Genomic DNA, 72,089 nt, shown 5'->3' on the forward strand with positions numbered 1-72,089 from the left:
GTGCCGAAGGGCGCAACAGCACCGTACCGACGACCTCGGTGTTCACCGGCAGTGCCGCGTTATTAAAACCCCTCTATATCAAAAGTAGCGACACTCTCCTCCTCCGCCTACCCTCCTCCTTGTTTCTCCTCTCTTTCGCGCTCCTTTCGCGACCGTGGCGCCGCCTACACCGCTTGAGACACGTGCACTTGTTTATCTTTGATCGTTGACCGCTTTTCACCGGCTAACATATGTTAAACGTAATCGCTCGGCGCAGGACGCACCTACATGTATTGGAAGTTTCTCGAACGCTATCGATGTGTCTATCCGTTGTCACCGACGCTTATGTAATCTGATTGTTTGAGTGTCGCGAATACATAGTTTTCACGGACGTCACAACCGGGGCGTATGGGATAGGTGGCCGCCATTGCGGAGAACTACTGCCGTGGCGCCGGCCTTTGCTGCGTGTGCAGGATGCGATACTTTCGTGTTGTGCGTGTTCTAATACGGCACAGCGTCGCAATACCGATGTGTGCCATGATCGGCTGCAGTGCGAGAAGCAAGTCTGCCGCACAGAAAACGAGCATGGTGCCAGGAACCGGGCTGAACGGCTTGCCGAAAGTGATAACTCGACAATGCGAGCGCACGAAAGTGTTGTCGGAGGAGCGTCTCTGGCTCGCTCGCATAAACAGGAAAGATGTAAATAACCTACTTTTTATGCCTACACTTAAGCAGAGTAGCAGAAGGTCGTATTTAGGCAAGCGAATAGCGAAATAAGGTATGTTGCGTCGTACACAATGCTTGGCAGCGTCGAGCATTTGGAGCAGTGAGCCGCGCACGGTGCCGTAATAAATAGCTAACGAAAGAGTTCATACAAATGGGTACCGCGTTATTCCAGCGGTACGGATTTACAAACATACTTTTTTTTTAATCTTCGTAACCTTACCTCGCTCAACAGGATGACGTGCTCGGAGGGCCGCATTGCTGTCATGCCGCTTACCCGGCCACTTGTGAAATAGTTGTGAGCCTCAAGAGACTTGTATGATTTCATTTCAGTACGCGATACGTGGTTCGTCGACAGCACCAAATATTTTACAATGTCAGCATGCGTCGTAACCGGTAGCAGGTCGACGTCCGTCGTCGTGTCGGTCCCGCCGCACAACGTGTACGGATCAACACCGTCGCACATGTTGATTTTTGCTGCGTAGCGAGCACGCGCCGGGCCCACCAACTTGGCAAAATATGATGGGCAGAATTCCTTCCACCTGGCAGTCACCGTCAATAAACACGCCATAATTCACAAATCGCAAAATCAACGCCGAAAGACTGCACAGACGGCGCTCAAACATTCGCCCGCATCGGTTGCAGTACTCCCACATGGCGGACGACCGCTAGCAGACGGCGCTGTGACGTCACGTGAAAACTATGTATTGTGCAGTATTTTCTGGAAGACACGCGGGCACCAGGGATTACTGTCGAACCTTCGATGACTCATGTATAAAAGCCGACGCGTTTCGCCGCTGATCAGATTTCGACGATCGCCGACTGTGTTTGCCGCTATCGTTGTGCTCCTCGCCAGTCGGTAGACGCTTCTCGGGCGAAAATGGCGATGGAGCGCGATCGTAAACAAACGCAGCCAGCCCGTGGCGGCGGGACGGCCCACGTGATGCCATTAGGCCAATACCGACGCGGCGTCCGCCTCGGACAGGACGTGCGAGGAGCAGGCGGCATTCTTCAAAGCGTGTCGCTACTTTAGGCACCCTAAGCTGATCTAAGGTCCCTGTATTTTACCATACAGGGAACATACAGGGATCTTAAGCTGTGGCGCCGCACACCGACTGCGCCGCCAAACAGAGAGGGGAAAAAAAAAGAAGAAAATGGTGATACGTCATCGAAGCGAGGCCCCGCCCCTGCACGGATTTGTTGTGAAACCGGTCGCACCCAAACGGAAGTGGCGTAGTCGACGAGTATCGCGGTGGGAACATGAGAGCCGGTAGACAACAGTAGCCGAAATAAATCAAGACAAGACTGGCGTACTGCCGTCAGTGGAGCAAGAGACAAGTCGAAGCAGACGCAGGAATGTTTCGCGTATTTTTCGAACCAGTTATTTCATGTTCCCGGCCTATCCGTGAATTTCGGCAGGCTCTAATACAGCGGGCCTGAGTTCTCTTCGCTGGGTGAGTAAACACTTCATCCTCTGCAGCACAGCTTTCTAGTTTCTTGTGAAAGTCGGGGCATATTTTGTCCTTTCTCGCATTTGGGGATTGTTACAACCTGCAGTGGTAACAGTGTACAGGGCCTCGAATGTGGGGCAGAGATGCGTGTGTCAATCATTCAGCTGGTTGCTGCATGTGCTTACTGTAACAGCACGCGGTAGAGACGCGGCGGAATGTTTCGAAGCCAGCACGTTTGCCGAGTTACCCTGCTTATGATGCCGCTTACAACTACGTCGACTGTAGTCGTTAATGGCGTACGAGCGTGTTGCCTTTGTCACGCGTTGTGCAGCACGTTCCAACACTGCTCCGTCGCAGTTTATTTTGTTCTTCCCTCCGCCTAATCCGAAAAGTGCGATCTACCTGCGTGACGAGCACAGCTTTGTTCCTGGAGACAAGCTTCTCAATAGTTAGTGACGTATGACGAAGTCAAGAGTGCTGCAACAGGTGACCCCATAGGTAACATGTATCCTTAATGCTAGCGAATTGTGTCCTGCAGGTCTCCTTCGCCTTCCTTATCCTTTGTATCTATGAATCCTGCCGGGAAACTTCTCCCACAGCTGGGGAGATTTCTTGTTCATAGAGTGGGATACACGTGTCTGTCAAGCGGTCAATTGGACGGATTGGTTTTTTGTATGTAATTTTTATTCATTACTATCTTTGTTCACATATTTCCTCGTTTAATCTTATGTGTAGTTTTATATATCTCCTTTTCTTCCCTCCATTTGACACATATTTCCAGCTTGTTCTTTCATTATGTTTACTTGTGTACAATGTAATCTTCTGTATTTCTTATTTAAATTTGTTTCTCACTTATCTGTTCTTTGTGTTCTTACCACTTTAGCTCCCCATTCTTATCTTGAGGCTCCAAAGGGACCTTATAGAGGATAGTGTACTGATTTGATAACAAATGCATTGTGCAAGGCTAGTCTATCATAGCTGACCAAGCGTTAGAATGAAAGGAAATCTGTACACATATTTTATATTTTAATGGGGTTTTTGTACAAAAATGAGAAGTTTGGGTTGTTCAGAAGCCTCTTTTCATTCATTTTAAATGTGTTTCAAGCCAGGTGTCACTTTGTAAGTGAGGGCTTTTTCCTCCACTTTTATTTTTGACTTCATTTTTACACTCTTGCATATTATCAAAACATATTTGGGGTGGAGGAGAGACAGGGCATGCCTATAAGTGGGGGGGGTGCCTATAAGGAAACCAAATAAGACTAAGTTTCACTGGAAGATGGATACTTGAAGTGCTAAACAGTAATCAAACAAAGGATGTCACTCGAGCCAATGTTTCAACAAGGGAACCGGTCCTTACAAGGGCAGTTGCCCCAAATAGTCCACTTGTTGAAAAATTGACTGCAGTGGCTTCCCTTATTTGATCAGTCTTAGTTACCTGTAAGGCAATCAACATGATTCCAAGGAATTCCACTGAATGATGTAGGAATGTAAGAAACTCCAAGGAAGGATTATTAATAAAATCTTCAGTTTATCAAGCCAAAGGGTGTGGCCACACTCTTTGCCAAGAAATAATTAGGCGGCTTTTCGAGAATGTCCTTTCATTCTCATTTTGTCTTGTGTTCACGCATTAATTAGTCTTGGGTAACATTTTACCCAGGTGGTTGGAAAATAGTCTTACTAGAATCAGGATCAGAATTACCTTTATTGGGCTCACAGCTGAAAACAATATACAAGCAAATATATTCAAAAGGAGGGCTGAGAGCACTAGGCTGTAGGGCTATCATTGCTCAAGGCACTGGAACCTTAGTTGCAAGCACTTTCCAGGTACACAACATAATGATCAGTAATGTCATACAAAGAAATGTTGGTAGGAAAAATGTAGTCACAGGGGACGGTTGCCATGTAGCGATGCCAGCATGGCAGCTGATATGGTGAAGGTGATGCGATGGGCCAGCAAGTAGATCCTTTGTTGTCCTTTCCGGCATCTCACTACTTTTCATACTTTAACGAAGCAGTTCTGCAAATTTCCAGTTTATGTGCAGTGGCAGCATTTAAATTGCAAATAGTTCTTTGATATGGGCATTTGGGACATTAATTTAATAATCCTTATTTACCATTAATTAACGTAATCTCATTAGCAGCAGGCCTTCCAGTTGGACAATTATTGTTGCCACAGAGTGGTGCTACATAATTTGCTCGTACAATTTCTGGCATCTGCAGATGACCTTCTTGATGTTTGTAGGCTGTGTGTTTTGGCGGCAGGTGTACAAATCTTGCACAACAGGTCATCCCTGCAGAGGTTCTGCCATTTTGTACAAACGAGTGCAGTGTGGGAAGCACGTAGTTGCGGTCTTGTTGAGCAAACCTAATTGAACCACACACAGTTGAAAGTCTGCACATTTGCACTAGCCGCGTTTAGGGACACGGCTGCGGCAAGATCATAGCAAAGTGTCAGATATGGCAGCCACTGCTGATGCAATGCCATTTGAATTCAGTGCTGTAGAGTCTTGTGGACTAACCCCCGTATTCTTAAACACGCCTTCACTCAACGCTTCTCCTCGACTCAGCCAAGTCGAGGCGACAAGCGTTCCTTCACTCGAGGCGCCGTTGCGTTTCATGAACACTACTTCACTTTTCCTCCGCCAAGGAACGCCTTGAAAATGCTCCCTTGACTCGAGTGAAGTGCACCGACCGAGAAAAGCGTCTGATATCGAGGCTATTCTTAAATGCGCTTAGCAAAAGCCCAATTATTTAAGACAGATATGTGTTTCCGTTAATTTGGCTTTGTTATCAAATGACAACACGGCGCAATGCACAAATTTAGCTCGGCAGCGCTGCCACTGTTAGCGTTCGACTGATAGATCAAGCGGGAGCTGTGTTTGAGGTCTGGCAACGATCGCACCCCAGCAGCTGAGCATGGCGCATGGCTGAGAAATAAGAAAATTTGCGCCCGCATTTGTCTGCTGCTCATTGTTTCCTTGTGCTTAATTTGCGGTTCACGCTGCAGTTGTTAATCGTGGTTATTATGGATGATTTTGTCCGTGTGTGTACTGTGATCGAGCCGGATTGACTTCGAAGGAGGCAACGCATGGAACGGTTGATGGGCAGCTTTGTTTAACTTCAAGACCATGTGCTGCTGAAAGCTTTCTGAAAGCAACAGGACAAAAAATAAGGGTGAGTGAGCAGTTTCTGTATGGAAGCACATTACGCTGTTGCGGTTCTCGTGAAGTTGCCGCCGCGCTATCAATAAAACGTGGCCGATGTATCCAAGCATGACTGGCACCAGTTGCTCATGCTGCGGGCATTAGCACCCGAAGCAGACTATTCGAGGCAGCATAAGATTGCGCGAGACGTTCCCTTTTTTTTTGCATTGGAGCTTGTGGGAGATTCGGCGTGACAATCTGTTATCGGTTCAGTTGTTTAAACATAAATGCACAAAGCACCGCTCCACGACTGTGTCCGATGATCATTCCACTATCGCGTAGGAAATATTTCAGTAGAGAAGAAGCAGTTGTAGTATGCATGTGGCAGAATGCATATCGTTGTGTGCGTAGCTCCGGTAGTTTTATGGAAACAAACGTTTTTCAGTCCTGTACTTTATTTTAGAAGCCGTGGTGGTTAGTCGGTTTGTTCAAATTGCAGAACATATCGTCAGTGAACCAGCACTGGTGCCTGCATTTCCAGTGCTGCTTCACTTCACATATAAGCTCCGCAATCTTTTATTCTTCCGAAAATTCACTTCTCAGTAGTTCATTACCAGCATTAGTGTTTGTTCGTCTTACCTTTTTCAATGTGCTATGTCGTAGCATCTCCTGCACGTCCCATAAACTGTGCTTTCAAGTTCACGCAGCGCCCGCATTTTTTTTAGTTGTGCTCTATCTTTTCGTTTCAGTTGCTTACCTGCACTGAACTTGGCGTGCGAACGCCCTATGTACATATCATTTTTGGTATTCTGCTGCAGGATGTGGGCCTTGGAAAGACCAGCTGATGGAAAAAATCAACGTCTGTGTTGCACGGTAAGACAATGCAACTGACGTGAAAGCATCGATAGATACGGTGTCTGCCTATGGAAATGCACCATCTCGCTTCCCTGAAAGAACTTAGGTGCTGCGGAAGTACTTGACTGAACAGCCCGGTAGTTAGTCTGTGCTTATTTTTCATACTTATCATTAATAATATAGATGTTATGTCTGGCCACATTGACAAAATGGCGTGCATTGACATGCACGCCGTGTTATTTAAAACAGCAAACATGAAACAGCTATGCAGTAATGAAATCAAACTCATATTTCGTTCCTCTTCAACAGTCATATATTCTTGTTTTGAAGAGCATAGTCATGATTATGATGCGCGAAGTCATGAGTTGCCCATAAAGTGTTACAGCTGAGACGTGAGCTTTCTTACTGCCCACAATTTGTAATGCAGCACTTTAGTATTTAGTGGAATGTTGAAGCTACTTTTGCATGAGCAAGTGTGCATCCAGAAATAAGCCATAATTTTAATGGTTGTTCTCAGCTTTGCGGAACTCATGGTAGTAATGCGCTCTATACTGTATTTTTCAGCAACGCCATTGTGACAGTCTGCATCACCATTTGGCCTGTTGTGGGATCCCACAAGACACGCTCTGTTCCTCGGTCAATTACTGAACTTCTGCAAGCCCCATGGAAGCCAACTGTGATCCGCATCGACTGGAACAAATTCATTGTTCCGGCCTTCATAATTAATGTTTAAGCTGAAGTTAGAAACGGAGCTGACACAGCGTATATTCTGTAAGAATTTACCACTGCATACTGTCGGTTGGCCACACCCGACGGTATGCTACTGTCTAGAACACTGCTAGTCTACTGTCTAGAACACGGATGGCGTTTTATTCTAGAATAGCTTTGTCAGTAGTGCTACTGCTTGTGTTTGTAGGATCCGAGTCCACGCTCTTTTTCCAATCCCATCAGAACACAAAAAGACGAGGATAATTTTAATTTATTGTTTCAGAGATTGACCCTTGGACTGACGAGAAATTATTCAGTGATACAGACTGCTTTAATAAATATGGCTTAAGAAACCTGGAAGAAAAATACAGACTTAAGCTGCAAAGTGCCTATGAAGGCAGATTTATGAAAAATGCCTTTTGTGGTGATGTTTGAGCTGTTAGGATGTCAGAAAGGAGATAGATGTTTTAGCCAAAATAGTGCGACAACGACTACAGTGCAGCAGTACACATTAACTGGAGCTCCACTCTTCTCCCCCTGCACACCAACGCAAGCGCAGCACCCTTGAAAAGGCAGTTGCTCTGCATGGTTGCGTTGGCAGCCTGGTTCCTGCATAAGAGAAGGGGTTGGTTATAAACATACAATGATGTTAACCCACATAAAAACTAGCTTAGGTACAGTATTCGTTTTCATCAGTTTACTTTTTGCAGTAAATGCATTCATTAAAGATTTTCATTGTGTTCAGGAAGCCGATTTTTTTACATTGATAAGTTCGGACTGTTTTCATTCATATTTGCAAAGATACAGTTTTAGGCTGGTTTGGCGTTTGCACAGCCAGACCGACATACACCAATCTAACACTTACACAATGCACTCACTAATAGCTGCAATGTGCACAACAAATATATGTGAAATATATCTGCTACCACTTGCTAGCGTTTTCTGTATTAGGAGCTGGGCCAACTGCTACAGCTTTTTTTATTACAATAAAGATAATGTGATGTACAAAAACTATCCTCTCTTGTATTGTTATTCAATGTTTTGTATTGGAATAAAATATTGCATTCCCTCTGTATACGTGCCAGGTATAATTATGAAAACCATTTCATGGTTGCTCACTTCCTCGTTGGGCTTGGATGTTCATAAGCATAAGCTAATTAAACTAAATATTTTGAAGCAAGGCTCACGTAATTATTGCTAACGACTGTAAATAACAGCTACTGTCGCACGTCCCACGCAAAAAAACAGTATACTTTTTTTTTGGTTTCCCTATAGCAACTAAATGCATGAAATTATAGAGAAACAGAAAAGTGAACGCACCTGGTCGTTTTTAGAGAAGCTCGCCTTGCTGTGGTACGCTACGCCGTCCTTGGAATAGCGTAGTAAGTGATGCACCCGAGTACAAACCGCTCAGGCGGAGCGAATTCCGGCGCTCGCGCAGCCAGACCAGCATCCAGCAATCGAGCACACAGGCAATACACCCACTAACGGCAGGAATCTTCGCAGTTGTCTTCTTTTCATAGGTTCGAAGTGCGCCGCAGTTATGTATCGTGCAGCGTTTCAAATGGTGCGGCTTTGTATGATCCCGCGCGAGAAACACGGCACTGGCGCTGATATAGTCGTTTCGGAGCACTCGCACGAAGAATACACGTATGCAGGTCATCAACTGGCTCATGCACGGAATAAGACGACAGGTCACTGCACTAGCTGGCAGTTTTCTTGACAGGACGGCCGTTCTGTCTCGGTGCCACAGTAGAATTACTCCGTTGCCGAAGCGCTCCAGAGGGTTGCACCAGTCCGTAAAACGATGCCCTGGAAGATGCGCAGCATCGTTAACGAAAGAAAAGCTGCGGAGGCAACTGGCGTCCAACTGAAAAAGCCGACGAGGCGAGCGACAGATCACGACGCAGCCATGTCTGCGCACTAACTTCACTCAAGGAGCGATTCAAGGTAGCTGCGGGGCTACCTTGAGATTCTCGAGTAAAACGCTCGAGCTTTCCTTCACTCAAGGCGCGTTTCGAGTGGAGGGCGATTTGTGAAATGAAAAGCCGCCCTCAAGGCGCGTTTCGAGTGGAGGGTCGAGTCGAGGTGCGTTTGTGAATACGGGGGTAAATGTTGTAGTCAATAAAAGGCTGTTTGAGAATGATGTCGATGATAGACATTAAGTATAAAAAATTTCCATTTTGTGAAGGTACTGTAGACGCTAGAGGTTTCATCTTATTTGTGATTGTTAGAATCGGGGTCTTGCTACATACAGATTATAAAATCTGATGCACTTTAAGTTTGGATGCACACTGTGTTATGGAACTATAAGCACTGGTTGCGTATTTGATTTGGGGGTTTGTTAGAATGGGGCAAATAGTATTGCTAAATGGGCACGTGTTTCGATGTTGTTTTATGCCACTTGCTTTAATTCAGCCTTGTGGATAATTCAGTCAATTTTGTTGGTCCTATCGTGACCGAATTAAATGTATGCCAACTGTACTAGTAAATGGGTCTGCAAACAGTGCCAAAAACACATTTGTACTTGGAATTTGTACAGCTCCCTTTTTGACGGTGAGTCAGTCAACACAAGATTCATTCATACATGTTTTGAGCATTCTTCACCACGTTAAAAAAAAAATGCAGTGTACCCGCCGTGGTGGCTTAGTGGCGTTGCGCTGCTAAGCATTAGGTCGCGGGATCAAATCCCGTCCTTGGTGGCCCCATTTCAATGAGGGTGAAATGCAAAAATTAATGGGTGCACGTTAAGGAACCCCCAGGTAGTCACATTTATTCCAGAATCCCCCCACTACGTCCTGCCTCATAATCCTATCGTGGTTTTGGCACCTAATACCGCAGAATTTAATTTTGGTAAAAAACGCTATCCAAATTGCCTTAAGCATGTTTCCTGTGATTTGGATAATCACCGACTTCAGATGCAGTCTTGCTAACATGTGGGAAATGTTAGCTCCTGAGCTCTCGTGCTTCTTTTGATCAGCAGCAGCGGCATGGCGGTCTCCAGTGAGTGGAACACCATCCCGGCATATGCAGCCCATCTCTCCCCACTCCACCCGAAGCTGCCCGGACGGGAAGACCTCATCAAAGAGCTGCGGTCGCTTCGCTCCCCGTTCACTTGCACTCGCATACAGCTGCCCCTGCACTGCAATGTGGTAAGAAGTCCCGCAACTCGGCTGTATGGGCAGCTTTAGTCACCACTGGTGATGAGTTGCAAAATTAATCAGGTACTGGGCATCTCGCGTAACTTTAGTTGCGGTTGTGAATGTCTGGTCTGCGACACTTGGATGAAACCGATCCAATATTGTTGGCAGTTCTCTTAGGAATTTGCAGTACCTTTACAATACTGCCGGACACAGCTTGTGCGCAGCTAGCCACAATGAGGGTTGGTCGTGACACCATGCGGCAGCTGGTGTCACGATCAATCCATGGTGTGCATTGCTTTGATTGCATTGATGCATTCATTGTACAAGAGAACTAATCCATCCAGGGTGATATTTTTTTCAGAAATGCATCCCCTTAGGGTAACTTTTTTCTTAAATTGCAGAATGAAATTTTTTCTCTGTGGCTAAATTCAAGTATAAAAAAAAAGTTTTTAGGTGGCATTGAAGTGCCCAGATATTTCTGATGTGTGCTGTATTGTTGTACTGTGTGCAGTATGTTGTATGGGTAAACTGGCATGATTTTTTTACTCGTCTGATAGCATGCACACAACTTATTTTTCTGTCTATACGGGTTTGACATAACTAGGGCCGTGCATTTTGAAATGCCCCATTTCATTTTGCATTCTTATCGTGTGTCGCGCTGAGGGGTGATCGCAGCAATAATGGAGATGCAACGGCTACTGAGCCATGTCTGAACTAGTGAGAAAGCGTCGCAAGTACAGAAAATGAAGTGGAAAAGACTATGGGCAAGAGACGTGCGGCTATAGCAAAAACAAGGTATGCCATGTGAGCTCCTGCATGCAAACGTTCTGGCAGAACCCATCTCGTGGTGAATGTTGGTGTTAATGCAATAAGCATTGAAGTAGTGACATTGAAGTAGCATTGAAATGTTGCTGCTGTAGAGTCACGTTACGTATGGCCCATGGTTCCTCTCTCGTGCCTCTGTTTGGACGTGATGCGCCATTTAGTGGCACTGCTGCGAAGTCCGTGCACTACATACCAGGTGTTTCAGCGAACACTTTAAACAAATTTTATAGGTTGCCTATTCTAGTTCATGCCCTGGTCTACTTGAAGAGGCGGACATTACTTGCAGAAAAAATTGAAATGCATCATCAACTAATCAACAAAAATTAATGAATCAGCTTTTTCACTAATTACTTTAGGGCCCAAATTGCCTTCCAGTTACTCTCTCAACAGAACATGGTTTTATGCATTGAAGCACAAAAACAACTGGAACGCCAATGCATTTCTCCGCAAAGTTCTGGAATTAATATCTCCAAACTAGTGTCATCCTGAGAATTCGTTCCAAGTGGATCCGCCTTGCGAACTCCACGGCTATAATTTGTAAATTGCAATTTGGGCCGTATGTTAATTAGTTAAAAAAAACTAAGTGGTGAATTTTTGCTGATTAGTTGATGATGCATTTCAATTTCTTGTGCAAGTAATGTCCTCCTCTTCGAGTAAACCAGCTCATGAACTAGAATTGTGCTATCTGCCACAAACAACCTTTAAAAATTTTTTAAAGTGTTCGCTGAAACACCCTGTATATTTGGAGAGGTTGTCTGAATATATATGACGTGCATGCAATCCCTCCCTCCATCAGGTAAATCTTTAATGATTTTGCAGGGGCATATTGCAGTGTTTGATATATCGAATGTGGTAAAGAACTGGAGTCCGATATATGTGTAGCAGTGGAATGCTGTTATATGGGATTTCCAAGGGGATGTTGCAACAGTTCGTTATAGGCAATAACTCAGTATAACAGAACTTGATATATCTGTCATTGACTGTATTCTAAAAGGATTTGTTCCAACAATGGTGCGTAGTCAAGGCAAGTTAGTGCAGTCGCGAGTTATTGTCTCTCTGCATTGCACATTATGTTTTCGAGGGTCGCCTTGCGACCACAGTCATCACACCCAGCAATGTCAGCCATTCAACTATGGAAGGCAAGAAAGGCTACGCCTAGCCATAGCGAACAAGGCAGGGTAGCTCTGCATCGGTACACAGCACACGGGCGTCGGTCTTGATGTCACAGTCAGATGCAACTAGAATAATTTGCGTTCTGGCACGAGATATCACGTGGCTCTATGTGGAACATGCAATGTTTCGAAAACAACAGACTGCACTTTCTGTTCAACCTTCGCATGCCACCAGAGTAGGAGAAGGAATACCAAGACGAAGGGGCATGTGATCTGGATTAGCAATCAGTCTGATGTTGTCACAGGGTAGCCACATGAGAATGTTAATAGCCAAGCAGGGCTACTTTTTTCTGTCCTTGAAATTTTCACTTTGACAATGGGGCTGTTTCTGGGCTACATCTTCATTGGGCCTCCATAAGTACGGTGGTGCCATCTAGTTTAGGTGCCTGCAAACACATTCTTTTACACACCGCAAATTGTACATAAAAATTTCATAAACAGCTGCTCAATCTTGCTGAAAAATACCGTATTTATTCGAATATAAGGCGGTCACGATTATAAGGCGAGGGGGGAGTTGAAGGACCACAAAAAAGGAAAAAAGTGTGCACACTAATATAAGGCGAGAGATCCCGCCAGAGGGCCTCCTTCTCTTTTCTCCAATGACGCACGTTGTTTTCTGGGACGCCGTGCTTTCGACCTGCAGCGCAGTTGCCCAAAGCTTCGGCATCGGTTATCACGTTTCTCTTGAATGCCGCATCGTAATGACAACGACGACTTGCCATGATCACTAGTCGCAACGGAAAGGTTCCCGTAGGTAATCCAGTCAAATGCCACGCCGAACGAAGGTAGCGTACACTCTTAACAAAAGTCACGGGAGGCTGCCGCTACACCAGCGAGGGAACACAAAAGACAAGCGCGTGCAAACGCACATGGAAAAGTGGCCGAATAGCTGGCTGCGGTTTTGAACTCGGCTTGTGGATTAAAACATACTGGATTTTCGCTGGCTGTTTTTGACTTTTTATGACTTCCCGCGACGCGCCGTTGCTGATCTCGGAGCCCGCGACATTCTCGGCCGCTGCCTTTGCGAAGGCAACTGCCGTCAGATCGTTTTCTTTTTATTGCGATAGCAATTATATGGACACTCAAAAGCAGATTTCTGCCGTCGCCGTGAGGTTCCGTATGACGTCAATGGAGATGAAATCGTCGCCGCGCGCCGCCGAACGCTGTATGTGCGAGTGAAAGAGCGCTAGGGACGCGCGCTTTCACGGGGAGTGAACGCACGGCGGAGAAGAAACGCGCTTTCTGCGCTGTGCTCCCTTAAGGGCTGCAGAAGTAGGCGTCTCTTTCCTCCTCTACAATCACCATATATGTAGAGTAAACGTACCTTCTTCCGACGCGCGAAAGGGTGTGGGGCAGGGGGGGGGGGGGAGGGGCAGGGAAGGGAGGCGACGTTTAGCTGCGGCACCAAGTGCCTATTTATATCAGAGGCTCCAGCAACAGTCACCAACGTCGCACGCATTTTGAGCGAACGCGGGCAAAACGCCGGCGGCGTCGACAACAGTTCTGCGTGTTGCCGGTGCTGCTGCATGTCCAAGTTTATACAGCTGATAAAGCTGCCATCATTACTCCGTATAGCTCTCTTCAAATTTGCTATCGCAATTGATGCTTCGCCTTTCAGGTGAAACTTCGACAACTTTTTTTCCCCCGTTCTCACTGACGATGACCCATTTGATTGCAGCACAAACATGTAATAGCGTTATAATGTTAAATATTCAGAATTATTTACATTTTCATGCAAAGGAAATATTAGTGTGCCTTTACCGACTGTGAAGCAATGATTGATGTTTACCTCGAATATAAGGCGGGGGTAGACTTTGAGGCCGCGGTTTTCGGAAAAAAACCTCGCCTTATATTCGAATAAATACGGTATATGGAATGAACCTTATACCTTGTCCACACGTACATGCTACGTATAAATGCATGATCTTGCATCATATTTGGAATATTTTTAGCATTACAATAATGAGTCGTAGCAACATAGTGGTGGTGCCTTGTGGTTGCCACATCAGAGATGCATTGACTCGCTCCATTTCTGTGGTCGCTGTAGCAGCCACAAGTGAGCACAGCAAGAACAAACATGCGCAGCATTCTTATTTCTTTATTAGCAATGCCATCATACCTAGCCTTATTGCTACCTGAAGACGGAAAACTTCCTCTGTGTCATGTCATGATAATGTCTATGACACAAGGGGTACAGCATTTGGTGCCAAATTTAATATCAAATTAGAACATCTTATGTTTATCAGTCTTCATACTTGCTAAATGTTATCCTTTTAGATGCAAGAAGCCTGTAGCCAATAGCGCTATAGTGTCCAGCTTCACGTCTTTGTCTTTCACACTTACTGTTTTAGTGTTTAGTAGAGCGGCTGCAACTTGCAAAATATGTGTCAGTATTTGTTTAATTGACCGCCGTTGTCCATTGCAGTGCAAAGCTGTGCCGGCCTCAACTTGCCCCGTCGTGTCGGAGCTGATGCCCATGATTAACGAATGGCTGTGGTCCCTGGCCGTCGAGATCCATGAAGTTGAGCCGGGCCGCCTCGCACTCACTGCCCTCGAGAATGACAACATGCCCCGAGGCGCCAGCTGGACGGCCAACCACGCTGCCATCTTGTTGCACTGCCTTCTCACCAGGCACCGATGCTTTCAGGTGTGCCAAGGGAGGGGGGGTAGCTCTCACACCTTTACTGTTTCTTTAATCGCTAAGTTCTCTGCATCATAAGCCACCAATGGGTCACACTGGCTATTCCTCCTGCTGTGTGAAAGCAATAGTACTGGCACTGTCGCCTGAGCATGCCTTAAGCCCCTTCTTGCTTCCTGCGGAGGGCTCCTGAGATTTATGGTGGATGTGCCTTGAACGTGCTAGCTTTGTATGTCTTTCTTCCGAAGCATTTCGTGTTTGCTCCAGCAGCCCGCATTCATTTAACTTTGTAGCGCTAGGACATGTTCGCCCTGGAACCAAATGGGCCATGTCAGCAAAAAGAACAAAAAAAAGAAAAGCGCGATCTGATGGCACTTGAAACTACAGAGCAGCAGCCGAGAACGTTGTGGGCTCCGAGATCACCAACAGCACATCGCGTCAAAAAAAAAGCCAGAAGCACCAAAAATCTAGTACGTTCCAATCCACAAGCCAGGTTCAAAGTCTGACTGTTCTGATGGAGTCGCCATCCCATGACGCACTTGTCACTTCTGTTTACCTCCGGGCATGCCTGCAGGCTTCAGGTGTCCTTTGTTTGGTGTGGCATTTGGCTCGACTGGATTGCCTATGAGGACTTTTCCATGTTGACAAGTCACCGTGTCAAGTCGTTGTCACTATGATGCAGCATTAAAAAAAGTGGTGATAATTGAAGCTGGAGCTTTGGGCAAGTGTGCAGTAGGCCAGAAATATGGCATCCCCAAAAGCCATGTGCGTTGTTAGAGGAAAGAGAAGGAGGCCCTCTTGCGAAAAGCTTTCCGGGGACCACGGAAGGGTGTTTCCCAAAGTGGAGGCAAGCCTGAGTGAATTTGTCGAAGAAACCAGGAGTTGTGGTTTGGCTGTGACAGTGGAAATGTTGCAGATCAAGGCACGAGAGTTTGCAGTGGATCGTGGCATCTCTGGATCACAATTCAAGGTCAGCTGAGGCTGGGCACAGAAGTTCATGAAGAGAGCCAGGTTCTCCCTTAGAAGGCAGACTTCTGTTATGCATAAACTACTGGCTGACTACGAACAAAAGTTTGTCTTCTCAACGTTACGTCATCAGATTGCAAAAAGTACGCACCTTCCTCCTCGGCCATATCGGGAATATGGACAAAACCCCAATATTTTACGACATGCCGTCTGCGCAGACGATACACATGAAAAGTGATCGTGAAGTGAACATACGTACTGCAGGGTGCAAAAAAATGTGGTTGATCCCTCTTATATAGGAATCGGTATAGAACACGAAAGTGAAACGTGTCTTCACAGAAGTAGTGTAATGTTTATTGCACATTGATATATAATGTCTATTGGTGTTTTGTGGCTAAAGCGCCCTTAGGCGTTGATGCACCCACGCTGACGCCTGGTGGCACGTCTCCTCCATCACGACTACCAACGTCGATGACCATGAGCAACCGTCGTGCATATGGAAGCTGCACTACGCTGCACACGCTAGCACAACGCGAAAGACGAAGCACGTAACTGACACACTAATACAACGCGCAAGACAAAGCACGTAACTGAATCGTCACCGAGTCAAATCAGCGCGTACAGCGCGTCGTAATTGCAGCCTCCGTGATCAACTTCAGAAACATTTTCAGAGCTAATTGCGGAGGCCACGCTCCGCTGTGCTGAGTACGGTGAACGCCACCTAGGTGGCGTTGGTAGTGCTTCTTGATGCCAGCGTCCCTTCGAATGCTGGCATCGAAGCGTCGTAGTGCTGAGACCACCGAAGCGTTCACTGTCGGTGCGCGTTAGTGTCATAATGCAGTACTTCTCTTTTCTGCTCGTAGGCGGCGGCACCGCCCCGAGCAAGAGCGCGGGTACACGGAGGAGTGTTAGATATATAAGGCGCGTCTGTGTAGCTCTCTGCAAATGCGTTTGTGGCGCAATGGGTTAAACGCTCGGCGATCTATCGTCGCGGACCGAGAGGTCGTGGGTTCGATTTCCAAATTTTGCATGTTTGTGGAACTTTTTCTTCTGGTTTCTTTCTTTGTATTATGTTCTATGACGTATTTCCGTGACGGAAATACGTCAGTGAAGTCTTGGTGGACCCCGGCATAAAACACTTTTGTGTTAAAAAGCTCGGATCACCATCATGTTGGCATGCACCGCCAGTGGGCTCAAGCTGTGCCGTACATAGTGCTAAAAAGAAAAACGATGCTCAAAAATTAATTCCTCAAAGTTGTGCACATTCACTGTCAAGAAGAAGGCTGGATGACTGAGGCACTCGTCATCGACTGGGTTAACATTTGAGGTGCTCTGCACATTTATTTTGTACACGTCAGCGTGCACGCTATTGGCACCTATCTACAAATGGGAGAAATGCGCAGGGTGGTAAGTTACGGCCTCCGAGATATACCGTGTACAGTGGAACCTCGATGATACGAATCTCACGGGGTCACGAAAAATATTCGTATCATGGAAACACAATTAAAGCTCGCTAAATTAAAGAGTCAGAGGTGAACTCACTCAGGCACATGCACGTAAAAAGCATTTACAGTATATATCACTTATAACGTAAGAACTGGCTACTATGCTGCCTTTTCCGACTCCTGTTTACCCTCCAATAAAACTCCATGTAAACGCATACCGCTTACACTGCAGCCACGTGAGACGAAATACCGGTTATATTGCGGCTTCCGTGGTAAAATCTCGCCAACAAGGGCGGTAGCGAGCACGCTTCTCAACGAGGTGCGCCCACCGATGGGAGAGGAGATCAACGAGGGCGATGCGGAGGAGGAGCATGAGACGTCGAGCATAAGTCCAAGGGCGATCGTCGCTGCGCGCCGTATGTGCCAGTAAAAGCGCGCGGGGGATGCGCGCCTTCACGGAGAGCGAACGCACAGCGGAGAGAAAACGCGAATTCCGTGGCACGAGAGGCCGCGGGGGTAAGGGAGGGAGGGGGGCGTGGCGACGCTGTGCTACGTCACCAAATGCGTATCTTGCAACCGAGCGCAAGGGTAACTGGCGACGCAATCTCCCACGTGAAAGGAGCAAAGCGGGAAGGTAGCGTGGGAGGGATTAAGGGGGGGGGGGCTTTAACTCTGCCAACAAATGCACTCTTCTACTTTGCGCCTGTGCCGGCTGTCGGCGTTGGTGTTGTCGCGCGCACCGTATCTTGAAAGCGATCTCCACACGGCTCTGACCTTTGTATGCGCCGTGCTTACGCCGCTCAGTTTCCGTTGAAGCGATAGACCGCACGAGCCTTCGCTTGCTGCGGCGGCTGCGCGTGGGGAAGAGCGGACGCCGCAGCGAGCGAAGAGACAAAAGGAAAAGCACAAAAGCGCCGCCGCTTCAAACTCTTCGCGCCCAGTCGCGGCTTCCGCGCTGTTCGGCGCCGCGTCCGCGCCTCCGCACCAAAAGAGAAAGGGAAAACACGCGTGACTGCTCGCTGTTCTCTTTCGCGGCCGTCGGTGGGGCGGCGTTTATTCGTATCAACTGACGCGGGTCAAAAATCGATTCGTAACAACCGTTCTCTAGCACATTGCAAAGTAATAGGGCTTGGCCGGGACCTGAGAAAAATTCGTATCATCCGGAAATTCGTATTAGCCGTGATCGTATCATCGAGATTCCACTGTATACAGTGTAGACCGCTTATAACGTAAGTCGCCGGAGTCGCAAATATCCGCACTATAAGCGGTACCGCACTATAACCAAAGCAACAATTTTCAAGGCCTGCACATATGCAAAACATGTGCCCCGAGCCGCCATGTGTATGCGACAGTTGAGGAATGCGGCTAGAACGTTTGCATTCAATTTACAGTCGAATATCGTTAATTCGAACCAAATCACGCGGCGGCGCCTCCGACCGGCATTGCGCCAGCACCACCATAGAGTAAAAGCTTAGGAGAGACCCCTCAATGTCGCGTGCGAACAAAAAATAAAAAACGGCGGAAATTTCACCCTCTCTCGAATGGCAAGGTCGCCGATTCTGCGTTGTGCCGGAACATGCGTGTACGTGCCGACGTCTCAGCCAGGCTACCGTAGTAACGAGTAGAAAATGGCAGTGAACCCTTCTTTCTCCTTTATGCTTCCTCTACTTTCTAGTCACGTGTTGACCTTGAATGCTGCGGCTACGACGCAGAGGGAAGCAGTGGCGCTGTCCCAGGCCGGCCAACGAAACTGCCCACACCAGCAAACGGCTGCTTCCTGATAACGGCAGAAAACGAAACTTCGGGGAGCTGGCGCCGGGCCATCTGGAGTGGCGGCGGGCGCGCACGGTGACAGTCGAAAGTGAGGGAGCTACGAGCGAGGGCGAGGGGAGACACCGAAGCGGTGGAGTTGCCAAGGCGAAATCCGCTTCCCTGCCGCCCTCCTCCCTCCCATTCCACAGTCTCCGCATGCGCCCTTCGCCGTGCCGTGCCTGCGCCACCCGCTCCCTGAAGTTCGTTTACTGCCGTTATTGTGAAGCGAGCGTTGGCTGTTTCGTGGCCCTCGCTCGCTATGCGCGCCGTGACATTTCACGACTCGCACTCAAGATTCTGGTTTCAGCCTCACTGGCTGTTCGTTCGCACCACGTGCCCTTCTCCTCCACTTCATCTCTCTTTCTTCCTCGAGCACTCCTTGGGGCGCCCGTTTGAGGGGAGTGTTCGCCGTCTCCGCTGACTCCCAGGCAGCCACACTGTAACCGGTATTTCGTTTCCCGCAACTGCACTATAAGCGATACATGTATACATGGAGTGCTATGGGAAAATTAACGGGAGTCTGAAAAGACTGCACTATATCCGGTCCTGCACTATAAGCGTTTACGTTAAAAGTGGTCTATACTGTACTTGCGTAATGAACGCACTTTTTTTCCCAGAAATCCAAAGCAAAGTTGGGGGGTGCATTTATTACGCAGGGTAAATTTTATGGGAACTTTTTCGAGACAGCATAAATTGAAAAGTAAGATGGCAATGATTTGAAAAATGCATTAGATAACTTATTTTTGCAGTAAAAATGCAACTACAATTAAACCTGGATATAACGAAATTGACAAATTCCCGAAAAACTTCGTTATTAAGAGGATTTCGTTATATGCAGGTTCGGCACAAAAATTTGAAGAAGAAACGCTTACCGTATTTACTCGATTCTTACGCGCCCTCGATTGTAACATGCACCTGTTTTCTGTGACCAAAAGAGAGGAAAAATAATTATTTACACACACAGTACCGTGCACCTCATGCTTTCATACAGAAATACAACTATCGCTCAAGATTTACTCCCAATACACTAAAGCTGCGATGAACAAAAAGTCCCGTGGACGAGTGTCGTTTCGCACAAGCGCGAGGCGTCGGAAACGAAGAGCGAGCGACACGATGGCGTCGTATAGTGTCACCTAGTGTCAGGTTAGTGAAGTGAAGTGCAGAGACTTGCGCTGTAACCAAAAAGTGGTGCTGCCAGCGTGTTGAAAAAAAAAAGTTTTTTTGTCCTTTGGCAGCATCAACTGGAAAAGGAGAGAGTGCCGGCTTGGGCGGGCTAGGCCAGCTGCAGCAAGCGGCAGGACCAGGTTTGAATGAAAGGAGGGGGAAAGGTCACGCCCGTGGCGGCAAGATCGCCGGGTCGAGGCATGCAGGCCCGCCTCGCACCCGCACGCACGCACACGTGCGCTCGCTTCGCATTCCGTCGCGACGGAGAAGGTGCTTCCGGTTGCTGCTCGCGCAAAAATGACAAAATTTTGGGTGAAATCTCGAGGTTGTCGGAGGGGAAAATTCGTTATATCAAGGGGGTATCCCGCTGCCACTTCGTTACGCAGAGGTCTCAAATACATGTGCTTCTATGGAGTAATGGCGGGGAATAGAAAAACTTCGTTATATCCAGGAATTCGTTATATGGAGGTTCGTTATAAGCATGTTTAACTGTATACTATTTGCAAACCGTAACAGCGTTGTTGTTGCACTTCACTCCGCATTGGAAACGCCAGACCTGTCGTTCTGCTCGCTGGCCGCTTCATTCACATCGTGGATCCACAACAGCTTGTCCTTGCAGCTGCTTTCGGCCTTCTGCCGTTATCGCAAGTATCACGTTGAAGCGTTGCTTTTCGGCACCTGTTGGTGCCGAAACAACTATGCTGCGTGCGTCTCTTTCCTAGACTGTCCGGCTCATTGGCATGTCAAAGTTTATCTGATCAGCATTTCCGTTTTGTGAGCAGATAAAATCACTGTCCCGCAGCAGGCGTATAACTCGACTTAGGGCCCATCGCACACAGCAACACCAATGACGGGCACAAAAGCAAGCAACAGACACTCGAATTGGACACTATGCCGACCAAGGGCCGGCTGCCCCTTCTTCACTTGGACTCTCCCGTGCACTGCGCTCCCGCGCCTGGCTACGCATTGCGTGCATGCTCTCTGCTCTTACATCAGAGTAAAGTCCGTAAACTCCGTAAAGTAACTGTGGCAGAGAGCCAGTTACATTATTTTTTCTCTAAAGCCTGCGAAGTGCCTTTGTGCCGATACTTTTGGCAATATTGCGGGGAGAACAGGCTGAGCATTATCACGGTCGCTCTTTCTGTCAGGCCCCAAGCTACCGTGATAACACGTAGCGTGTTCTTACTGCATGCTTACCGCCGGTGTTCTCTCGTCAAGGCTTTGCTGTCAGCTTTTCAGTCAGCAAACCCACCCACCGCCTGCCGGTGTGCCGCTAGCGTGGATGTGTAGCCGACAGAAGTTAGCTGCAGAATTTTGTTCTTCGTGATCTCGCTATTTCTCACGTGGCATCATTATTATGTATTTCCAACACAGCAATGGGCATTGAGATCAAGTGCGCTTGCTTTAAACATATGTGCTAGAGTAAAGGATTCTAGTCTCTCCGGAAAACTACAGCACGGCCGTTCGATCGTGGGACTGCACAGTAGCAAAGTTAGGGGTGCGTTCATTATGCGATAAAAAAAAATTCAGATTTTTCGCGACCAATCCGAGGGTGTGTTCATTACATGAGTGCGTTCATTACGTGAGTAAATACGGTAAGTGCAAAACCTTTGGTGCTCTGCCCGTTTTCGAAGGCTGGGTGACTACAAGCTGCTGGCGGATTTATTACACAGTTCGTGCGTTTCTGTTACACACTGTGATGTGCTTTTTGACACTTGGGCGTGGTTAATGGAGGTTCCTTGGATCGAGCGCACCTCGTGTTCGCAGTCTTAGCCGCTTGACAAGCACGAAACCAGGGAAAATTTATCAGTGGCTTGTGGAACCCCTGGGTTCCGCGGAACTCGCTTTGAGAACCCGTGATATATGGTATTGTTAGAAGCGGGCTGCACCTTATTAGGAGCAGTAGACTTTTGTTTCTTACAGAGTTAGTTATTTTCCCGCTTGGCAGCAATTTTTGAACGGGCTCCATTGAAAGCAAAAACTGTTGAAAGCAAAAACTGCCGCCTCCGGAAGCAGCATGTGCGTTCCGAAACATTGCAGATACAGTTAAACCTGCTTATAACGAACCTCCATATAACGAATTCCTGGATATAACATAGTTTTTCTATTCCCCGCCATTACTCCATAGAAGCACATGTATTTGAGACCTCTATGTAACGAAGTGGCAGCGGGAGACCCTCTTGATATAACGAATTTTCCCCTCCGACAACCTAGAGATTTCGCCCAAAATTTTGTCATTTTTGCACGAGCAGCAACTGGAAGCACCTTCTCCGCCGCGACGGAATGCGAAGCGAGCGCATGTGTGCGTGCGCGTGCGAGGCGGGCCTGCATCCCTCGACCCGGCGATCTTGCCGCCGCGGGCGTGACCTTTCCCCCTCCTTTCATTCAAACCTGATCCTGGCGCTTGCTGCAGCTGGCCTAGCCCGCCAAGCCGGCGCTCTCTCCTTTTCTAGTTGATGTTGCCGACGCGCTGGTACACGCTGGGACACATCACACTCGATGAGCGCGGACACGCGCTGTCAAACGCTGGCGGCGTGTGGAAGCGCGCTGGAGAAGCGAGCGAAGTGACCTTCATGCTGTTGTCTATCACTTCAATGCAAACTGAGCACCGAGAGCAGCACAGCACGCACAAAGCTACGAGCCGCCGACACACCTACACTGCTAGACTCTGCCCCAACGCAGATCGCTTTTAAGATACGGACCGCGCGCCGCCAGTACGCAGTTGATGCCAGAGTACAGTACAACGCCGCCCCGCTATCCCTCCCCTCTCGCTCCCTGCTTTTCTTGCGCGCGCGAGATTTAGACGCGGTCGTCGGCTCCCCTCGCAAGTTTTCACTCGCACATACAGCACACGGCGCGCGGCGACTGCGTTACCGCCCTTGGACTTTATACGGAATATCTACGAGCCAAAACCAGTTTTAGGGCCACAACGCGTCATAGACACCATCTTTATATAGCAAATAAGGATCTCAAGGGCCATACTTTTGCGGCGGAAACCCAAAATACGTCATAGTTGTCGCCCCCGGCACTTTGGGCGGCCAATGCCATCGTTAAGCCACCAAGCCAAGCCACATGAAAAGTCAAAATGGCCGCTCGTGCTGGCTTGGGGTGGCAGTTCGCGACGTATGATGCGGGAACGGTCCCACAGTTGCAACGCAACAGCGGGGTTACCAATGCATTGGGTTCTATGGGAGCTGTGCCGGGACCGGCCGAAAACGACGTAACAGCTGGGAAAATGCAGCCCCTGGGAACGTAACAAAGGGGTTCTACTGTGACAATATACGACGCTACGACACCATCGTGACGCTCGCTCTTCGTTTCCGATGCCTCGCGCTTGTGCGAAACGACACGCGTCCACGCATCCAGTACCTGGTGTGACATTCCAAGGATGCGTGCTTCGACGAAAACGGAAAACGGGTGCACGTTACAATTAAGGGCGCATTAGAATCGCGTAAATAGATTAAGCGTTTCTTTTTCGAATTTTCGTGCCGAACCTGCATGTAACGAAATCCTCTTTATAACAAAGTTTTTCGGGATTTTTTTGTCAATTTCGTTATATACAGGTTTAACTGTATTGCGATTCCACTGCCTCTGCGGCTGGTTTTTATTGATGGCTCAAGCAACAGAGAGTCGGAGAATGTGGCCTACGGCGATATTCAACCTGGCGAAATACGACGATATTCAACCCGGAACTTGAGGATGCACAGCTAGCTTGTGCTTCTCCACCAACTGAAGCCATTCAGCACTTGCTGTGTGTTCCACATTGAGGAACTGCTTTGCTGCATGGCACACTCAACTGTAGGGCTTCCAGTTAAATTTTTGTAGCGTAAGTAGTTTTCAAGGAGAGATTTTGATTTCTTTGCAGATAGTGGCTAATGATAGCGAAACATTTTCTATACAGTAGAACCCCACTGTTGATTACGCGAGTGTGTTGATTATGCGAGTAAATACGGTAGTTTCCACTAGTGCTGCATCTGAGATCTCTCCCGGAGATACAGCACCATTATCAGCTTAAAAGAAGTCACCTAGTTTGATATCGCCGGGCACTCCACCATTCGTGCGCAGTGCATCCCATGCTTTGGCGACAACAGGTGAGTTCAAAGGTACCTCTTCATCTTTGCAGACTCCAGCTTGGGTGACCTTGGATATCTTGGCCTTCATAGAGCAGTTAGCGACTGTCTGTCTCTGCTTTAACTTCTTGCCATGATGCAGCAAGCATCTCGATCGCTTGGTAGATGTTGATCTTTGTCTGCCGTTCGAAACGGCTATCCAGCAGAATCTTGTTTATCAAGCGACGGCGATAGCAGCACTTAAAGCTGTGGGTTACCCCTTTATCCAAGCGTTGAATCAGTGATGTGCAATTTGCAGGAACATACTGCAGCTCGATGGTCGAGCTGACGGCCTTCGACGTGGTGTGTGGGGCAATTGTGAAGTAGCAGGCAGATTTGGCGCCCTTGTCACTTTCCATCTTCATTGAACAGCTTCACCAGTCGGTGAAGATTTCTCTTGGCATCTATGCTTTTGAATTGGTCACATATTTTACTGGCATTCGCTTTGTTCCTTTGAAACATCTTGGCCGGGCATTTCTCCCAATAACAAATGGGATTCTCTTATCACTACCGTCACTGTTGGCGCAAAGCAAAACTGTCACGTGGAGTTTGCTTTGTTTTCCGCTGCGACAATGTTTGAGCGCCGACAACGTTTGAGCGCCATCGTGCGATTTGGCAGTATCCGATAGAACAAAGCTGTCTCATTGGCGTTGTACAAGTCCGCCGCCTCATAGCGGCCAATAATGTCAGGCAGCTTCTCGGCCACCCACGAAGCAGAGGCATTGCCGTCTGTGGAGGCAGAATCGCTGCTTAATAACTCTACCGACGACACTTCCGGCTCTTGAAACCTTGTAACGAGCAGTTATTTGCCTTGAAGTCGTCGTGGCCAAGGATGCATGCAAAATCCTTAGCTTTCTGCTGCAGGATCGCGCCACTTATGGGCACGTTTCGTGCCCGTGCATCCAGAAACCACGTAAAAACTGCCTTGTTCACATCAGCGTACGTAGACTTCTTCATCGTTTTTTTCTTGCAAATTTTGCCCGACTCCACTGCATTGCAGACACTATCTCTTGAACGCAAAATTGTCAATAGGGAGCTGGTTGCGATGTTGAGCCGAGCAGCGACACCTTTCTTCTCGCCCATAGAAACCGCATCCACATTTGGAAGCTTGTCTTTAAGAGACAAAACTTTGTGCTTCCTCATCACGGAACTCATGTTCACAGCGAACCGACACCGTCAACAGTAAGAGTACGCCCATAGCCACGCCGAGACGAGAGTAAACCTAACACAGACGAGTACCAAACCGACCAGGCATAGTAGTGACTCCTGACGTCACAATTACATAAGCAAAAGCTGCAGAGCATGGCCTTTGAGATGGTTCACCGGCCTGGCCCCACGACGCAACAATGGCACACCGGCTGACAATCTCGAAGGTCATGTGAGAAGGTTGCTCCGCTTACCGCAAAGCGGTGCTAGCTGTTCTAGCAGTTCTCGTATCTTCATTGTGGGACGCAGTTGCTTGCTGCCTCTCGCAGCCTGCCTGTTATTTTTTTTTCTTAAATTACAAAGCTTACGCATTGTGCATATGAATTTTGAGTAAAGTTACAGCTCAAATTAATAAATAATTAGTGTTGCAAATTCGTTATATCAAGGTCAATCATCGCAATGCATTCATTACATGGAGGTCACAAATACATGGGCTTCTATGGGGATGGCATTGGGGATTGAGAAAAATTCATAAAATCCAGGAAATTGTTACATAATGGTTTTAACTGGATTTAGTGTGAACTGAAAAAGGCACAGTTAGGCACAACCGCAAATTTTCAGTAAAAACGCAAGGATCAGGTGAACGGGATGCCCTCCTATATTATCAGCAGGTGAAACAACACGAGGATAGACAGACATCAACTTCCGGAAAGCCATCCAACTAAGGGCAACACCCTGAAGCACAGCAAGCCAGCGTGTTCTGATAACTAACATGTTTTTGGCTGTGTTGTGAACGCACCAGATAGATACGCCCAGTTCTTCAGTGTGCAAAGCTTCCGGTAGTGGAGCGTACAAGCTATGTTGGAACGGTCGCAGCCATATGACAACTCTGTTCTCTTTTTGAAGAAAGGGAGATGTGCTGTCAGCTCTCAATTCGCACTGACTGTGTTCCATGAACTGCCGGCCTCGGCTTGCTCTGGAAATAAACGTTCCGCCTCCCGCTTGCCTCTCTCCTTCCTCCCTTGCTGTGCTATATACGAAACTGAGAATAAACAGTGTGGGGCTCTCCTCTGGTCGCTCACTGCTGGTGCACATCTCATCCCCGTCTCACTGCTTGCCAGCAGTCCCAGCTGCCCGGAACAGTGCACCTTGGTTCTGCAGTAGACAGTCGCCAACCGATTTTCTGGACTTCGAAAATTCAGACTTGTTGTGCATAGAGCTAATGCATTTTCGCGACCAATTTTTTGGACGAATTTAGGCTCCTAAATTCGATTTTCTGGACTAAATTGCTTGTTCTGAGCCACGCTACCTGTTTTTGAAAGCCGCCATGTTGGATTTTCCGCAGGCTTGCCCAGGCTTGGCTTTTAGTGGCCCGCTGTATAGCCTCTTAGATTGGGAGACGCAGTGCGCCATCGTGTCCCAGAGGCAATATCCGCTCTTCCTTAGCTGCCAAGACTCGCAGGGGACAGCACTTTTTTCTTTTATTCGGTCAGCACTATCATCATAATCACTTCGCGAAATTAGTTTTTATTATTATTAAAGTTTGCTTGCTATTTTGCACGTGGTGTGCGCGCCTTGGAGACATGTGTGACTTCGCATTTGTGTGATCGGCGCCACCTCCTGTGCCTGCACGAGAGCCAAGTGGTGCGAAGCGTAGCCTCTGCGATCAGCTCCGGCTGCGCGCCGTTGCTGAGTCGTTACAGAGTTAGCAAGATCACACTTCTCCATTGCGCTACGCGCCAAATGGGAATGAATGAATTAAATCAACTTTAGTCAAAGTTCTGCCGAATGGGAAGGCCGGAGCGAATGACGCGCTGTCGGAGCTGATCGTGGAGGCCACGTGCGAAGTAACGGGGCTTGTTTCTTCGATCTCAATCGGAGATCGCCAACGCAGTGACGCTCTTGTCGACTGTATGCGGAGACATCAGTCTTGCGCAAATCCAAGCAAATCTGATCACCTCCAAGCATAGCATGAGGCAGGGCATTATTAAATAATTTTTTGTGCCACTCTAAGCCTAATAAATTTTCTTTTTTATGGTGAACAAGTTTGTCGGACTGTTCGATTGTCGGACTATTTTTCGGTTTCTGCGAAGTCTGGAAAATCGGTCAGTGACTGGTACACTAGACGTTGTGAAGTGCCATCCAGGGAGCGTTCGGCTGCAGGAATACTTAGAAAGGGTGCAGTAATAGCTGAGTTGGAAGCAAGTGAAATGTTAAGAAGCCGGGGTGCCAGGGGGAGGCTGCCCTCCTTGAAGCAGAGGCTTTCTCTCGTAGCTTCAGCCAGCACCCACTGGTGTTGTTCCTCATAGAGTTGCCTTCAATAATTACTAGAGGGAACTCTAGCGCTGCGATCGTTCAAGTGGCATGGGAATGGTGGTTAGAACATGGATTTGCCTCATCTTCGTACTTCTGGCTTCAAACGTTCTTCTTGCGGCAATATTTACTGCACTTTATCTGCCTTTATCATCATAAATTTTGAAGCAATCCTATATTTCTAAATGCAGGGCCTACCTCGAGGACTTCATATAGACGCTTGAGGGCATGCACGTCCCGCGTGTGGTGGATTAGAAGTCTTCCAGAGACTCTAAGTGTGCTTTGCTCCAAAAGCAACGAAGCCAAGTGGACCACCGCCACGCTCCGCTCAATTGGTTCAACCAGAGCTATAGGGTACTGCCGTTGTGGCTTCCACTGCTGGCATGATCGTTATGCGCACCCACATTAGGTGTTCCTCTTAAGCTGTGTGCATATACCACTGCCCTGGTGAGCGTCAAACTCCTTTCTTTGGATGCTGACCAACGCAGACGGTTTTCCTCCAGTCTGATCACATGCAGCGTCAGCGTGCGACACCTGTAATGGTGATAGCATGCATGCCAGCATTCGAGATGCCTTCAGTGCAATGCTAGACCTTGCTATCACTTTCGATGCTTTGCCTTCAGGTGAAACTGCTAATTTTTTAATAACGACCACTGCCTCTTTGTCTCGCTTCTTTTCTAGCTGTGCAGCACATATGCAGGGGTGGTTTTGAATGCCTTGCTTTTCAGAGGAAGCCACGATTTGTTCGCACTGTGGCCATCAATCTGTGCACTGCAGGCCCCATGGGTTTGCCATTGTAAGGAACGAAGCGACTGCACATCCGCCAGTTGTGGTTTATTGAACCAACTAGTCAAAGATTGCGCTAGCGCGAGCCTTCACCTCACGCGTTCTCTCCTCTTCGTCGTCTTCAGTTTTATCACACTCCCACGGCCGCATTGCACGTGTGCGCCTCCAGGAGGTAAAGCCGCTGTATAGGACGTCGCACTTGCTGGCCGTTCGATAGTAGTATCAGGAAGGACCACGCAATACCGTCTCTTCCTTGAAACGCCTTAACGGCGCGGCCCGTCTTCCATGCCATAGGTGGAGTGTTTATGTCCTCGACGACGACAACATCGTCGGGCTTTAATTTTGATGACGGCACAGGCTTGCTGTGGTGAGCAGCACGCAGAAAAAGAAGGTATTCCTTCTTCACTGCTTCCGAAGCCTGCGAAGCAGCTGTTCCCGATGCCGAGCTCGTCATCAAAGGTCAGGCACATCAGCATTAAGAGCAGGGTTTTCTTGTTCTGTTTGCAAAGTGATGAGACGCTTGCCGACTAAGAAGTGTGAGGGCGTCAGAACTTCTGTGGATGTGACGTCATCCTCCAAGTAGGTGAGCGGATGGCAGTTAACTGCCACCTCAACTTCAGCAAGCACAGTGAGTAGCTCGTTGTAGCTCAAGCTGCTCCGTCCCAGGCAACGCTTCAGTGCATCCTTAATTGTGCGGATTACACACTCCCAGAAGCCTCCCCACCACGGTGCACATTCAGCAATAAAGCGCCATTGGATTCGGTGAGAGCTGGCATAGTCTTGAACATTGTCTTTGAAAAGGGAGCACAAATGCTTGGCGCTGCAGCGGAATGTTTTCGCGTTGTCAGAGTGTACGATAGCAGGAATTCCACGTCATGCTGCAAAGCGTCTGAAGGCTAGCAAAAATGGTTGCGCTGTCATATCTGTGGTCAGCTCCAGGTGTACTGCCCTCGTCACAGCACAAGAAAAAACAACGATGTACACTTTTATAGTGGATGGTAATTCAGCACAATAGAGTGGCCCGCAGAAGTCAATTCCCACCACTTAAAACGGTGTTGCTTCACTAATTCTTTCCCTTGGCAAGGCAAGGGGCAGCTTCAGGAAGTAGGCGCCGTCGGCAGCATGCTAAGCACGCTTTCAGAGCGCGCTTCACTGTGTGATGCCCCTTAAGGATCCAAAAGCGTTCCCGAAAGTCCAGTAGGGTGAGTTGAACTCCTCTATGTAGGAGTCTTGCATGTGTTGCATCAACCAAAAGGTGTGGTGAACCGCTGATCTGCGGGAAGCAAGATCGGATGCTTCAATTCCTCTCGGTCGTTAAGCTGCTGCAGTCAGCCTCCTACACGAAGTAGTCTGTCACGGTCGAGAAACGGCTGTAGCGTCAGCACACTGGAGGTGTTGGGAACTCGTCCTTCCTCCAAGGCCGTGACTTCGATTGCGAATGCGGAGTGTTGGACAAGCCTCAACCAATACATCTCCGCCTGGTGCAACTCCGACGCTGTAAGTGGTCCAGTACAAGATGGCGTGTTCTGTGAAGCGTTCCGACGAAACCGCATGATCTAAGCCGTTACTCGGAGTAATAGGGAGAGGCGTCCAAAGCTTGCAACCTCAAGCAGTGGCTCGTGTGGGGGCGAAGGGGGTGCCACTACTGCGGTGGGGCAAGCGGATATCTCTTCACTGGTCTCGCTAGAAAGGGCCTCTGGTGAAGGAGCAGAACAAATATTCGCAGGCCATTGCAAATGTGGCTGTGACAACCACGTAGGACCGGTCCACCAGCAAAACTTGCGCGTCAATAGCTGGGCTGCTACTCCACGCCTGAGCAAGTCTGCTGAGTTGTCGGTGCCTGCGCAGTGTCTTCAAGAATACCCCGAAGTCTAGCGTTGGATTTCGAGAACACGGTTTCTCACGAAAGTCTCCCATCGTTTCGCGTCCTGACAGCCCTGACAGCTGGATGTTTCTGGAATTCCTCGGAGGTAGTTCCAAAGCCTGGCAGCCAACAGGTACGCAAGCAGCTCTAGGCGTGGCAGCGAGGTAGTCTTCAGCGGTGCGACCCTGCACTTCGCTCATGAGCAGCTGAACCTTAAATGTTCCTCCTCTGATCTCGTAGCGCATGTAGACGGCTACGCCGTATGCCAGTGGGCTTGCATCGCAGAACAGGTGAAGTTCAAATGGTGGAATCTGTCGCGGAGTGTGACAGATGACGCAGCGTGGAATTCGCAGCAAGGAGAGCCTCGGTAGCTCGGATGTCTAGCCCTCCCACTGTTTCTCGACGTCTGCCGGTAATGGCTCATCCCACGGTGAGTTCCTACGCCACAGCTGCTGGAACAATAATTTCGCTCGAATGATGAATGGAACCATGAGACCTAAAGGATCATAGATTCTTGCGAATGACTGCAGAACTGGTGCGTTTCGTGGCTGAGTGCGCAGCGACATACTCGGAAACAGCTTTGGTGGTAAGCATGATATCGTCAGCTTCGCGGTCCCATACTAAGCGAAGCAACTTTGTTGTTGCTTTGGCTTCTCCAATGTTGTCGAGAGAAGTGTTGTCCTTGAGGAATTGACAGCAAAGAACGCTGGAGTTGGAGCACCACTTTCTCAACTCCATACTTGCATCTGCTAAGATGGCTAATGCAGCACGGTAGATTTCGAGGGCCTCTTCTTCAGTGGAAGCTCCTATGACGAGGTCGTCCATGTAGAATGATGTCTTTAAGCGTGTAGCTATTATTGGCCGAGTTTGAAGTGATGCCTGCAAAGTAGCAGAGATAAGGAAAGGGCTAGACAACGCTCCGAAGGGCACACGAGTCATTCGACAATGGAAGGTATTTTCCCCTCGTCACCGGGCAGGCGGTCGACCCATAGAAAGCGGAGAGCGTCGCGGTCTTCAGGTCGAATTGAAATTTGAAGGAAAGCCTTCCGGGATGTCCGCTGTCAGGATAATTGGGTCCATCCTGAACTGTACCAGCAACAAGAGCTCAGCACCAAGTTTCACCCCTTTGCCCAAGATGTCGTTGAGGGATGACTCGCCACGTTCATGGGAAGAGGCGTCAAACACTACGCGTATCTTTGTAGTGATAGCTTCCCGACGGATGACTGCATGGTGCGGAAGGTAGTAAACCGTCGCTTCGGGTTCTCGAGAGGTGTCGATACGTTCTGCGTGACCTTCTTTGAAGTACTCACTGATGGTGCGGTCATACTCCTGGAGTAGCTCCTGTTGTCCTTCGAAGCGCTGAAGCTGGCGTCTGAGTCAGTTTTCGGCGACACTTCGATTGGTTCTAGTCAATTTTCCCTGGTGCCTTATCATGAGAGGAACCACTTAGCGTCCTGCTTCCTTGTGCACGTACTGTGTGAACTGAGTCACTGACGCTTGGTCACAAACACCGGCGGTATCCTGAGGGTCAATGATCCCTATTGCATCGAGTCGCCACATCTCCGTCGGGTCAGCAATGTCATGTGCGGCTTGCCCATTCTGCGCACACGCAAGGAATAGGGCAGATACGCTGGAGTTCCAATTAGGCAAGGCATTGGCGGGCCTTACTGGGTAGACGCCTTGCACCAGCCAACCGAAGACCGTCTCAACCGCGCATAGATCACTGCTTAGACGTTCTATTCTTCCGGTCACTATGCGCCAATAGTAATCTGACCCTATAAGGACACTGATTGTCGGTATCGGCCGATCGCCCAGTCGATTCTCATATGCGACAAGCATCTTGCGTTCACGCAACTGTGCGAAGAGATCTTGTCCGATGGCTGGAGTCTTCACGGTGTAGACTTCCGGTACCTCCAACGCGTCAACGGTGACGTTGCGGGAGTCGAACCGACGTATGAAGTTCGAGCTTAACGCTTCGACAGCTGTAAGGGCGGGAACACTTAGAAGTGCCAAACCTCCAGAGAGAGAGGTCTTCTGTCCCGAGGGAAGGCAGGTTGAGCCTTTTGGGCAGGTCGCGTCGAATAAAGGTTCTCTGGCTGCCGGTGTCAAGCAGTAGTTGAACTAACATGGAATTGTGTTTTCCGGACGCCCAAACTGTGGCCGTTTGCATCAAGACAGGTGCAGACGTATCACTACTAGCTGGAGCACTTGTCACTGGCGGCTTGACACTTTTCTTTGGATCATGGTGGACAAGTGGATCACTGCTCTCCGGAGACGGGTAGTTGCGATCTTGGTTCCATATGGCGCAAAGTACGGAAAAGTGACGTTTCGAGTATAACTTGCACTTGAGCCACGCGGCGTTGCGGCACATTCGTGCTCAATGGTCCTCTCTGCCACATTTAAAACAACAGTTCTTTCCAGCAAGCCGGCGTCTGATCTCGTGGGCTGACAATGTGGCGTGACCACACCTTTATGGTGTGGTCACGGTTATCGCACAGTACACAGCAGGGATGCTCGTTCGATGCAGATCCTGCGGCCAAGGCTAATGCTGACGGTACTGGCGATGGTAGACAAGGTTGGCATTGCCCTTGTCCCGCGGAGGTAGTTTTCGGTAGGCACCTTGCACGGGAAGCCTGGCTCTCTTCTCTGCTCTCGACTTGCACCTGCAGGAACTTCATGACCTTTCGCACCTCCTCTTGCCGCGACCTCGGAGTAACCCCGTCATCGGGCTCAGTCTCCTTCATGCGTTGATGGTAGAGAATAGCGATATCTTCGGGAAGCGATCGCATAAGGACGCGATGAAGGATAACCGCGTATTCTGACGCTGGAACCCCGAGGCTGTCGAGGCAGCTTGTACGAAAGTGCACCTCTTCGTAGAGTTCCCGCAGCTGCGATACTTGAGAAGAACGATCAAGTGGGTGCGATGGCAAGTAAACAGTCGATGTGGTCGTCAACGAGGGCGGTATGACGGCCGAACCTCTCTCGGAGCATTTTCACTGCTACAGCGTAGTTTGCTTCCGCCAGACGCACACCTTCAATTGCATGCTTCGCTGTGCCGGTTAAGTAGGATCTTAAGTACGAAAATTTCTCGATGTTAGAGAGCTTGCGGTTGTTATGGATCGTGGCCTCGAAATGTTCCCAGAAGCCCTGCCACTCGCGAAGTTCACCGGAGAAAACGGGTACCTGTAGTTTCGATAGGGCAACTCGGTGTAACGGTGCTCGGGAACTTGCTTGAGTGGAGACACCTTGGGTGGCGGTTTCGCTTAGAACGCCCTGTGTGGCGCTGTCTCCGGCTCTTGCAGCAGAATTCAGAATGAAGCGGACCCGGCTCATGGTGTTGCGGATCTTGTCGTGGTACTCCAGAGCAACAGTGGCTTCCGCCTCATACTCGTCACCGTCGTCCATGAGGTCGGCAAGTCGTCTCGTTGAGCGCTGCTAGCGCCGAGTCCTTGTCCTGCAGGTCATCCAAAATAACTTGCAGGTCGGATGGCAAAGGATGCTTGGCTTGTAGCGCTTCGGTAGCGGACGAGATGAGCCGTGTAGCAGCGGCTCGAAGTATGCCTCTGCTGCGTCTCAGTCGATTCATCGTCGGTGCAGGACGCCAGTCGTCTCCCGGGTTTCACGGCAGCATAAATGTAAGGAACGAAGCGACTGCACGTCCGCCGGTTGTGGTTTATTGAACCAACTGGTCAAAGATGGCGCTAGCGCGAGCCTTCGCCTCACGCATTCTCTCCTCTTAGTCGTCTTCAGTTTTCATCAGGGATGGAAGCCCTGTGAATAGGTTGCTACCTAGCTGGTTTGATGCTGGCCAGCTGATGCTACCTAGTTGATCTTTAGAAAAGAGCAGGATCTTTTATTTGAATTCACAGCTGTTTTGGCAGCATGCATTGGTGTAATTCTTCGCAAACAGTCGTCACTGCATGATCTGGGCAGTGTGCTTGTCTATTTGTTACGCCCAAACCTTGCAAGGGGCCCATTCATCATCATAAGCCTATTTTTTAATCTACTGGCAGGATGAAGGCCTCTCCCAGCAATCTCCAGTTACCCTGCTGTTGCGCTAGCTGCTTCCAACTTGCACCTGCAAATTTCCTTATTTCATCACCCCATCAAATTTTTTTTCTGTCTAGACTGTGCTTTCCATTCCTTGGCACCCACTCTGTAACCGTTATGGTCCACCGGTTATCTGCCCTGTACCTTACATGGCCTGCCCAGCTCCATCTTTCCCCCCCTAATGCCAACTACAATATTGCCTAACCCCGTTTGCTCTCTGATCGCCGTTCATAATCGCGTCGATAGCGGCCGCGGTTTCCTCTGCAGCGGTTGCGGCAAACAGTTGCTTCGGTTTGACTCGGTGCAAAGCTGTCAAGGACGAAGAGCACCGGCTACATCGTGATAGATGTGCGATCTGTTGGCGATCAGCTTACTGGCGAAAAAATAATCGGGATGTGCACGCAGTAGTGCAAAGCGTGTCGCAATGATGGCGCGCGGCCGTGGCCATGCTGCGAAGGAAGTCACGAGGCATCGATCGCCACTGCAAGAGCCAACCAGTCACGAGATGACGAGAATTTCAGCTTCCGCACTGCTTTTGTGCGAAATAGCAAAAGGATTTGCTCATCCATTCCCCTAATAGAAGTGTGTTAACGTAGTAAGCATGTGCTTATTGTTTTCTGGATACCCTGGTAATTCGGCATTCGGTTAATTCGAACTTTTTTTTCCCATCCCGTGAAATTCGAATTAATTAGCTTTTACTGTAATATGTGATATACTATTCGAACTATTCGATTCGAAATTATTCGACCAAATCACTATTCGCTTCGAATTTGCTTCGAACCTCAAAATCATTATTCGCCCATCCCTAGTTACGCCTAACATTTCTCGCTCATTGTGCAGTTCTTAAAGGGCTGCTAAACCACCCTGAGGTCAAAATTTAGTTGTGGTGTTGCAGTTGTGCGCGAGTCTACAATGAACACGTAGCCGCGAGAATTTTCCGAAATGGTGCCGTAATAGCGGAGTGCCGTGATATGATGCCGTGATAACCAAAATACAGCCCTCGCTCGTTTCGCTCTTTCTTTCGCTACTCTCCTTGTCAGCTGGTCTCTCCTCCTCGCCGAGTGCTCCTCCAAATGTCACGTGACATTCCTCGTCGCCAACGCGCATCTCAAAACACTGTCCACTTCCGGTTAAGGCACGTCTGCGCTAGCGGCAAATATACCGACAGGTGAACCGACCTCCAGTGCCGTAGAACGTCTGCCACACGAGAGGTGTCCAAAGTATATGGCAGTTCAGCCGGCGCACCGCCCGCAGCACGATCGACGCGCCAATCGATGACGCGCGAAGCTGCGAGCCTTCGCCGCCGGCGACGAAAACATCAGCTGCAGCTTCTGTTCCAAGCAAAATTATTTCCGCTAGATAAAGCGATACTTAAATTATACATTTTATGAAAAACAATATCCACTGATGAATAATAAACTTGAACAGAATAATAAACTTGAACTTAAACGTTTAACATGAACGAGAGCTCCAATACTTGTCAAGCTCAGCTGCAGCGCACAGCTACCGACGGGAGACGACCGGCTCGGCTGTACTCGTATCACAGCGGACGGCGCTCCTAATAGTATAAGCGTATTTTTCTTCTTTGTGTACGATTATTGCGAAGAGCGCCAACAACAATAGTCGTTGGTTCTTGCTCGACCAAACGACATCGTCGACCCGGTTGACATCACCAGATGCACCCTGGTGACATCGTGACGACTGCTGGGGATACCGGAAAGGCCAGGAGAGGATGGCATTGTTTCTTTTTTTTTTATTTTGTGGCGCGCCCACGGAGCGTAGCACTGCAGCATTTGGCATCGTTGATTGTGACGCCATTCTGAACTCGATGCACGTGTTTACTTGAAATGTTAAAAAAATATCTGAGGTGGGTTTGGGGGCCCTTTAACTTGTTCTCAAGCTTCTTTGTTAACCTCGAAATTTCTGCCCCGTATGTTAGCACCGGTAGAAGTCAATGATTGCACACTTTTCTTTTCAATGGAAGTCGTAACCTCCTAGTCAGGATTTCGTAATCCCTACTGTTTGCACTCCAACCATATTTTTATTATGTAAATTTCCTTTTAATGATCAGGGTCCCCTGTGAGTAATAGACCTAGATAAACGCACTCCTGCATAGACTCTAGAGGCTGACTGGCAATCACGAATTCTTGTTCCTTCACCTGGCTATTGTCTTCTTCATATTAATCTTCAACCCTACTCTTACATTAAAAGGCCTCTTAAAAACCTCTTAGTAGTTAGAAATAATCCAGTACGCTCCATTGTAATGCTCCAGCAGAATCAAGGTGTGGCCTTTGGGAGTGTTGATAATAATATTGGCTTACTTCCATCAATAAAAGGTTGACTGGAGGGAGTGAGAATAAATGCAACTTTCTGCTTGATGAAGTTTTCCACCGCTGTACGTCAGGTGGAGGCTGGGGGCAACAACTAACATTATGCAACACTGTAATTTGCACACGACTAAAATTAATATCCACACACAACAGCAAGAAAAGGTGGCAAAGTGCAAATTTCATATCCTTTAACAAAATTACCTGTATTTGCTGGAATGTAACGCAACTGCAATTGTAATGCGAGGGTCAACTTTTCAGTCTGTGAAATGAAAAAAATAAAACCGCGAGTGTAAAGCGAGATGAACAAAAAGATAAATGGTGCCTTTATTCAAGGAATCAATTCGGCAACGGGTTCTCTTCACTCATCATCGTGTCTGAGAAGGAGACGGAGCTGTCCTTGGGCGGTATTTGTAAGTGATCACTTTGGGAGATAGTTTCACTTTCGCGAAATTTCGCGTGACTCAGCACCGAAAGTGTTCCCGGCAAGTGTTTCTGGTGCAGTGCCAAGCTCATAATCAGTGTCAAAAGCGCTGTCGGCCAAATACGGTGCCGAAACGAGCCAAGTCTTGCGAAAGTGAAACTTTCCGAAAGTTATCGCCCGAGAATCAAATCATCCATGTTGTCGAGCTCATTTGAGATGAAGTACTTCTTAAAAGACCGCACAACCATTTGATTTAGGGACAGTGCCAGGCCACTACGAGACCCTTCCGATCTGCCCCGCATTTACTAAGGGCCTTCCATTGGTGCCACTATCCTAGAATCTTCGACTCATTCACATTAAACCGCCGAGCCGCAGCGGAGTTTCCCAGCTCCTTCGCCATCAAAATTACTCGTTTCTTGAAGCGGCCATCATAACCGAACGCTCTGCGTCTCCATAACATTGCGAATGAACTTATTCAAAGAACGAAAGGGCACAGGGTAGTGCAACACCGTCACCATACCAAAAGACCAGCGACACGACAGTGAAACTGGCATCGATTGCAACAAGGAAGAAGCTTTGACTTCGATTGACTTGTCTATGGATTGAATCAAGACGTAAAGGTTGCCAATGTAACGTTAAAAACCTCGAGATTTAGAATATTTGTTTAAAAATTGCAAATTTCGCCATTATTCGAATGTAACGTAAGGGTCAAGTGCAAGCAATGAAAATCATGAAAATAACTCTCGTTACAATCAGGTAAATATGGTACTTGTGAAATAGCAATGATTCAAAAGCAGGTAAATACATTACCGGGTGTACACTGGTGAATGTAGGTTCGTGGATGTGTAAGATCTGCTAAGTTAGAATCAGACAATCACGTGCCTTCTCTTTTCTGCTGCAGGTTATCGAGGGGCTGCAGTCCATTCTACCCTGCTACCGCAAGCTGTTCTGCGATGCCCTGAGGAACAGCACTTGTCTGACCGTGCTTCGGCTAAGCAAGTGCGAGCTGACGGGACCTGTGGTGCGAAGCGTCATTGCTGCCATAGGTGGGGCTGAGTACCTGGAGGAGCTGTCCTGGGACTGGTGCAAGTTTACCACTGGCAATGTCCGTGCGGCCGAGGATGCCCTTTCGAGCTACATCGTCAAGACAAAGTCACTCCGCACCCTCAATGTGGCACATGCGCCGCTGTTTCGAGAGTCATCTGCACTCATCGAGGCCCTGGTGAAGAACACGAGCATCATCAAGCTCATTGTGGGCTGCTCAGTCTTGAATCAGGGTCAACGTAGTGAATTTCGCCGCTATCTTGCTACCAACAGGACAGTGACAAATTTAATCATCTGCAGTGACCACTGCAGGAGTGCTCCGGATGTAGGGGAAGTCTTCAAGGCACTCACTGAGAACTCAACTTTGGAGGTGCTCACAATTGAACACTTTGAGCTGGACCCGATTGTTGCCATGCAATTTGCCAGGGTGTTCTGCTTTAACACCACGCTGCGCGAGGTTGGCTTTCCCCACTGCACGTGGGACTACCAGTTCGTAAGAGAGAAAGAAGACATCCAGAGACAACGCATGATGTATGCCCTGGCGGCCAGGCTGGGAAGAGACTGGCGGGTTGGGCCTCTAGTGAAGGCACTGCAGAAGACATCATCGTTGCAAAAGCTTGTCCTCGCTGGGTGCTTCACCAACGACGAGACCCGGCAGCTTCTGGAAGCAGCTGCCAAATGCTCTTCTCTGCAACATCTTACCTTCGACTCGGTCATGATGCTGTCTGTAGAGACGTTCTACCAGATGGTGCAGGAGACAGGTGCTGCTGGAAGGTCAGACTAGGCACGTGCCATTCGCTGCCTGCGGCTTTTGTGGCCGGGCTGCAGTCCGGCAGCGACCTTGTGAGCATGGGCCACCACAAGTTCTTTCATCTGAACACGCCAGCATTCCGTGAGATCGCAGCTGCCCTTGTGCTGCACGACCGTGTCACTGCGCTGGAGCTACGACTCGACACCTGGGACGACGACTTTGTCGAGGAAGACGCGTCCACCATTGCCACCTATCTGTCCAAGACCACTGCCCTGAAGGAAATCTATATGAAGTTCAGCAACTTCAACCAGGATGCTCACCTTATTATTGAGGGCCTCTCCAAGAACAAGACGATAGAAAAGCTTGGAATTGAGGACTGGCTTGTGCGCAGGAAGGACATTAAGAAACTGTGCGCCTGGCTGGTGGACAGCAGGACAGTGTACCACCTTGTTTACCTGTGTGCCCAGTACGAAGCATGCAAGGTGCTCATTGAAGACCTGGCTGACCTGCTTGAGGACAGCTACACTCTCACGTACATCCGTGTTGTGGAGTATCCCTCCAACTTTCAGAACTGGCAGGCTGTGAAACACTTCAGGCGGCGCAACTTGTCACTCGTTGAGTGTGCTGCTCACTTTGTGCTGGGCTCGACATTGAAGCGGGCGGCTGCCGCTTACGAAGCTGTGTCGTGGCACCCTCAGCTACCGTCCAAAGTCCAAGAGCTGACACCACTGAGACCCTCAGAAGTGAGTCAGAAACTGCTAGAATGCAATCGCCTCGTGCGGATGCAATTCTGGCAGCTTGCAGGCATTGTGAAGGAGGAACTTGTGTGTCACGAAAGAGTTGATGGTCGGATGCAGATTGACAATCTGGTTCTCGACGCGTGGTTGCATGTTCGAGAGTTCTTGAGCATCAGCGACGTCCTAGACGAGACGGGAGAGAAGCGGAGGCTGCCACGCAAGCGGAAACGGAGATAGCAGTGACCCTGCTGCAGGCAGCAGAATCAGCTTTCTTGTGACATGTCATGTCTTTGTTTCACTTGACTTTGAAAGTGTCCCAGCTACTGCACAAAGCTAAGTCAAGCAAAGCTGTGGCCACCTAGGAACTATTTGTGTTAATAGGAGGGTTCTGCCTCACATGTGTCTCTGATCACAAGACACTGCAACTGGCAGTCTTGTACAGTGCTGTATGTGGCTTTGGATTGGGAGGAATTGTTGATTAACTCTTTCGTTACTGCAAGAAATGGGCTCATTTTCGGAGCTTTTATGTTATAGCATGTTATTTCAAGATTTACTGTACCTACTCGATTGTAACGCGAGTTCTTTTTCCAGATTTTTGTTACCTGAAGTTGATCCTCACGTTACAGTCAAATACCGAAATTCAAGTTGTCTAAAAAGTGCAATGATGCACCCAATTCTAATCAATGAGTGAAATGTATGAGTGAAAGCGTGCGTGGGACACGTGCTTTCACGAAGAGTGAATGCACGGCGGAGAGCAAACGCGGTGTCTTCAGTCGTGCAAAGGGCCGTGGGGTGATGGGAGGGAGGGAGCGGAGGCGCTGTTCATCTGCGGCACCAAATGCGTATCTTGAGACCGGGCTCATGGAGAACTGGCAACTCAATCTCCCACGCGAAAGGAGGAAAGCCTGAAGGGCAGCGCGGGCGGGAGGGGGCGTGGCTTCTACTCTGCCATCAACTGCGTACTTGTACTTTGCACGGCTATAGGCTGTCGCGCGCATCGTATCTTGAGAGTTACTTGAAAGCGATCTACACACGGGTCTTACCTTTGTATGCGCTGTGCTTTCATCGCTTGGTTTCCGTTGAAGCGATAGACCGCACGAACCTTCGGTCGCTGGTGCTGCCGCGCTCGATCACGCCAGTGCTTTGACGGTGGTTGTCTGCGGTCATCGAGTGTCATCTACTCATGTTTGCTTGTGCGCGCTGACACCATGCTTGTTAGCGAATGTGTTCAAGCGAATGTGTTCAAGTTTATGCAGCCGATAAAGCTACAGTGCAGACTGCTTATAATGTAAGTCGCCGGAGTCTCAAATATCCGCACTATAAGCAGTACCGCACTATAACCAAAACAACTATTTTGTGGTGATAATGGACACTCCAGGCGCATTTCAGCCGTCGCTGTCACCGTGCTCTAGGTTCCGTATTCGCTTACTAAATGAATTAACAAGCACGGTGTCACGTGCGCACAAGCAAACATGAACACATCTCGCTCGTTGACCGTGCAAACGAACTGTCAAAACGCTTCAGTGACGAAGCGCAGCGAACGCATTGACCTTCTTGCTATCATGCCTCTCGCTTCAATGCGACCAATAAGCGGCGACCAATAAGCAGCGAAAACACGGCGCGCGGCAGACTTTCCCCATCGCAGATTGCTTTCAAGATAGGGCCAAAGCGATCGTATCGCCGCAGTGGATCGTCGCAGATTACGTCCTGCTTGGGTCCACTGAAACCGTTCCTCATTGCTTTGCTGGCGAAAATCCTCTCCTTCTGTGTGCGCCAGTCCCGAACGCAAGTTTTGGATTCTCCGAACACCCGTGATGCAGCATGATTTCCATCCGTCTCCGTACACATGATCGCTTTCCTTTTAAATGCGGCATCATAATGAACTCTGTACTTCATGCTGATATAGCAGACGCAGAGATCATGAAGACAGACGATAAACTATTGCCTAAGCACGTCTACTGCAACACATGGAGGAAGCTACGGTAGCTAGGCTCGATGTGCGTGCGAGGCGGCCATTTTGAAATGCCGACGGCTATGTGGTAACGCAGATTTAGGGTCGTACTCGATTCTAATGCGCACGCAATTTTCGGACCTGTTTCACCGGGAAAAAATTGCGCATTAGATTCGAGTAAATATGGTATTTGTGGCTTGAGGGGAGCAGTTTGCCGTCTAGGTTGACTGCCGAACTTCCAGGCAGTCGCACTATAACCGTTATTTCGTGTCCCGCAACTGCACTATAAGTCGATACGCACATACATAGAGTGCTATGGGAAAATTAACGGGAGTCTGAAAATACCGTATTATATCTGGTCCTGCACTATAAGCGGTTATGTTATAAGTGGTCTGTACTGTACTATCCTTACTCCGTATAGCTCTCTACTAATTTGCTATTGCAATTTATGCATCACCTTTTGGGTGAAACTGCAACTTTTTCATGCATCCGGTGGTCTCGTGTTACTTTAGCGGTTTTCTTTTTTTTGTTTGTTTCTTTTTTTTGTTGGATGCAACAAAAAGTCACCTCTCACGTTACTTTCGCAGTTTTATTTTTTCTTGATGGACGCAATGAAAAGTCACCCCTAGCGTTACAATCGCGGTCGCGTTACAATCGAGTAAATACGGTAGTTATTGCAATGTATACTGCGATGCATAAAATTGTAGCCTGATCACTGTTGTTTTTTATGGATGCTATAGTAGCAATAATTGCTCTGATAATTTTTGAGAATGCTTGTGAAACTTCAAAGAAGCACCTTACTATTTTTGTTATAATTACTGATTGTGCTAAATATCTGGAATATACAAAATGTGCACCTGTTCCTCGTTCCCAACTTTTGTAAGTCAGATCATGCGAAATAATTATTGTGAAGATTTGTAGACGTTAATACTAGCCATAGTGATGCCCGTGCTATGCAGGAGAGCAGTAGCTTTGCAGATGTGAGAACGGGTAGGTTCCTGGTGTACAGGGAGCATTTGTATTTGCTCACTGCAGCAGGCACGTGGTTTATTTTTTTGTGAATTCATTAGGCTCCCGAATCATGCAGCTGCCTCCTCATACTTGATTATTGCATTCAAACAGCAGGGGTGGGACGCCTGCACCAATTGCGGCATTTTAGGTACAAATGCAGATTCTTGCGCCAAACACAGAAAATTGACCGAAACGGCGCCACGCTGCACCAGAGCGGCTTTGGTATGTGTGTTCTGGCAGTGGCCGCAAACAGCGAATGGATTCGTTCTCCTGAAAGAGTGCAGCTGTCCACATTCCGCAGACCACATGACGGCGCCTCCCACACAGTCTCTCCTGATTTTCAGACTTATAACACTGGACGTTTCGGTGCTTCTAGCAAGTGTCAGGTGCGCGCACTCCCGGCTGTTGTCACTGTTGTTGGAACGGCCAGGGTGGCTGTATTTAGAGTGTACTAGAATACGGTTGAGTGGGCTGAGTGGCGCGGTGCTCCCTAGCTGAGGCACAAAAAACAAAAAGTAGGCTGAGTACACCGTGAACGAACTAGATATTAGGGAGGCGCCCGCTGCAGTGGGTTCAGCGGGCAGGCAAATCTGTCCCTAGGGCCAGTAAACCGTAAAACTATTCCAATCTGTTTTTATGCCCATATGGGCGATGACTGAGCCATTTTGACGCATCGCGATAGGCTAATGGCGGATTTGGAATAAAAGGTCGCAGTTCTGCCCGAAAGGCGAAGCATTGATTGCGACAGCAAATTGGTATACAGCTATATGAAGTAACAGTAGTACAGTAGTTTTATTGGCCGTATAAACTTGTTAACATTCGCTTACTAACTAAATTAATGAGCATGGTGTCATGTGCGCACAAGCAAACATGAACACATATCACTCGCTGTCTAAACGCTGGAGGGAGGAAGCGCGGCAGCAGCAAGCGAATGAATTGACCTTCGTGCTGCCTCTCGCTTCAACGTGAACTAAGCGGCGAAAACCCAGCATGCACAAAGCTATGAGCACGTGCACTCTGTCCCCATCGCAAATCGCTATCAAGATAGGGCCCGTGCTGCGACACCATATGCAGCAGCCGCCGGAGAACGACCCCTCCCCCCACGGTGCCTTGAGCACGACTGAAGACGGCGTGCTTCCTCCCCGCTTTCCTCTCTTGCCCGCGCGAGGTTGAGCCGCCGCCGTCGGCTCACCCTTGCATGCTTTCTGTCGCTGGCAACGATGTTATCCCCCGTGGACTTTATACGAAACATCACGGTGACGACGACGGAAGAAATGCGTCTGGAGTGTCACTATAATTGCTATCGCAATAAAGACAGATTGGAGTAGTTTTACGTTATTCCAGCCCAGGGTTGATTGCAGCTCTCTGCATCTGCGGTGACATATGGTGACCCAGAAATTAATGTAACACGTTGATTGGACCGCATAATTTGAGAACATTTTCTGCTATCATCATGGGCGTCGGCGCTGGAATGTATAGTTCAGTTGTAGTTCCACCAATGTTTCTGGCTTTACAGGAAAACAGGCGCCGTGCCGCTGCTCAACCCACTCTTCCATATTCTAGTACGCTATAGCTACAAAGCGTGCTTCTACTACGCGCTTTGTGTTGCTTTATTCTCTTTTTCGTCGTGGTTTGGAAGTGCGCTGCCATATTCCATTATTCCACCAAAATTCAGATTGGCCTGCTCCAAAATGAAATTTACTCTGTGCTAAGCTGCTCCAGAATGAAATTTGTTTGCTCCAAAACACAATTTTACTTGCTCCAAAAATTGCTCCAAAATGACTTTGGGCAGTCCCACACTTGAAACAGCTTTTCTGTGTAAGCAAGGTGGTCTAGTGTGCGTTCAACTCGCACTGGAGCCTCGAAGTGCTTTGTTCAGTTCCTGTACAGTGCTGTACAGAAATGTGGTGTGTTGCACAATATTGTACAGTAAGAAATAAGGTCAGTGTTCAAAATGTTAGAGATAGGACAGCTAGTCAAGCTTTGGTCGAATTTCGGTCTAAAATCGACTGCATGCTTTTGTGCGAGTGGAAATACCGACACGACAGGAACAATTGCCCATAATAATGTTTACATATGCTGTCGGAGTGCTGACGGATAAAACCAACCCACAGTGGGAGAAATAAGGTTGCACTTGATCTTACTGGAACGGTCACAAAATAACACGCACTCCGGCATCTACTGTTTTTTGAGACATCGTGAGAACAGCCTATACGTCGAATCATAAAATTGACAACCTGAGCGCAGCTTCTGTGTCTTTCATTTAAAAATTATGTTGCCGAGTCGACCACAGCGCAAATTTTGTCTTTCTTATTGAAGAAATGCTAGGAGCACTGGAGGCTTGTTTCGACGCAACCCGCAGTCAAAGTTATATTTTTCCAGACTCCCTAATGCGAAGACGACGCTCGAGCAGCTCTGGCAGCTCTGAGAGCAGCTCTGGCTCCGAAAGTCTTGACGTTTTTCGGTGGGACGTTTCCTTGCTACCACCTGGAAACCAACATCACTGGATCCGCGAAGTGCTCCGCTCTCCAAGGACACCACTTTTTCGGAGATTGGACCTTTTTTCGGGAATTACGACCAAGAAACCACTTGCACCTCGTAGCGGCCCCGCTAACCCTAACGATAAGTTGGGCGGCGGTGGCGACGCCGGTGAACACGCGCTCGACGCCGGCGGCTTAGACCCCGACAGCTGACTCCGGTGCAGCGGGAGCCTCTACATCGACCCACGACATCCCACGAGGGCCCTGCGGTGATGAAGGTATGGATGTATCCGGCCCTTATGCCAACCGCATGTCGACCCTTCCCGATAGAGATTCCAACTTCCAAAATGGCAGCGCTCGTTCAGCAGCACTGCATGACACTGAGGCGGAAACGGGATGGGAGAAAGTCTTGTCACTACGTGAGAAGAAACGGCAGGCGAGGGAGCGCAAGAACGCGCCAGGAGAAGGCACCTCGTCGCACTTAACCGACAAACTAGAGCAAACGACGACACCGACCACGCAGGAGGCGTCTGCCACCGCTACCGCGTCAAGATCTGAAAGTGGTTATCCGCCCGCATCAGGGCTTACCCCTTAAGAACATCAGCAGCCAAGGGCTGGCCCGGGCCGTCGTGGAGGCATGCCAAAACAAAATACGAAGTGACAATTTCATCCTACGTATCAAACCAGGATCGAACATCGCCGTTGTGTCGACACTGGAGAAAGAGGACGCACGGACTATGCAGAACATAAAAACGCTGAACATTAATGGACGACCCCATCCCGTTAATGCGTACGTAACGACTGGAGAAGGTGCAGTACGAGGCGTAGTGCACGGAATCGAACCCCACACGTCACCGGCAGTTTTAAAGGCAAACCTCCAGATCCGCACCCAAGGAGTGGAGGTAGTGGAAGCCCGAATGCTCGGCGACTCCCAAAGTGCAGTGATTACTTTCTTCGGAAACGTAATACCGAGATACGTATACTACTACGGTGGAGAGAAGGCCTGCCATTCGTACCGTAACGCAACTGAGGTGTGCAAAACCTGCTGCAGCGTAGGCCATCGAACGGATGTGTGCCCACAACCGGACTTGGCTGTGTGCCGCGTGTGCGGGTTACAGGACCCACCGGAAGGACACGAGTGCAGCCCGAAATGCGCTGCCTGTGGGGAGGATCACACCACGGGTGACCGCAGCTGCCGAACACGACTTAAACCTGTGCGACTTTCAAAGAAGACTCCGCTAGCCAAGCGCACACCACGGTGGTTTGCCAGCGAGGATGAGGACTCTGAACTAGAGGCCTACCCAGGACTCTGGTCTGAACATCGACGCAGCTGTTCCCGTTCGAGGTCGAGGGAGCGGACCTGGTCCGGGCAACCTGTAGTGCAACCACGACCAAGGTCCCAGTCGCGACCGGGAAACCAACAGCAGCAACATCCCATCCAGATGGAAGACAGCGCCAAGGCCGCAAAGGCCCCGCTGGCACAGAGCAAGTCACAACATAATCAGGTGAGCTGGGCACAAGTCGCGTCTCACACTGCCAAACCAAACTCTCCCAAAAAGGCGCCGACGCCCATTACACAGAACCCCGAATATCTCAAAATAGTGGAGGAGAACCGTGCCCTCAAGAGTAGCTTGGCGGAACTCAGAGCCGAGTTTGAGGCATTTAGTAGATCGGTTGCTCACAACAATACAAATGCACACACACAGGCCGACACAGACAGGTGATCACAGCGACAGCGCACACACAGGCTGAAACTAGCTCGCCGACGACGACGCTAGACCAGGTAGCCCAAAATGTGCAGAGACTATTCGCTGAGATTCACACGCTCAAACGACATGTCGATGACTCTATTGCGTCAGTTCACGCGGGACTCCGCAAGCGCACGAGCGAAAGCCCGGGAGCGCCGACACGGGGACTAAAGGGTATGGATGCGACTGACAGCGATAGTGCCATCCATGGCTAAACTAGGAACACGTGTCGCAGAAAGTCTTGAGGTGTGGCAGTGGAACTGCTGCACGTTTTCGTACTAAACACGCTAATTTCATACAATATATGGAGTCGGTGCCTATTCCTCCGGATATCATTTGCTTGCAAGAAATAGGAAAGCACAAGAGAAATCTTAAAGGGTACGACTTGCACACCCATCCCGATTACCCACAGGTCGCCACTTTCGTCAAAAAGGATGTCGCGCTAAGTGTAGAATAGATTCATGGGGAGATTATACAACATCAAATATCACGATACGGCCACATAAGCGCGGCAAGCCGAAAACAGTGATTGTAAACATATATAGCCCTCCCAGAGACAGACTGGCGGACTTTGAGGATGTGGTTTCCGCAGCGATGCGTTTAGCGTCTAGGTGGGACAGAGTATTGGTTTTAGGGGAATTCAATGCGCAACACTCCGAATGGGGATACGCGGCAGACTCTCCGAAAGGAAAATTTGCTAGATTTGACGGAGAGGTACGATTTAACCCTGTTAACTCGTCTTGATGAACCCACCAGAATTGGCAATAGCGTCTCGAAAGATACCTCGCCGGACTTGACCTTTACGAACCAAGCGGATGAGATAACGTGGACAAATCTAGGGGACAACCTTAGAAGTGACCACTATATCCTCAGCCTTTCGGTAAACTCGTCCCGTATAAGACGCAAGGTTGGGCAGGCCGCACTGACAGATTGGATGAAATATCGCAATCGCCAGGGCAGCACAGGTCCGATAACGAACGTCGGAATCTGGACGCAGCGGCTTCTCAACACGCTGGTGGGTGTGACGAAGGTTGTAGACACAACGTGAGACACCCCGGTAGTGGACAGGCACCTGCTACATTTATGGGAGGCCCGCCGTAGCCTCGCCAAGAGATGGAAAAGGCAGAGGTTAAACAGGAAGCTTAAAATCCGCATTGCTCAGTTAGCTCAGGAGGCGAACACGTACGCACAGGAATTATGCGACGGTAACTGGCGCCAGCTCTGCGATTCCTTTAGGAGGACCCTCAGTACCAAAAATACATGGCACATTCTCCGCAGCATGATGAATCCCGGGGGAACCAAGACGGCAGCGCACATGACGCTCAAGCTACTGGAGAATGAATTCAAGGTCAACGACGAGGAACTCATTGATCACTTAAAGCATATTTATATAGGTACGAATTCCAAAGAGGCGAGCCAATGCGGTAGCTATACGGGGCCGGAACAACCGAATCTAGACGCGCCGATAACTACGGCGGAGGTTTATGCCGCGGCGCAGTCCTTCAAAAGAAACACGGCGCCAGGGCCCGATCAGATTACTAACGCCATGATTCGAAACTTGAGCGACGAAACCATAGAGCAGTTAACTGAATACTTTAACGAGAATGTATGGGTGGATCAGGGAGAACTAGCTGCTGAATGGAGGGAAGCAAAAATCATCCTTATTCCAAAACCGGGGAAGCCCCCGAGATATTCGAAACCTATGACCTATATCGCTAACATCGTGTGCCGGAAAGCTCTTTGAAAAGGTGATACAGACCCGGTTATCGCGCTACATAGAAAGCAACAATTTTTTTCCCACAAACATGTTCGGATTTCGTCCAGATGTGTCGGCACAGGATGTTTTTCTGATGCTTCAGCGGGACGTTCTGCACCCGGTAAGGGGTTCTGAAGACAGCATTGTGCTTGCTCTCGACGTAAAAAAGGCATTTGATACGATTTCCCACGATGCAATACTGGAAGGACTAAAAGCAGTAGGTTGCGGGACGCGCATTTACCAGTATGTACGCAGCTTTCTGAGAAACCCTACAGCCACCATCAGTCTGGGCTCAACTAGGTCAAAACCCTTTGCAGTTCCCGATCGAGGAACCCCACAAGGGTCCATACTCTCCCCTCTCCTATTTAATCTGGGAATGCGTAAACTCGCACTAGAGTTGGATGCGAAGCAAGCCCTAGGGAGCGCCATTTACGCTGACGATATTACGCTGTGGGCAAATCGGGGATCCTACGGGGATAAGCAGGAGCTTCTCCAGTGGGCCATCCAACAGGTCGAGATCTTCACGCAAGGGGCCGGCATGACATGTGCCCCAGAGAAGTCCGAATTTATTCGTATAAGAGCGAAGTACACGAGACGAGAAAATCGTCCGAGTTTCTAAATTTTCTTGGACGGGGGGCGTGTAAGAGAGGTGGATAAACTCCGCATCCTGGGATTATGGATCCAACAAACGGCTGGAGTAGCGCACATGCTCCGCCTCCTCAAAGATAGTACACAAAACGTAGCCAAGATGATCCGTAGGGTTACGCGAACCCGCGAGGGCTTCTCAGAAGAAACAATCCGACTGGTACACACCTTTGTCATCAGTAGGATAACGTATGCACTCCCCTTCCAAAGCATTACCAAGCAGGAGCTCAAACAGCTTGAAGTGATCATTTGGCGGGCATTTAAAGCTGCTCTAGGACTCCCAGAAAATACCAGTACAGAACGTTTAGACAAATTAGGAATCCACAATACCTTTGAGGAATATGCGACGGCCACCCTCATCGCGCAAAAGGAACGGCTGTGCACATCAACGCAGGGTCGGGCCATATTAACCAAACTGGGCTTTGCCCTCCGCCCCCCAGTTCAGTGCAGATGACCCAGGAAGTCGGGCAGCACATAATAGTGTCCCCAATTCCGAAGAATATGAGTCCGAGATATCATGTAGGGCGCCGGAAGGCCCGAGCGAGAACCTTGCACCAGAGATTTAAAGGACAACCGGACGTGTACTACAGACGCGAGTCAAACGGACAGGGACAAGTATACGGTGATAGCCACGAACCAAAATCGTGTGATAGCTGCATCGGTCAGGGCAAAATCTACCAGCACAGCAGAAGCCGCAGCGATTGCACTTGCAATTAGGGACGCGGAGAATAGGGACGTATCTGCTGCCATACTCACGGACTCGCAAACAGCCTGCCGCCTGTATCTCTCCGGGACGGCGCCGCGCTTAGTACTAAAAATTCTAGGCAGTCAAATTACCGGATTCCACAACCTCACTTGGTGCCCCGCACACGACGGCATGGAGGGCAACACAAGGGTGGACCGGCTAGCTCGCGTACTAAGCATCTGAGCTGCGGACTGACCCAGTGACGAGCCTCCTCCTGCACCGCGCGACATCCTCGAACACCAAAGACAGGAGCGGAGGCAATATGGACGCCCTCATCCTAAGTTAAACAGTCAACAGGCGAGGAATTGGCGCCGACTTCAAACACACACATACCCAAACCTACATACACTTAGCCGTATTCACCAAGCACGATACACTGACGAATGCCCGTGGTGTGGGGACACGCCAACGTTACCGCACATCACGTGGATATGCCCAAACAGACCGAAACATATAAACTCCACACTACTAAAAACACAAGATTTTAACAGGCAGTGGGAGGCGCGGCTTGCGGACGAGGACCAGGACAGCCAACTGGTTCTCCTGGACCAAGCCCAGCGAACCGCTCGTGTCAGTGGAGCCCTGGACTAGGGGCCCCAACCACGGGACCTAAAATTTCATTTAATCATTAAAGTTTTATTGCGATAGCAATTATATGGACACTCAAAAGCAGATTTCTGCCGTCGCCGTGAGGTTCCGTATGACGTCATTTGGAGAAGAAATCGTCGCCGTGCGCCGAACGCTGTATGTGCGAGTGAAAGGGTGCGAGGGGCGCGTCTTTCACGGGGAGTGAACGCACGGCGGAGAACAAACGCGCGTTCTGCGCCGTGCTCGCTTAAGGGCTGCAGAAGTAGGCGTTTCTTTTCTCCTTTACAATCACCATATATGTAGAGCAAACGCGCCTTCTTCCGACGTGCGAGAGGCCGTGGGGGAGGGAAGGGAGGCGACGTTTAGCTGCGGCACGAAGTGCCTATTTATATCAGAGGCTCCGGCAACAGTCACCAACGCCGCACGCATTTTGAGCGAACGCGGGCAAAACGCCGATGGCGTCGACAACAGTTCTGCGTGTTGCTGATGCTGCTGCATGTCCAAGTTTATACAGCTGATAAAGCTAATATCATTACTCCGTATAGCTCTCTACAAGTTTGCTATCGCAATTGATGCTTCGCCTTTCAGGTGAAACTGCGACAACTTTTTTCTCTCTCTCTCCCTAATGCGCCAAAAATGGTAAACTTTGACAAATGACACATGGTGCAGGATGCTGCTAGTAAAAGAATTCCAATGAAAAAATTTAACAATGCGTAGAAACATCGTCAATCAAATTGATCAATTTGTATAGGCACTGTAACGAAAGAGTTAAAAAAATAGTGTTTGTCTCCTACTAACCGTGGCAACGATCTTAACATTGGCATGATTAGAGGGCATCATTAGCATTATTAGTGTATTGCACACACAACCTTGATATGCTGTCTATCACGCCAATTTTTCGACAATAAGAAAAAGGCCTGCAATCTTATTTTTCCAGCTTTCTAGGCTTTATTTGTTTTTAAGCGTAGATATGCAGACATTGTGACAATACTCTTAACATGCAAAGGTATTTCCATTGTTGGGACTCTGTACCTTAAGTTTCCCATGTGCTCTGCTCAGTCTGTTATGCTGCAGAGTAGAAAGAAGACTTTTGTCACGTTCACTAGAAAACTGGCAGTCACATGTTCAACAACCGTACTGTTTTTTCATTCCGTGGATTAATCTGTGAAACAGACTCCATGCAACAGCAAAAATGGCACTGCCATGCCCAGTTCCTGTACAATTAGTGTACAGAGCTGACTGCGACAGTGGTGTGCAACTATTGGCTTGGCCATTCATTGACTGGTTCATTCGGTATTTTAGTATTCATCACATCCGTGGTTAGGCAGATGCTGATCGTCTTGGAAATGTTGTGGAAACTACGTTCACTGCAAACCAGTGACGTTGCAGTCAGGCGCAGATGCTGGCATTGTTCGTGTAGCATTTGTGCAGAGAATGAGCTCGATAGCTGCAAATTATGCTGATAATAAGAGTGGGGTGGTGGTGTGATGTTTGGCGGTGGCTGGACACATGCACCAGAATAGGAGAGGTGATATCAACTGCAATACAGGCAGGCAGACAAAGTGTTGTTGAATGAGCCATATTCTTCTGGTGCAGTAAGAGGTCCCTCCAAATAGCTCGCAGCTTGCTCTTTCACCGAGACTTGTCGATGTCACAGGAGCACCTCTGACCTCCTTCAACCTCCTTGAGTATCTGTGATGTCTGCGGGCCTTAGCTTGAGAGAAGCTGTTATAAAACACATGAGCATTCAGTATTCATAGTGCCAAAGCCAGAAATGCAGTATCATTTGATGTGCTGTTGCTGTGGAGTATGTCTGAGCCATGGAGGATTAGTGGCACTGTGTATTGATGTGCTAAGCTCAGTGGGATGTGCAAGGGTCAAGTCATTGCTTTCGCGGATGAAAGAATGACGTATCTATATTGCATTTTCTTTGCAAATCGTAACATATGCACTCATTTAATCTGCTTACTTCACATCTTTGTGTTTATTCATGGGAAGGAATGGACAGTGTGCAGTTATTGATTTTCATTACTACTAGTCTTGTTGAGACCAATGCAGGTGAGCATAATATGCAAGGTGAATCAACTCGATAGAGTGTGTGGATTCTATAAATTCTTAGGCGTTTTTTTTTTCATAAGAACCTGTCAAGGAATACTCATATTACTCACCTGAAATTAAAACTATCCAGAGTAATGGGAGCATTATAGAAAATAAGAAATCTAATTGCCAGGAAATTCAGAGCAATTTTTTACTTTTCAATGATCAATTCTCATTTATTATTGTCTCCTGATATGGGGTACCGGTACTGCTTCAAATATGGCATTTTATTGCACAAAAAAAGTGAATTAGAGCTTTAGAATGTTTAAAACATAGCGAAAGCACGCAGTCTTTCCAAGACTGCCAAGGAATATCGAGGGTAGACCAGCTTTACAAACGCAAGCTTGCGACCTACATGCATACATAAATAAAAAAAGACCGTCAAAGTTTTGAACTATCGTTCATGGCAATGAATCGGAATTTTGATCTTGGAACTATAAAATACAGAGTACCAAAACTGTTAACAAACTACGGTGAACAAAGTCTAAAATATCAAATACCTAAACTTTTGAACGAGAATAAGGATCTTATCACAATAATTGAACGGCACTCGTCAGTAGCTGCTTTTAAGGGTGCTTTAACCGAAGCAATTCTTCTGTAAAGTTATTCATTGTTGTTTTAAACATACCCTTTCCTTTTTTTTCTTTTTTTGCAACAGATCTATTTTTTGGGGTCATATTATTTGTTCCTCGTGTGCAATTGTGCCTGTGTGTCGCAAGATAAGACGTGGATACTGTCAGTGTTCTGTTTACTGTTTGTTTGCTGCTTTCTATGCACATTTTTTTTCTATGTGAGTAGATATTAAATATGTTCCTGATTTGTATATTTCTATGCACACTTTTTCTTTTTCTATGCGAGTAGATATTGAAATATGTTCTTGATTTGTATATTTCTATGCACATTTTTTTTCTTTTTCTATGTGAGTAGATATTGAAATATGTTCTTGATTTGTATATTTCTATGCACATTTTTTTTCTTTTTATATGTGAGTAGATATTGAAACATGTTCTTGATTTGTATATTTCTATGCACACTTTTTCTTTTTCTATGCGAGTAGATATTGAAATATGTTCTTGATTTGTATATTTCTATGCACATTTTTTTTTTCTATGTGAGTAGATATTGAAATATGTTCTTGATTTGTGTAACGCTGTTTCCTCCGTGTACAGTTTGTATAGGGCCCCGGACCCAGTCATTTGCAAGGAAGCACCTTTGTCCGGGACCCTTTGGTTTCTTGTATAAGGAAACTAGAATGAAATTAAAGAAAAGAAAAAGAAAAAAATTCAAACATCTTAATGTAAGAATAGTAGGACCACATACGGAAATAAACTTCCAACTGACATAAAAAGGCAACCTTCTACACCCTGTGAAAGAGGATGTACTGGGAAGCTGTTGCCGACATTACACAAGTGCCACCACCGCAAGGCATTGCATCGTTGAGATCAATGTAGTTTCCACGACCTCGTTCGCGCCCTTTCTGTTGGTGCTTCGACGCCACATTGCACGTTCGCGGCATCCATACGCTCGTGCTTAACCCACATTCACGAAGTGAACGTCACTGTAATTTTTCGAGTCTTGCCCCGATGTCAATTACGGTCACAGCCCACACTGCGCGACCGGTGCAATAGACAGAGCACCCAGTCATCAAGGACAGTTACATTGTGTGCACATGTTCGTCACGCGCACACGCAGGTGTGCCAGAGTGCAGCATATATCCTCGTTCTAGTAGACCGTCCGCCTGGGGCAAGTGCGTTATTTAACTAATTTAATTTCTAAAAGTAATGTGCATCACAAAATTTGTAAAGTAGGACTTGCACAACCTGCAGACATGACAGCATCGGATTGTAATTTGAACATACGAGAATTCTGTTACATGGGAACTTAAAATTACACCAGCTCTGGAGATGAAAATTTTTCTTTGTCGATGCAACGGTGTACACGCACAAGCGCAGAAAACTTGCCAGGGTAGCCATATACAGCTTCGCTGTAAAAGGCAACGTTCTACATCCTTATTCTACTAACAGAAACATACACTAAAAAAAGCAGTGACAAAATAAGTACCATATAAACCGGAATGTAAGTAGTACTAATAACTCCATATTTTCTTGAAAAAGCCAGGCTAAAGTTGCCCGTCTTATTTAGCAACCCTGCATATATAGGTGTTATTCTGGACGCTATCAAATTCTGCCATACTGTCAGATTTGGTAATGGTGGCATCTTGAGCCAATCGGAAAGACCCAGCAGGCTGCTATGGCCTCTGATTGGCTCAAAATGTCGCCATTACCAAATTTGACAATGTAAAGAACAACAACCCTGGACGTTGTCAAATTACGCCATGTTGTCGAATTTGATATAATGGCAGCATTTTGAGCCAATCGGAGAGGCCCATAGGGCTGCTACGGCCTCTCTGGTTGGCTCGAACTGCCACCACTACAGGGCCAAATTTGACATGGCAGAATGCGAGAATGTCCAGAATAGCACCCCATGTTGATGAACGCACAGTCGAAGCCATGTCTATGTCCAAATGTTATTACTGCTATTTTGTTTTGTTTCCTGATCGCTTTGTCTTCCTGTGTGCGCTTTTGCTTCCTATGTGATTTATCTGGTGAGTGATGAGTAGCAGGCATGCAGAGTGGTTTCAGCCAGCGTTCAAGATTAATTTCTAATCGCGAAGGGAAAAGCAACATGGCCGCTCATATGCCATGTTGGTTGATGTAACAAAACGCGGAAGTACGGCTTTTCTGAAAAAAAGTGTGCAATTGCCGGGCAAAAAAAACTGTCGGCGTGCAACTTGTGTTAATGTAATTAGCGCTCTTGTATGGCAGCTGCTTGATGGGATCGAGGAGAATTTACAGTGGAACGGGTCCAGCTACAAACGATCGTCTTCTGATGACGCTTCTGCAAGTTTGGATGAGTTAGACTGCAGCTCCAATGATGTAGGAGCAATGATGTTTTAAAAATAAATGCATTTCAGCAAATTTTGCTTTCTATATTTTTTTACTTTGAAGTAAGTGGTCGACCTATATACCAGTTTATGTGGCAATAACTATAAATGTTACTGAGAATATGTAAAAAGAAAGAAACAGATCAGCCTTTTGGCTAAGATCAATGTGAATAGCTCCCAAGAATAATTGCAAAGGTTACCCAAGTAGTGCTAATTGTAGTTATTGCTTTGTGTCACGTTATTGAATACTAATGGTGACTTCTATTTGCTATTGATGAATCAAGGCGATTTTGAGTTGGTCACTGCAACAGGAAAATAATGGAGTGCGTAAGAGTGTCAGTATTGCGAGCAGATTTTATTCAAGCAATTCAGTGTATCTGCGTAAGAAATGTTACGTACATCTGTTAATGCGAAGGTGTGTTGGCCTTGACATTGCAGCATTATGGTAAGCATTCCTGCCATCATTGGTCTTATACAATTGCTCTGCAGCAAAAATAATACTATGCTCAACCTGGTGCCAGTAACTTTACCAGTAATGGCGGTAGATTTTATTTTATTTTTATTTTTTTGCTTCTTGGCCACTCAACTCAGCAAGCACCATTACTTGTGAATTAGACCTTTAAGTTTGGCTGTCAGTCAGTGCTGTGCTTCTGCTTTCTTGTCTTCACCTTGACCTTAGAAGTCTGTGAGGTGTTCGTGGTCTACAGTCAGATTTCAGGCTGTTTTCACGATTGTGAATTATGCCCACATGGCAAGCTTTGCCACTAGTATGGTGCTGTTGTGGATTCCACGGCTGCTTCCATAGTGAAAATTACAATAGGCAGATTGGTGGTTGACAACTAATGGACTAATAGGGTTTTTATGGGGAGAACCGATATTCTATTTTCTTGTTGACAAAATAATTTAGCCCAGTCCAATAAAACATTGGGATTTCCAATATGACTTGTGAGGTGTATCGGCTGCAGTGGGCCCAACAAACGTCTGACACTAAACTTGAGAAGCTTAAATGCATAGCAATTTGCTTAAACTTCAATGACTTACCAGTCGTTTCACTATATGCGACCACATGCTAAATACCATATATGTAAGTAAAATCTGTGTTACCAACTAGAGCCAGTGATGCAAGGCATATATATACAGGGTCTGTCACTTGGTCCAAACCTTAAAAATATGCGAATGCTACGTAGCTGCACAAAACCAAGGTAATGTTGCTTGCCGTCGCTTGGAGATACTCAGATAATTTTTTTCCATTCCGCCTAATTTGATTGTTCGTCTTATTTAATCTTCTAAATTATTATAATTAGATAAAAATTGTTGGTGAGGAAATTGTAGAGCAACATGAGACTCCCGATACAGTTTTCTGTCGCTGAATACGTGCTACGTAAATGTGTTTTTCCGAGCGCGAAAGATGCCCGCGTATACACGCAAAGTGCCTCGAGCGGCCAGTCGCACGGCAATTTTGCGTGTATTCGCGGGCTTCTTTGGCGTCTCCAGTTATTGCCGTCTCGCGGTCTTCCTTGCCGTTTGCCATGTTATTTGCCATCTCCAGGCGACGGCAAATAACATTACCTTGGTTCTGTCCAGCTACGTACCATTTGCCTATGTTTTTTTTAATTTGACCCAAGCGGGACACCCTATTATATTATCAGAGTGCTTATTTTTGTTTTACGGAATTAAAAAAAATCGTCTGTGGCAGGTAGCAGAATTCTTATAGTTGAGCTGGGTTATTCGAAGAGGCGGACATTAGTAGCGCGAGAAATCGAAACACATATTCAGCTAATTAACAAAAAATCACTAATTAACTTCTTAGTTAATTACTTTACGATGCATAATACAATTTACTAATTGTAGCCGGTGAACTTGTCAGCTAGGCGTGCATATCCACTTGGTATGAATTTCCAGAATGACACCAGTTTGGAGAGAGGAGAGGCCCTGGAGCGTCGAAGTGAGCGGACGCACTGGCATCGGCTCCGTCATTTCCGAATGTTTCCGCGGGTACTTGTTTATATTGTGGCGCAGATTTGATATCATCGGATCTGTGAAGACGAGAGGATTCGGCGGATACCTGATTTCAAGGTGGGCCACCCATTTTTTGGATTTTATTGGAACTTTTGTGCTCACGCCACGCTGGCCGAGAGCTAGCGTCTGGTAGACCTAGCGCGGCGGGACGCGCGCGTCCGGCATGGCAGCAACGCAAGTCGAAGGGGAAACGCTCCTGGAGGAGGACTTTACTGAAGATCTGGGATGGCGGACAGTGTCCAGCCGAAAATCTAGAGCTACCACGAAGCCTGGATTGGGTGATGGCGGTGCACGAAGCGAGATGCCTGAACGAAGGGGCGCAGGTGAATGGCGCAAAGGCTTGGTAATCAAGAACCGCATTGTGAAGGCATCGCGCATGCCACCGATGCCAGAAGAGCACATCAAAATAGTCATTCGCCCACGGGGTGGATTGAATTTGGAGAAAGTTAGCCCTCCAACGGTGGGCAGGGCTATCGTAAAGGCAGCAGGCCTCAGTACTGAGCAGATCAAGGAAGATGTTATCTGCCCTAACTTTATGCAAAATATCCTGGTGGCTAGTACGCCAGAAAGGAGCAACGCTGAACGATATGTGAGGCTCAGGTCAATCAGAGTGGCGGACAAGGATTTTGAAGTGAGTGCGTACGAGACGGCCCCACACACTACGTGTAAAGGAGTCATTCGCAATGTGGACATTATGGGTGGCCCTGCGGCACTTGAGCGGAACATTGTTAACGATCGCAATCCGCTGGCTATGGCGGTCAAAAGAATCAAGAATACAAGATCTGTTATCATTGTTTTCGACGGGTTAAGAGTGCCCAATTTTGTCAGATATGGGCCAACCCTGGTCCGGTGTTACCTGTATCGAAAGCAGGTGGATGTATGCTATGTGTGTGGCAAGCTTGGACATCGGGCGGATGTCTGTCCTGCGCCCGATTGTCTTCAGTGCCGAGGATGTGGGGCTCGGAACCCCGAAGAGGATCATAACTGTGTGCCTTGTTGTAAGCTTTGTGGCGGCCGACACCTGACGGCGGATAAACAATGCAGACAACGGTACCAGCTTCCCTACGTGGTGCGTGTTCGACGACAGGAAAGAGCCAGGGCGGAGCTAGCGACGGCGGCAGCCGAGGCATCGCAGCTGGCGAGCGCCCCCCAAGGAAGCCCCAGGAGGCGCTCGCGCTCTCGGAGCCGTTCAAGGTCGAAGCAGCGGCCCTCGTCTGGGACTCCAGCCACCGGGAGTCGCTCCGTGTCTAGGGAGGCGCGGGTGCGCTTTCCTGCAGCTGGTGGAGGCGGCGGCGCAGCCGGAGGCCAGACCACCTGGGCTATCAAGGCTAAGGGCAGCATCAGCACCGGCCGAGCGCGTGAGCAGTCTCAGGAGCATGTGTGTGGTAATAGGGATAAGGATAGGATTGCGCAATTGGAGAGAGAGAATCAGCTTAAAAGCAGCCGTTGACGGGCTTGTAAAAGAGATAGCTGAACTTAGGAGGGGCTTACCGTCCGGTAACAGCGGTAGCATAGGACAGGCTAGCAAACATGATGACCGGGTTGAGGTACCGACGTCTGTGGAAGCCGCAGAAGGGAACATGGATGATGAGACGCCGGCTCCGAAAAAGAGGGCCCTCTCCTCGAAGGTGCAGCCTCAGGGCAAGGTCCGTTCCGAGCTTAAAGAAATGATGGTGACATTGCAAGAAAGCGTAAATCAGGTAATTATTAGACTGGAGTGGATAGAAGAGAGGGAAAATATCACGGATCAAAGATTATGCAAAATTGAAGTATACCTAAACGAGACGGTGGTCCCTGTTATGGAGCGGGAGTGCTCTCGGACGCTGGCCCAGCAGGGTAAGTCGTCGAGTGCAATCAAGCTCAAATTAAGTGAACCGACCTTACATAGCCAAGATGGCTCTGTTAAATAGTCAATTTAGTATTTGGCAGTGGAATTGTAGGGGGTTCAATCATAAGAAGGCGTCCCTGCAGCAGTTTGTTAGAAGCCATGGTGTGAAACCTCAGGTTATCATGTTACAGGAAACTCTGACGTCTAGCGTGACCTTAACGGGTTTCAAAGCAGAGGTTAAGGGTAATGAGCAGGGCAGAGGACTCGTAACTCTCATTAATAGGAGGTTGGCGTATGTTAGGCATGATCTTCACATGGCGGACTGCAGGATTGAATATATTATGGTGGAGGTAATTTTAGGTCGGCAAGGGGCATGTCAGAGGAGCGTTTACCTGCTTAACCTGTACAGTAGCCCCCGGGACACGAAGCAGAGTTTCAAATCTCTCTTGACTAAGGCAGCCAATCTGGCTAAGGATGCGCCATTGCTTATTGGAGGAGACTTTAATGCACCCTATCATGTGTGGAAGTATGTTTATAGCACTACTAAAGGAGAGAGACTATGGCAGCAGGCACTAGACTTGAATTTATCTCTGATTACAGACCCTGCGTATCCAACTAGATGCGGCACGTCGACATGTAGAGATTCGACGCCGGACCTCACTTTTGTTCGGGAGGTGGTGGATTCGTCCTGGTCTAATTCTAACATAGATTTTGGTAGCGATCATTACGTTCTTATGATTACTTTGGTAGTGGCTAATAAAAAGGAGCGCACATTCAGGGTAGTTGACTGGGATGCATTTAGGAAACGAAGAATGGAGCGAATCGAATATAAGAGGAGCGAGTTGACCTTGGAACAGTGGACTAGTCAGCTTAAAAGTGACGTTGAGGCGACCACTAAGGAGGTGAAGACCGATATTGACACAGACCGAATGGATAGTCGCCTAGCGCATTTGTTGGAAGCCAAGCAGTCAATGTTAGTGAGATGGAAGGGTCAGAGGTTCAATAGAAGGCTCAGAAAGCGCATAGCAATGATTAATCGAGAAATTGAAGACCATTGTCGGGTACTGTGCAAGCAGCAATGGGATGAAGTATGTAATTCTATTGATGGTCGCATTAAAAGGGGAGGTGGCTGGAGTTTGCTCAGACATTTACTAGATGAGACAAACACTAAATCTAATCAGAGGACGGTGATAGGTAAGCTGGTTCATCAGGCGTGTCGGGACTCCACGGAGGAAGAGTTGCTGAAGGTACTAGCTGACAGATACCTTCCATTGGAGACCTCGCACGATACACCTGACGTAGTTTTGGAATATCGTGGGGATGAGAATAGCGATATGGATGAGAAATTTACTGAAAGTGATATAAGGGTGGCGCTGCAGGATCTCAATGGTCGGTCGGCATCAGGGCCGGATGGCATCACGAATAAAATGTTACGGAATTTAGATGAGGGGTCCATTGAGTTCCTAACTCGGGAGATAAACAGCCGATGGAAGGAAGGCTCTTTCCCGGAAGAGTGGAAGCTTGCAACTACTGTTCTGATACCCAAACCGGGGAAAGTTATAGGGCTTGAAAATCTCAGACCCATTTCCCAGACATCGTGTTTGGGGAAAGTCGCTGAGCATGTCATTTTAAATAGGCTAACGCGCTATGTTGAGGGCAATGGGGTCTTTCCGCACTCGATGATAGGATTTCGGCCCGGCCTCTCGACTCAGGATGCTATGATCAGGATTAAGCATCAGCTACTTGATCGGCGGACAAGGGATACTAAGGTACTACTTGGACTTGATGTAGAAAAAGCTTTCGATAATATCCGACATTCTTTCATTCTACGGGTGCTATCGGATTTGAATCTGGGGCAGCGGCTTTTCCATTTTGTCAAGGCTTTCCTTAGGGGTAGAAGGACATGTCTTAGGTTAGGGGAGATCAAGTCGGAAGTCTATAAATTGGGTTGCCGTGGTACGCCACAGGGATCCGTACTATCGCCTATGTTATTCAATCTTGCGATGTCAAAGCTGGCTAATATACTGGACACTGTCCAGGGTATTGGCTATACTATCTACGCGGATGACGTTACTATATGGAGTGTCGGTGGTAGTGACGGAGAGCTTGAGGCTAGGTTGCAGGAGGTGGTAACACTTACGGAAGAGTATTTAGGTCTTATGGGGCTCAAGTGCTCCACTATAAAGTCGGAGTTGTTGATCTTCAAATCTAAGAAGCTGGGTCGTAGGCCGAAGGATTGGGTACCGGAAGTTGAGACTTGCATTAGAATCCACACTAGGGATGGGTCGTTGATACCGAAAGTTGAGGCTATCAGGGTTCTGGGTTTGATAGTTGAAGCGAATGGATCGAATAACAGAACCATTCAGCGTATTACCAAGAAGAAGGAGGCGGCCATAAGACTTATCCGAAGGATCTCTAATAGGCATAGGGGTTTAGGCGAAGAGGGCGCGATGCGGATAGTTCACGCATTTATTCTGTGCCATTTCTCGTATGTGGCAGCTATGCTAAATTGGAATAGGGGGGTGAAAGATAAGTTGGAAGCTTTAATTAGAAAGGCCGTTAAAGCGGCGCTGGGTCTGCCTGTGAGTACGTCAAACGATATGTTGTTGCGACTGGGTTTGCATAATACTTTAGATGAAATTGCCGAGGCTCAGCGTACGGCACAGAGAGAGCGGTTGCTTGGTACACCAGCGGGTAGGCATATCTTAGAGTCAATCGGAGAATCGGTGGCTGTGTCGCGCGATGGGGCACGGCTACACGAGTTGAACGTTAACCTTCGGACCAATATCATGGTTCGTCCGTTTCCGCGGAATGTGCACCCTGTGCACAATGTAGGGAGGCGGATGGCAAGAGCTAGGGCTTTGTTGCGAGAAGCAAAGGATCAGGAGGAGGAGTCTGCGTTCGTTGACGCGGCATGGATTAATGGGAAATATGGTTATTCGGTGGTGGTGGTAGATGGAAAAGGGAGCGTTCGAAATGCCGCTTCCATTTATGCAAAGGATCCGGGGGTTGCTGAGCAGGTGGCTATTGCTTTAGCACTACTGGAAAAGTTTCGGTGTTCAGTGACTCGCGATCTGCGATTAAAGCCTTCTCGAGGGGACTTGTTGCGGAACCGGCTTACAGACTGCTGCAGGGTAGGGATATCACTCCGCATACAGTTACTTGGTTTCCGGCGCACATGGGGTCAGTAGAGAGAGCCCTGCGTAACCTCAACGAGGTGGCGCACAGGGAGGCACGAGGGTTAGTGTGCCGTGCCCTCCCTGATGGGGCTGTATCTCCCGCTCCTGAGTTCAGGGACCAGATGTTAACCTACAACGAGATCACCAAGCACTATTACTTAGAACGCAGGGCATTCCCCCTGCCACATTCTAAATTAAATAGGCCACAGGCGGTTACATTGAGGCTTTTGCAGACACGGACGTACCCTAACCCGGTAGTCATGAATAAAATTAATCCGGACTGTGGGGTTTCAGTCTATTGCAGTAAGTGTGGGGGTTTGGACGATTTAGAACACATGCTCTGGCGCTGCTCGGCGTTGGCCGGTGATGGTTCTCAAGGTGAACGGTGGTGGCAGCGCATGCTGCACAGTGAAGTGCTGGCGGACCAACTCGGGGCTGTCCAGAGGGCCCGTGTGGCGGCAGAGGGGCTCGGCCTCTCTGTCCCGACGCGGGAGCGGCCCGCATCAGTCCCAGACTGATTCCTCAGGACCCAAATAAAGTTCTTCATACCATACCAGTTTGGAGATATGCGCCATCAAACTCGCCATAAAAAATGCACTGTTCCACTATCTTTTCTACCAAAATGCTGTTTTATACATTGAAGAACAAAAGTAACTAGAACGCCCATGTATTTCGTCTCACACTTTGGGAAATATATAATCTTGAAACTGGTGTCATCCTGGAAATTTGTTTCGAGTGGAAGCGTCTTGCACGCTCACCGACTACAATTGGTAAGTTGCAATGTGTCATAAAGTAATTAACTAAGAAGTTCATTAGTCAATTTTTGTTAATTAGTTGAAGATGTATTTCGATTTCTCGTGCTACTAATGTCCGCCTCTTCGAATAATCCAGCTCAACGATAAGAATTATGCTACCTAGCTACAGGCAATTTTTTTAAAATTCCGTAAAGCTTAATTTTGAACACCCGATATATATATATACATATATATATATATATATATATATATATATATATATATATATACATATCGGGTGTTCAAAATATTCTTCCCTTCTATTTTGCGACGCTCCCGATATCGGGCTGTGCTGGGGACGGCGCGGATCACGGATTGGGACAAGATGAACAAGTTTACCCAAGAACAAGAAGAGGCATCCGAGGAAGAATCGGGACAAGCTGAAAGAAAACAGACCTACACCGAATGGGCGAGGGTCCAGAAGAATTCCCTCCAGAAATTTACCCAAGAAATCGAAACGATGTCGCAGACACCGTACGTAGGCGCCAGACTGACCCACATGTGGGCAGCCCGGCACTCGTTAACGTGGCGGTGGAAACGTCAGAGACACAATAGAAAGCTGGCCAAGGGCATAGCAGTCTTGAAGAAATAGATCGCCGAGCAGGCGGCTAAACTATGCAGGGAATACTGGCTGAAGACCTGCGATGGCCTGCAGGGCAAGCTCTCGACGTGGAGGACGTGGTGTCTCTGAAGCATCTGATCGACCCGCTGAGTAGCAAAACTGCTACCAATCGCAACCTTACCAAAGTATTGAACGCATACAAGGGAGACGGCCGCAGGCTCCTGGAAGAGCTGAAGGCGAAGTACCTAAAGACAGAGAAGGGCCAGTACCCGGTGCCCGAGAGGTACGTACTAAAGACCCGGCAACGAAGAGCTGGACCGGCTGTTTACCATGACGGAACTGTGGACAGCGATACATGAAAGTAAGAAGAGAAGTGCACCCGGCAGGGACACCATAATTACAAACTACTCGGTAACATGAGCGCCCCGCGGCGTCCTAGAGCACATCAACGAAGCCTGGGAGAACTCGCGGGTGCCGAAAAAATGGAAGGACGCCGAGGTCTGCTTCATTCCAAAGCCGGGCAAGGCCCTCACGATAGATCGACAACATGCGGCCCATCTCCCTCACGTCCTGCGTGGGGAAGGTGATGGAGCGCATGGTCCTTCGCCCGGCTGCAGAAGCACCTCGAAGAAACGGATCAGATGCCGGAGACGATGTGCGGCTTCAGGCAACGTCTCAGCATCCAAGACGTGATGATCCAACTCCACGAACTAGTCGTCAAGCAGGCAACAAGGCACGCGCCGCGCGGGATACTTGCTCTCGACCTGAAGTCAGCGTTTGACAACGTGTCCCACGCGAGCGTGTTGCAAAGTCTGAACAAGACCAGGTGTGGCCAAAAGACATTCGGCTACATAAAATATTTTCTGTCAAACCGAACGGCGACCATCAGGATAGGGGAAGAGAAGTCGGACCCTGTCGAGCTCGGCGATAGGGGCATCCCTCAGGGATCGGTCTTGTCGCCCCTACTCTTCAATCTGGCCCTCCTGCCCCTGCCCGATCTACTCAAGCAAATCGAAGGTGTGGACCACGCGTTCTACACCGACGACATTACGGTGTGGATGGTCCGAGCCGATTCCGATGCCTGGATGGAGGAAGCCCAGCGGGCGGCAACAACCGTGCACGAGTACGCCTAGTCGTGCGGACTGAGCTGCGCTCCCCAGAAATCGGAGCTGCTCATGATCCAACCGGGAAAACCAAAGAAGGAGCTACCGCCGAACGTGATCATCACCATCGACGGAATGGCCATCAAGTCAACACAGCAGATTAAGATTCTCGGCCTACTGCTTCAGAGCGACGGGAAGGCACACGCCGCCGTCACAAAGATCAAGACTACAACCGAACAGCTACTTAGTATGCTTCGGAGGGTATCTAACAGAAACCGAGGCCTTAAAGAGGACGATGCCATGCGCTTGGTACGCACGTTTGTCGTGTCGCGGGTTACCTACTCCGCCCCGTATCTCCAACTGACGAAGGAGAATAGGGACACTCTAAACACGATGCTTTGTAAGGCAACGAAGCAAGCACTGGGTATGCCCATATACTCGTCCACGCGAAGACTGCTAGACATGAGCGCCCACAACACAGTGGAGGAGCTCATCGAAGCCCAACTCTCTAATCAGAGAATCCGGCTTAGTCACACGGAACACGGACGAGCAGTCCTAAGCAAGATAGGATGGCAGATCGAGCCAATACCCATCAAGGCGGCCTTTCCGGAAGGCTGGAAGACGACCATTCAGACCAGAACTCTTCCTCGGTACATGACGCCGGTCAAGGACGACGAGAGGCGCACCGCGAGCGCGCGCCAGCGCCATGGCCCGGAAGCTGGAAGAGAACCCCAGGGTCCTCTACGCGGACGCCTCGCTCCGAAAACACAGTCACCGAGCAGCGGTGGTGGTTTAGTCAAAATACTAGCTGATCGTCAGCGCGTCCCTGAAGACAACAGACCCCGCAGTTGCCGAAGAAGCGGCCGTGGCCTTCGCAATCGCACAGCCGAGCGTGGACACCGTGGTCATCGACTCAAAGACAGCCTGCGGAAGCTTCCGCAGGGGGCTAGTCTCCTCCGCGACCCGAGCCGTTCTATCCAAGTGCAAGCCTCCGGGAAAGCCATAGAGCTCGTGTGGGTCCCGGCTCACTCGCAGGTCGCAGGCAACACACCATCGCCGACTACCATGCCCGAGAAATGTCAATCCGGGCCGAGCACGAGCCGGAAGAGCCACCGCACCCGGTTACCAGCTTTCGGGACATTACCCGGATGTACCGAGAGGAAAGGTGCAGACTGCCAGAACCGCACCCCAAGCTCACCAGGCAACAACAGACCATCCTGCGTCGTACTGATGAACCGCATGTACCCTGCATGTACCTCGCACGTCCTTTTTGTAAAAGAGAAAAGGGCACCCTGCCGCACATTTTGGCAGAGTGCACCCCCCCCCTCCTCCCCTGCCCGCCAACACCCCCAATCCCCAACCCCTTGAGCGATGGAAGACCTTGTTATCCAGCCCCGCCCTACCGATTCAGCTCGCACTGACGGACAGGGGCCAGGAGCTGCGGGGAAAATATGGCTCCCGTAACTAGGGAACCACCCTGCGTGCACCACCAATATACTTTGAGCCCAATAAAAGTTTATTCATCATCATCATCATCATCATCATCATCATCATCATCATCATCCAGTTATTGCCGTCTCGCGGGCTTCCTTGCCGTTTGCCATGTTATTTGCCGTCTCCAGGCGACGGCAAATACCATTACCTTGGTTCTGTCCAGCTACGTACCATTTGCATATTTTTTAATTTGACCCAAGTGGAACACCCTATATATTATCAGAATGTTTATTTTTATGTTTTACTGAATTTTAAAAAATCGTCTGTGGCAGGTAGCAGAATTCTTATCGTTGAGCTGGGTTATTCGAAGAGGCGGACATTAGTAGCGCGAGAAACCGAAACACATATTCAACTAATTAACAAAAAATCACTAATTAACTTCTTAGTTAACTACTTTACGATGCATAATGCAATTTACTAATTATAGCCGGTGAACTTGTCAGCTAGGTGTGCGTATCCACTTGGAATGAATTTCCAGAATGACACCAGGTTGGAGATAGGTGCCATCAAACTCGCCGTAAAAAATTCGCTGTTTTTCGACTTACTTTTTTACCAAAATGCTGTTTTATACGTTGAAGCACAAAAGTAACTGGAACGCCCATATATTTCGTCTCACACTTTGGGAAATATATAATCTGGAAACTGGTATCATCGTGGAAATTCATTTCGAGTGGATGCGTCTTGCGCGCTCACCGACTACAATTGGTAAGTTGAAATATGTGTCGTAATGTAATTAACTAAGAAGTTCATTAGTCAATTTTTGTTAATTAGTTGAAGATGTATTTAGATTTGTCGTGCTACTAATGTCCGTCTCTTCGAATAACCCAGCTCACCGATAACAATTATGCTACCTGCCACAGGCAATTTACAAAAAAAGTCCGTAAAGCTTAATTTTGAACACCCGATATATATATATATATATATATATATATATTCTTCCCTTCCATTTTGCGACGCTTGTTCAATAATATTCTGTCGAACTGTATTTTTTGTAATAATTCTGAATTATTGTAGTAATTAGCATAAATTATGTTTGATGTCTTGTGTTTTGTTTACTATTACATGTCACTGCTTTGTAGCCCTTTTGTAGGTAGTGGGAGCTCGTCAAAGGGCCATCATGCAGCTTTTACTCCCACTATCCTTCATGCACGATACGTGAAAATAAAGATTCAGTTCAATTCAATTCAACTCGTTACTGCACGTGTTTTTATATTCTACCGAAAGAAAAAAAATGGCAAGTTTGCACTCGGTCGCGCAAAGCTTAGGCACAGCGAAACTGTCGATCCTCAAGTCTTATTGGCTGCTACTGCTAGTTATTATAATATTGGTTGCTCCTAGGACTTAACTTGGTTTAACTTAACTACGCATTTAGGGAAGGTATTCTCGAGCGATCGTTTTCGGAGGTACCTTCCTTTTCGCGACATTTCGCGTGACTAGCGCTGAACGCGTCGGCGCCTACGAGCGACAGCGTTCCTGGCAAGCCACAAACGCAGGCAGGCTAACCAAGGTTGGCACCGTGCCAAGAACGGTGTTGCTTACCGAAGCCGAACGCGTTGGAGGCTAGCCGCTCGATATCTCGCGAAAGTTGACACGACTAGGCGGAATCCTTTTTATGGCAAACTCCGAGGCCAAGTGCATGCACACTGGGCGAAAGCTATGCACAGTGTACGGGCGGAGCGCAGCAGACGACACGCCGGGATGACGTCACGGCGCATGCGCAGTAGCGCGCAGCTGGTGGGTTCGGCGGTTGCGAGTGCGCACCTCCGCGCCGCGTGAATGCATGGGAGGAGCGAGGACCTTTTTGTGTGAACTCCCGCGCCGCGGTGCTGCTGTACCGGACCCGTTAAGGTCCCTGTAGGACCCGTGGGCTTTCTCCGCTGCAGAAGCCGCGCCAAGGCGGCGGGCGTCTGTTACGAGCCTGATATTTTGGTTGCTATTAGCCAACATCGCGATAATTTGGAATATATTAAGTACCACGTCAGAGCAAGGTAATACCGCAATGACTCGCCGCACAGAGAACGCGTTTGCCGGCTGTGAATGCAGGTATTTCGTCTATTGACTTCTAGCTCGCTTGGTCCGCGCTTACGCGGCTGTTTGAGCAACGCATTCCGCGCGCTTACTTCATTTAGTTATGCGTGGAATGAGCAACGTGAACGTGCTGCAGAAGAAAATAAGCTGGAGACCTCAATAATAACCAAGAGAACGTAGCAGATTTGGCTAGCTCATGCTAACGCTTTTACACCCTATCGTTTCCATTCTTTTATTTCATGCATTCGATTTGTTTTACAAGACTGCATGCCGTGCTCCATTGTTTCTTTAGTAAGGCGAAATCTTTAACTGGGCTCTTGGGAAGCGGAATGTGTCTGTTGGCCAATGCTGCGGTACCAAAAATAAATACAAAACGCGTAACTCTCGCGGCTCGTTCACTTGGTATATATACCAAAGTAGAGTGTGGAAAGGCACAAATGTGTGACTAAGATGACTGATGGGTCATGGCATTAGTAACTTGACATACTTGCACTCACGTCAGGATTAACGATAACAATATGACGTGTGGTCATAAGACGTACGATGGCCAGAAATCCCTCTGATGATGTGGGTGTGACGATAACAACGTGTTGAATGCCAATCTCGATCTCAACGTGTCGAGCTTACCCATATATCATGAAGAACTGAGAGCACAGGTAAAGGGTAATAATAGTAATGATAATTTCTGGGGTTTTACACCCAAAAATCACAATATGGCTATGAGAGACGCCGCAGTGAAGGGCTCCGTTAATTTCGACCACCTGGGGTTCTTTAACGTTCACCTAAATCTATGTACACGGGTGTTTTATGCATTTCGCCTCCATCGAAATGTAAGCCGCCGTGGCCGGGAATCGAACCCGCGTCCTCGAGCTTAGCAGTACGACCTACCAAAGCAACTGAGCTATAGCACGGCGGTTATAGGTAAAGGGTACGCGAGAAATATACGCGGCAAAAAACAAGACAAACCAAAATAAATGAAATGCTACAAGTGCAACATTGTATACGTATGCCTCATTGCATAATTACGAGCAAGCGTCAGAAAACGAACATGACGGATTACGTATGTGCAACTCGTCTTTCGCCTTCTTTTGTTGTAAGAGCGCAAACATACTAAGCGAATGTTAACATGAACGTAACTTTAGGAATATTTATTGCGTATGCTCGCTGGTTCGTACACAGCAATTATACTTACTTATCAATAACTACGTACTTGTAGTTACGTAATGGAAGAGGCAACAAAGAACCAGAACATAAACTTTTCTTTTTTTGCTGTTATTGAAGGTAACTATTTTAGGGATATGTAGAATCAATAGCGATATTTGTAGTGCATCAAAGACAGTAATTTTCAAGACGATTTTCCACTAAATATAATGCAAGCTCAAACATCGTCACGCGCCATGAATGCTTGCTAGTTTACGTAAACAATCAGACGTTACGCAATAACTATGATATAATGAGAAGTTACATGTTGGTAATTTCAGAGAGGATTCACTGATTATTAAAACAAGGCTATTGCAGTAATAACTTTTACATAACAAATCAGTAATGGCTAGGCCAGTAGTAGCTATCTATTCATTTCAATGTCGAAAAAATATATACTTGTTTAGTTATATTGGCTGGATCGAATGGCTTTTCTTTCGAATGTCTGAATTTGAAAAAAAAGCTTCGATCACGGTGAACCTTAAGGTACATCATGCGCGAAGTTTGTATTGAAGAGATACAGCAAGAATTGTTCGCGTACGCAATCTCTGAAGCGAAATAGGCCAACAATATTGCGGCGTTAGGGCCGTTTTGCTCTCTCTTGCTACCCTTACACCTTCTCACTCTGCTCTGTTCATAATAAAATATTGTCGTGGCTAAAAAATATTCGAATAAATGCATATGCATATAGCTGTAAAACACTACTGACCGTGAGCGAAAAGCGCGTAATGGTGAGCGAAGCGGTCACTGCACGCATGTAAGTATTTCACTGCGCGAGTAATTTACTTTTTTCGTTACTCTTATTCTTGCAAGCATGGTGCTATTACCCGCGTACCCATGCGAATAACGTTTATTTTTTTACGTGCTTTCCTTGCGCGGGCTCATTTAGCACGTTTCTACGCACGCACAGTTACCGTAATGCCGTTCCCGAACTCTAGCACCGGAACTAGACCGCGCTGATCAGTTTGATACGTTAGTTTTTGCATTATATTGCTGACCAAGCACCAAGAAACGCTCAAAGATGGGCAAGATCCATGCATCACCACACTGTTGAAGTTAAATAGAGTTTAAATGCTTTGCGTGGAAAATAAACGCAAAAAACTACAGCGCGTAGCAGACGACCCTCGCTTCCCGCGCGCTTCGCGAGCGCGAAAAGCCCACGGGTCCTAAAGCCCCTCAACACCGTAGCAGCTTGCAGTTGCTGGAAGTCTCGAGGTATTGAGGGGTTTCAACGGGTCCGGAGCAGCAGCGGCGCGGCGCGGCAATTCACAGAAAAAATGTCACAGTTTCGCCCTACGGGCGAAGCAATGAATGCGATAGCAACACAGCAATGTCATACGAAGTAAGGTGAGCGGCTTTGGTAGCATTATGAATTGTAGTAAACATGAGCTGGTGTGCTGGTGTGCTGTAAGCAGGTGTGCTGCGGCGTAAGTAGACCGACATGAAGAGAGACTCGATGACCACGAGAAGGCGCGTGTGAAACGGTGGTGTTGATGAGAAGCGCTTCCCGTGGGCAGCGCGTGCGAAGGGACACACCTGTAGCGCTGCACTGCCGATCCGGGCAGCATTGCATGTGTAGCGTGCGTTGGAAAATATGGCCCGACTATTACTAACTGAATGAACAAGCGTGGTGTGAGCGCGCACAAACAAACACCAATAGATCACACTGAATCACTGCAGACAACGACTGTCAAAACGCTGGCAGCAAGCATACGCCGCAGCGGGCGAAGGTACGTGCGGTCTATCGCTTCAACGAAAACTGAGCGGCGAATGCACGGCACATAAAGGTCAGAGCCGTGTGGAGATAAGAGACGGTGCGGACGGGCGACGAGCGCGGTTGTTGGCAGAGAAGTGCGCCCCCCCCCCCCCCCCCCGCTCCCTTCGGCGCTGGCTTCCTGCTTCCTTGCGCGTGGGAGATGAGTGCGTTAGCTCTCCGTGATAACGCGCGTCCCCGCACGCTTCCGCTCGGGCATACGGCGCGCGGCGAAGATTTTATCTATAGGGAACCTCACGGCGACGGCGACGGCAGAAATCCGGTTGAAGTGTCCATATAATTGCTATCGCAATAAAAGGCCCTCGACGGAGCCGGCGCTTTGGACACTCTTATAGACGAGGCAACCTAAAGTTTGCCTGCGCGGCACTAGCGCCGCCCACTCCCCTGGCGGAAGAATGGAAGTGTCGAAGGTCGCCGCCGGGCCAGCGCGCGCCCGTGTTCTCTACGGCGCGAGGGACCGCGTGCGTTGTTTTCGTGACGGCGAGCGCGACCTCATCAACCAGGAAATCTGGCACGCCATACTGCTGTGTTGTTGATTGCCACAAGAGCCTCGAAAGTCGAAAGCCGC

At 48.3% G+C, this 72,089-nt stretch overlaps 1 protein-coding gene and 1 long non-coding RNA gene across 3 annotated transcripts; one reads left to right on the forward strand and one right to left on the reverse strand.

Annotated features, from left to right (window-relative positions):
• Positions 1-1,986: 1,986 nt before the first annotated feature.
• LOC119450833 (uncharacterized) lies at positions 1,987-38,871 on the forward strand. Of its 2 annotated transcripts, none has more exons than XM_037714326.2 (4): positions 1,987-2,156; positions 9,840-10,011; positions 14,425-14,646; positions 37,945-38,871. In XM_037714326.2, exons 2-4 carry the CDS (start codon positions 9,850-9,852, stop codon positions 38,869-38,871), a joined length of 1,311 nt encoding a protein of 436 aa, XP_037570254.1. In that variant the 5' UTR covers positions 1,987-2,156; positions 9,840-9,849. The 2 variants fall into 2 exon arrangements, with proteins under 2 accessions (XP_037570254.1, XP_037570255.1); XM_037714327.2 differs by having other exon boundaries at positions 9,843-10,011.
• Positions 38,872-53,229: 14,358 nt separating this feature from the next.
• Positions 53,230-54,894, reverse strand: LOC119450834 (uncharacterized). Its single transcript, XR_005191518.2, has 2 exons — positions 54,595-54,894; positions 53,230-53,950 (listed from the first exon to the last, which is right to left on the reverse strand). It is a non-coding gene; the product is annotated as an uncharacterized LOC119450834 (long non-coding RNA).
• Positions 54,895-72,089: the final 17,195 nt, after the last annotated feature.

This window comes from Dermacentor silvarum, chromosome 4 (assembly GCF_013339745.2).
Source record: "Dermacentor silvarum isolate Dsil-2018 chromosome 4, BIME_Dsil_1.4, whole genome shotgun sequence".
NCBI classification, from domain to species: Eukaryota; Metazoa; Arthropoda; class Arachnida; order Ixodida; family Ixodidae; genus Dermacentor; species Dermacentor silvarum.

Bases quoted from the DNA above. Each gene is read 5' to 3' on its own strand.
- LOC119450833 (XM_037714326.2), top strand. From the start codon at position 9,850: ATGGCGGTCTCCAGTGAGTGGAACACCATCCCGGCATATGCAGCCCAT. The intron at 10,012-14,424 runs GTAAGAAGTCCC...TGTCCATTGCAG, and splicing joins TGCCCCTGCACTGCAATGTG to TGCAAAGCTGTGCCGGCCTC. The intron at 14,647-37,944 runs GTGTGCCAAGGG...TTTCTGCTGCAG, and splicing joins CCAGGCACCGATGCTTTCAG to GTTATCGAGGGGCTGCAGTC.